Source organism: Arachis ipaensis, chromosome B10, assembly GCF_059453495.1.
Source record: "Arachis ipaensis isolate K30076 ecotype BB chromosome B10, ASM5945349v1, whole genome shotgun sequence".
NCBI classification, from domain to species: Eukaryota; Viridiplantae; Streptophyta; class Magnoliopsida; order Fabales; family Fabaceae; genus Arachis; species Arachis ipaensis.
Window position 1 is genome coordinate 28,748,220 of NC_142435.1, and position 72,089 is coordinate 28,820,308.

The 72,089-nt window shown below is 37.5% G+C and overlaps 1 protein-coding gene, 1 long non-coding RNA gene, 2 other non-coding genes and 2 pseudogenes across 5 annotated transcripts; 4 read left to right on the forward strand and 2 right to left on the reverse strand.

Moving 5' to 3' along the window:
• Positions 1–10,309: 10,309 nt before the first annotated feature.
• On the forward strand, positions 10,310–12,952 carry LOC110267576 (uncharacterized). Its single transcript, XR_015880795.1, has 4 exons — positions 10,310–10,867; positions 10,941–11,049; positions 11,125–11,271; positions 12,673–12,952. It is a non-coding gene; the product is annotated as an uncharacterized LOC110267576 (long non-coding RNA).
• A 4,259-nt stretch (positions 12,953–17,211) lies between these two features.
• On the forward strand, positions 17,212–18,934 carry LOC148579527 (uncharacterized; annotated as a pseudogene).
• Positions 18,935–20,141: 1,207 nt separating this feature from the next.
• LOC110267562 (uncharacterized) lies at positions 20,142–25,742 on the reverse strand. The gene is made up of 5 exons (XM_088490504.1): positions 25,640–25,742; positions 21,235–21,350; positions 20,574–20,640; positions 20,416–20,455; positions 20,142–20,286 (listed from the first exon to the last, which is right to left on the reverse strand). Exons 1-5 carry the CDS (start codon positions 25,740–25,742, stop codon positions 20,142–20,144), a joined length of 471 nt encoding a protein of 156 aa, XP_088346630.1.
• A 163-nt stretch (positions 25,743–25,905) lies between these two features.
• Positions 25,906–37,652, forward strand: LOC107620334 (cycloartenol synthase-like; annotated as a pseudogene). The gene is made up of 19 exons (XR_015907045.1): positions 25,906–26,032; positions 29,665–29,872; positions 31,087–31,272; positions 31,612–31,701; positions 31,788–31,976; positions 32,109–32,193; positions 32,903–33,069; positions 33,762–33,950; positions 34,360–34,473; positions 34,711–34,833; positions 34,914–35,029; positions 35,111–35,209; positions 35,544–35,600; positions 35,923–35,969; positions 36,074–36,217; positions 36,374–36,551; positions 36,835–36,915; positions 37,184–37,267; positions 37,371–37,652. The product of XR_015907045.1 is annotated as a cycloartenol synthase-like (transcript).
• A 4,170-nt stretch (positions 37,653–41,822) lies between these two features.
• LOC148579528 (small nucleolar RNA R71) lies at positions 41,823–41,930 on the reverse strand. The gene has a single exon (XR_015899607.1). It is a non-coding gene; the product is annotated as a small nucleolar RNA R71 (small nucleolar RNA).
• Positions 41,931–67,423: 25,493 nt separating this feature from the next.
• Positions 67,424–67,531, forward strand: LOC148579529 (small nucleolar RNA R71). The gene has a single exon (XR_015895773.1). It is a non-coding gene; the product is annotated as a small nucleolar RNA R71 (small nucleolar RNA).
• The last annotated feature ends 4,558 nt before the right edge of the window (positions 67,532–72,089 follow it).

Genomic DNA, 72,089 nt, shown 5'->3' on the forward strand with positions numbered 1-72,089 from the left:
GCAAAAGGAGAGGGGGAAACCGGAAGGAATATTGTGAATACCATCGAGTTCGAGGGCACTCCACCAACGAGTGCTTCGACTTAAAGAATATCATAGAAAAATTGGTGAGAGAAGGAAGATTAGATCGATTTCTGGCTACCCGAGATGATGACCAAAGAAAAAGACGAAGGGACGAGGATGACGGACGAACTGAACAATCACCTCGGACACCAGAAAGACACGTCCACATAATACACGGCGGATTTGCAGGAGGAGGGATCTCCAAATCATCTCGAAAAAGATATCTCAAAGAAGTATATCAGGTCGAGGGAAAGGAGGAAGCACCCGACATCCCTGCGATAACATTCACTAAAGAGGACGCATCCGGCATCATCTCGGGACACGATGATCCCATGGTCATTACTGTCATAATGGTAAACGCCAATCTGAATTGCACATTAGTGGACCAAGGGAGTTCTTCCGACATCTTATTCAAAATAGCCTTCGACAAACTCGGCTTAGATGAAAAGGAGCTTAGAGCATACCCGAACAGTCTGTTCGGATTAGGAGATACCCCAGTACAACCACTGGGATACATATCGCTACACACAACCTTTGGAAAAGGGAGCCAATCTCGGACCCTCAAGATAGACTACATCGTGGTCGACGTAAGTTCAGCCTACAATGCTCTAATAGATCGGACAACACTTAATCAACTCGGCGCAATAGTCTCAACTCCACATCTATGCATGAAATTCCCAACCACATAGGGGATAGCCACGATAAAAGCAGATCAAAAGATGGCACGCCGCTGTTATAACGAAAGTCTAAACCTTAGAGGCAGGGGAGAAGAGTTTCATACAATCGAACTGGGCGGAGTCCAGCGACGAGAAGAACTCCGTCCGCAACCAGAAGGCGAGATAGAGAAGATTCAAATCGGAGACACCTCGGACAAAACGACCAATATTGGCACGATCCTCAGAGGAGACTCAAAAGAGTTACTGATACAATTCTTACGAGATAATGTCGATCTCTTCGCATGGAAAGCCGCGGACATGCCAGGCATAGACCCTAAGCTAATGTGCCACAAGTTGGCGGTCTACCCAGGATCTCGGCCGGTGCAGCAGAGACGAAGGAAACTCGGGCCAGAACGATCCAAAGCTGTGGAAGAACAAGTACAAGCACTACTGGAGGCAGGATTTATAAGAGAAGTCAAGTACCCACTATGGCTAGCCAACGTCGTCTTGGTGAAAAAATCAAACGGGAAGTGGCGAATGTGCACCGATTACACCGATCTCAACAAAGCCTGCCCAAAAGATCCATACCCACTCCCAAACATCGACGCTCTGGTAGATGCTTCCTCCGGATACAGATACCTCTCGTTTATGGACGCATACTCAGGATACAACCAAATCCCCATGTATCCACCAGATCAGGAAAAGACCTCGTTCTTAACACCAAAGGCAAACTACTGCTACATCGTGATGCCTTTCGGTCTCAAGAACGCAGGAGCTACTTATCAAAGGCTAATGAATAAAGTCTTCTCAGATCACATCGGAAAAATCATGGAAGTTTATGTGGACGACATGTTGATAAAGACACAAAGCGAAGACACATTATTATCCGACCTGGCTCGAGTATTCGACACTATAAGGAAGCACGACATGCGACTCAATCCCGCAAAATGCACCTTCGCAATAGAAGCAGGCAAATTCTTAGGTTTCATGCTCACACAAAGGGGAATTGAAGCAAATCCAGACAAATGTCAAGCCATACTCAACATGAAGAGCCCAACCTGTGTCAAAGAAGTACAACAACTCAACGGGAGATTGGCCGCCCTATCCCGATTCTTAGCAGGAGCTGCGATAAAATCCCTCCCCTTCTATGCTACGTTAAGAAAGGGAAAACAGTTCGAATGGACGACAGAATGTGAGTAAGCCTTCCAAGACTTCAAGGAGTTCTTAGGACGGCCACATATCCTATCCCGACCACGAGAAGGAGAATCGCTCATATTGTATCTCGCAGTAGGGAACCGGGCAATAGCCTCGGCACTAGTCAGAGAAAACGAAAATAGACAACAACCTGTTTACTTCATTAGCAAGGCACTACAGGGATCCGAGCTGAACTACCAGAAAATAGAAAAATTTGCATATACTCTTATCCTAACATCTCGACGACTCCGCCCGTACTTCCAGGCTCACACCATTAAGGTTCGAACTAACCAGCCCATAAAAGGAATATTGCAGAAAACAGATCTAGCAGGAAGAATTCTACAATGGGCAGTCGAGTTGTCAGAGTTTGATCTCCAATATGAAGCTCGGACGGCAATCAAATCACAATATCTGGCCAACTTTATCGCAGAATTCACAGATGCCCTAGAAACCCCCACAGAATGGAACCTTTACATGGATGGTTCTTCAAATAAAACTGGAAGCGGCGCAGGCGTGATAATAGAAAGCAACCAAGGAACCCAAGCTGAGCTCTCCTTCAAGTTCGGGTTCCCGGCCTCAAACAACCAGGCGGAATATGAAGCATTATTAGCTGGTTTGAAGCTGGCTAAAGAGGTCGGAGCTCAAAAACTCCATATTTACAGCGATTCACAAGTGGTTACATCAGAAATAACAGGGAGCTACCAAGCCAAAGATCCCACCATGAAAAATTATTTGGATAAAACCAAAGAACAGCTCGGACAAATCGAGGAGTATAAGATCTGCCACATACCCCGCGAACAAAATGCCCGAGCTGATGCACTCTCAAAACTAGCCAGCACCAAACCAGGAGGTAACAATAGAAGCCTCATCCAGGAAATGTTGCAGAATCCGTCAATCTCGGAAGAGGAAAAAGTCCTGACTATAACAAGTCAGGACCAAGGATGGATGACCCCTATAACCAACTACCTTAAGACAGGAACGCTCCCCACAGAAGAAAAGGAGGTAAAGAGGTTAAAAAGGGAGGCACAATACTACACCATCATAAACAACATCCTGTACAAAAGAGGAATCTCAACACCTTTACTAAAATGTGTGCCGACCTCCAACACAAGGGAAGTGCTAGAAGAAATACATGGCGGTATTTGTGGCAATCATCTCGGAGCACGAGCTCTCGCCAAAAAAGTACTCCGGGCGGGATTTTATTGGCCAACTCTACAGAAAGAAGCCACAGAATTTGTAAAGACATGTCCACCATGTCAGAAACATGCCAACTTTCACATCGCCCCACCAGAAGAGTTCATCAACGTGACCTCGCCTTGGCCATTTGCAAAATGGGGACTCGATCTTCTTGGCCCCTTCCCACAGGGATCAGGACAAGTTAAATTCCTCATTGTAGGGGTAGATTACTTTACAAAGTGGATCGAGGCAGAGCCCCTAGCCAATGCCACCGCTCAAAGAAGCCGGAAATTCTTATATAAAAACATTGTCACGAGGTTCGGGGTTCCATATTCAATAACCACAGACAACGGCACTCATTCACAGATGCAGGCTTCAGAAAACTAGTAGCCAACTTGAATATAAAGCACCAGTACACCTCCGTTGAACATCCACAAGCCAACGGACAGGCCGAAGCTGCTAACAAAGTCATACTGGCCGGATTAAAATGGAGATTACAAGATGCAAAGGGAGCCTGGGCAGAAGAGCTTCCACAGGTCCTATGGGCATATCGAACAACGCCACATTCCACCACGAAGGAATCCCCCTTCCGATTAGCATACGGAATAGAGGCGATGATTCCAGTTGAAATTGAAGAAGGGTCGCCCAGAGTAGTTCACTACAATGAGGGAGCAAACTCCCAACTTCAGAGAGAAGAGCTTGACTTGCTACCCGAACTCCAGGAAAGAGCTCGAATCAGGGAAGAAGCTCTAAAGCGCCGAATGGCTTCCAGATATAATCAAAAGGTAGTGCCGAGAAGTTTTACAGAGAATGATCTCATCCTAATCCGAAATGATATCGGAACAACTCGACCAGGAGAAGGAAAGCTGGTAGCAAACTGGAAAGGACCCTACCGAGTTGTAGAAGTACTTGAAAAGGGCTACTACAGACTGTCTGAACTCGATGGACGAGAGCTTCCCAGGTCGTGACACGCTTGTAACCTAAGAAGGTACTACAGTTAAGAAGAGATAAAAGATCTCATCATTGGATGCACTCTTTTTCCTGAAAAGGTTTTTTAATGAGGCACCAAGTTGAGACTCAGACAATCCCATATGTATCTATTTGCACTTTTCCTTTAAATAAAATATATTTTAGATATTCTACAAAGATTTCAAGACGCATTAATCTGAAGCATTCATCGTCCGATTATAAAGCAACAGATCGGCAGTAAGTGAAAAAAAAAATTTCACTGCACGATCACGATAAAGACAACCGTCCGATAAAGGTGAAAACGCGATTCACCCAAAGGACGATCTAGAGATGACAACAACTTTCCACAAATCGGCAAAGATAAACACAGAATAATGTAAGAAGTTATCGAAAGTGATCTAAAAAAGAACCTGACGAGGTCTTACGGATCGCTAAAATAATAACTTAAAGACTGGTCGAACATTAAGAAGTCGAACCAAGTCAAACCAAGTTATAAGTAAACCCTGGAAAGAGGTTTGGCCAACCCTATTAAAGAGGATTACTTTAACTTAGAAGGGCCCGACACAACAAAGTCAGCCCAAAACGAAAAGTTATTAAAGTAGTCCCTGAAAGAGATCTGACAAAGATCCAAGAAAGAGGACTACAAAAAATAACTTAAGGGAGACCGACATAACCAAGTTGGACTTTTACTACCAAAAAGTTATCAAAGTAGTCCCTGAAAGAGATCTGACAAAGATCCAAGAAAGAGGACTACAAAAAATAACTTAAGGGAGACCGACATAACCAAGTCGGACTCCTACTACCAAAAAGTTATCAAAGTAGTCCCTGAAAGAGATCTGACAAAGATCCAAGAAAGAGGACTACAAAAAAAACTTAAGGGAGACCGACATAACCAAGTCAGACTCCTACTACCAAAAAGTTATCAAAGTAGTCCCTGAAAGAGATCTGACAAAGATCCAAGAAAGAGGACTACAAAAAATAACTTAAGGGAGACCGACATAACCAAGTTGGACTCCTACTACTGAAAAGTTATCAAAGTAATCCCTGAAAGAGACCTGACAAAGGTCCAAGAAAGAGGATTACAAAAATAACTTAAAAAGAGATCGACCTGACGAAGTCAATCTCCTACAAACAAGTTATAAAAGTAATATCTGAAAGAGAGGATTACAATAATAACTTAGAAAGGGACCAATACAAAGGAACCGGTCACAAATACGGAAAATCGAGAAACAAGTTGGACCCCACAAATCGTAACCTCAAAGGATTCAAGCTACAAACAACAAAATAACCCAAGGAGGTCGAGCCGCAAGATATCACACATCAGCAGAAAACAGAAAAATGTCAAATCAAAAGGCATTATATAAAATCTACAAAAGTTGCAAAAGCCTCGAAGGCCAGCAAAATCTAAGGATGGCGAGCTACCTTTTTTGTTTGTCAAAATAAAAGTTGCTAGAAAAGCAACTAGGAAAGCGTCAGTAAATAAATAAAAAAGTTTTAAAAATCCCACAAGCTGGGCCAACTACACAAATTCCCAGGAAAGAGATCAGCAAGCATCAGGAGCCTTCTTGGCAGCATCAGGACAAGGAGAAGGAGGACGAGTCTGAATCGGTACAGCGTCTACAGTTCCATCCTCCCGGTTCAGAATCTGGCAATCCAAATCAGGTGCAACCGGAGGAGCAAAAGAGGTTGGCACTTTGGTAGAGGACACAGGGGGAGGAACAACCTCATCATCATCACCCTTATCATCAGGGACAATCTTGCCATCCCTAACAATATTATCCAGGCTAAAAAGGGTGAGATCGGCCTCGGGAGCAATGACTCGAACTTGCTCCTTCAAGTTCTCGTAAGCAGCAGTCATGCTGCCAACGAGATGACCTTAAAGCTCAGAATAATCTTCCTGGGCATGGTCGAGCTCCCCCCTCAGGCACATCACCTCTCGATAAGATGTAACGTAACTATCCTTGTGCATCAAGACTGCGTCCTCAACCAACCTCAAAGAAGCCGCCAATGACTGAGAACTCGCCTCCTCATTCTTCAAATCCTTCTCCAGCTTGGCCACCTTCGTCTCAAGCTCCTTCTTTAACTCCTTCATCCGATCAAACTCTTGTTTCGCCTCCTCCATAAACGCTTTAGTAGCGTGGAGAGGGAGATTTTGAGCAGTCCGATATATGGCAGCCGACATATACGCCATCTTCACATGATTTCGGGCCATAAATTCCAAGTGATGGAGGATGGACACATCGTCCATGGAGAGAGCGCCGTAGGGACCGATTTGTTGATCCACGAATTCAATAGCATTAAAATTAGGAGCATCGAGGTCAAAGGGCTCAGCAGTCTTTTGTTTTTTATTGGGAGGAGCAATAGAAGGAGCAGCAGAGGCGACGTGAGGATCTACCAAACGAACTCGGGGTGTAGGGATCACCTTCTTCACCCCGGCGGAACTCTGCACTGATGGCTTCTCGCGCACTTGGGAGGATCCCTCCCCAGCCGCCTTGGCAGCAACATTTCTGGCAGCAGTCGCCCTCTGCGCCCTCTTAAAAGCTTTCATGGATTCACTATTCTTCATTGCCTTTGCAAATAAAACAGAAAATCAGTTACAAGTCGGACAAGTCGGAAAGACAGCTACAAGCAACATACACGGATAATAAAGAAAACACAAAGATACCCAGTTCAGTTTGAAGAAGAGAAGGATTGGTTAGAAATTTCTTTGTGTCGAGATGGGGAGGTTGACCCCAGCGTTCTTCCAAGATAGTCACAAAGGCTCGCTCAGCATCATCCAACATCTCCCACGAATACCTGGAGACCCTCACGTCTTTTTACCATTCCAAGGGAAAAGCAGGTTCGTCATTTTCATCCAGAAAAAAGGGCCGAGCTCCTTCAACAGCTCGGACCTTGAAAAAGTAGTTTTTAAAATCACGAAACGACTCGTCAAACATGGAAAAAACCTTCTTTCACTGGGTAGAACAAAAGAAGACCCAAGCTGACTTCTTTTTTACCACACCGGGCTTAGTCAAGACAAACAGATAGAAAAAGAGAGATTGGGAAGCAGGAATACCAAAACCATTGCACAGCAATTGGAAAATTTTAATAAAACCCCAAGAATTGGGGTGAAGTTGAGAAGGGGCAACATTACAAGACCATAACAGATCGGTTTCAAATTTGGTAAAGGGAAGGGTGATATCCAGCTGACCAAAGAAAAAATCATAAGCATAAAAGAAAGGGCGACCATCAACAACCCGAGTTGAAAAGCAGACTCTCTCGTCAGAAGAGGGAGGGACAAGTTCATAGTTCTTCTAATCACTAGAATTACTACAGACACTATGAAACTGCCTAAGCTTAGCACAAAATTCAGAATCAACCAGCGAGACACACATGAGAACCATGGAGTCCACCCAATCGGCCATACCCGCGGGAACCTGGGAAGGAATCTCTACAACGTTATTTTGGGAAGACATGAGGTCAACTAAATCCTACAAAAAGAAAAGAAGAATGGATTACTTAAAAACATCTCGGACAGAGGGCAAAACATCTCGACGGGCGGATAAACAAAAAGGAAAAACCCCAAGACTCAAGACAAAGGTCTTGGGGCATCCCTTGGAGGCAGTAAACAAAGCAAGGTCTTTAAGTTATTTCTACAACCTACATCCCAGCACTCATCAAAATAAAATCCAGAAAGAAAACAAAGGAAGCAAAAAATGCAAAAGGTCCACCCTCCTACAGTTTATCAGCGGAAAGCACTATTTCCACAGTTTATCAGAAATTCCAAAAAGGGTCAAGCGGAAAAACAGCAAAGGCGCAAACTTTTTCTAAATCAAGCAAAAAATCATCAGCAAAGAGAAAGCACTAACATCGAACACGCCAAGTAGAAATCATCAAAGGTGCAAACTTTGTCAGAATCAAAAAGAAATCTCCAAACAAAGCGAGGAACAGATGCAGATTCTCTATCGATATCAGATAGGAAACAACCAGAAGCAACAACAAAACCCTAGAAAGCCTCGACGGAAATGCCAAGAGAATGCGTAAAAGAAAGTTAGGAAAAACACATTACAGTGACAAGCAAATACAGGACCATGAAAAAGATTCAAACTTTCAAACATGCAAAATCAAAGCTTCACTAAAAAACTGAAGACGAAGCTATGAAAGAAGCAGGAAAGCTAGTACCAACCTGGAAAAAGTAGCAAAGCTTCAGGGAAATTAAGGATGGAAGACGAAATCTGGAATTGCCCTCTCACGAGCAAAAAAGCATGAACAAAAGCAGTATCACAGAGAGAAACGCGAAACTACAAAACTCCAGGCGAAAACAGAAGCTTCAGAAAATCACCAAGCGACGTCGCAAGAAAAGTTGAAATGTGGGTGAAAGGCAGAAAATGAATAAGTGCGAAGAAGTTACGAAAAGGGCGAAGGAGAGAAACCGTTTCTTGAATGCAAAATTCAAAAATAGAGAAGTTAGGGGAAACGGGACAATTAAATGCCAATTAAATGCGGATATTAAAACCGCTTGCATTCCCAAAAAAGCGCTAATACAAAAGCGTGCGCTTATAGAGGAAAAACGTTCTACATTCAAAAGCTGCTACAAAAAGGAGTCGACAAAATGCTTGAGTTCGGCTTCAGTACAAGAAGGACCGAAGTTAAGGACTCGACATCGACAAAGAAGACCGAGCTCAAGCAGGGGCACTGTTCATACCCTGGGTCGAGCTATCCGACCTGGGATGATTAACGACAAAGCGACCGACCTCTTCAGGTCAAGCGGACCGACTTCTTCTTAAAGAACTCGACCAAATCGACAGGAAAGCCCATAAAGGGCCCAAGTAGAGGAACACGACCCAAATCCAAAGACCGTCCAAGCCTATAGAGATAAGGGTGGTTCCCTTGAAGATAAGCTGACCTCAACTCAAAGATAAAGATAAGATAAGATAACTAACTTACCTTATCTAGAAAGGTCACTCTACAACTACTATAAATACACTGGAGCACCCAGGTATAACTCATACTCTAATTCTACATAAAACCTGCTTAATACCCATGCTAACTTAAGCATCGGAGTCTCTTGCAGGTACCCCCCACCCTCCGTTGACGAAGGATCAGCAGTGCAGTCAATCCAACAAGTCGGACGCACCCGCTCCGACCGTCATCCACCGACCGGACACGTCGGCTCCGATCAGTGCAGAAGATCTCATCCGAGATCGACCTCCAGTTTCAGGTAACCCTCGGAACAATGAGTATTTTATATGTTTTAATTTTAATATATAGATTTTTAACCTTATTTTATAAATAAAGGAGAATTAATTTACTTATCTCTAATTTTTATTAAATTGATATTTAACTGAAAATTATTTAAAGATTATTAATTAAAAGGTATTTTTAAAGATGGATACTTTATATTTAATTTGATATTTACTATTATCTTACTTTTTATTTATTTCATAAAATTACACTACTATCCCTATTTTTAATAAAAATTACCTAAACTACCCTAATCCTAGGGGTGTCAAAATTCCCCGAAGTACGGGGATCCCTGTGGGGACTGCCCCAAATGGGGACCCGAAGGCGAGGAATTTTTTCCGTGGGGATGGGGATGGGGACTAAAATCCCCCCGAGACAGGCACGAGGACCCGAGCGGGGATCCCCGCCCCGTCCCCGATAATTTCCCGAATTCTTGAGTTTATTTAAATACCCTTAATTTATTTCTAATATAGGGAGTTTTTCATAATTTCGCCTATTGAAAACCCTAATCTTACCTTACTGAATGTCTTCTGTTCTCTCCTACTACTCCACTTAGCGCTGTTTTCAAGCCCCAACTTTCTAGAAAAGTTCAAAACTCCCAATCCCCCATAGTTGTGTCCACAGTCACAGCCATAGCAGCATACCCCTCGTCAGTCGCTACCGGCTACTCTTCCTGCTCAGTGCTTACCCCCTTATGGACTATAATTTGTTATGTTGTATTTCTGAACTTATAATCTTGGATAAGATATGTTTGTAATAATGTTTTATAATTTTTTTTAATTTTTCACTATAATTTTCATATAAATGTTCAACATAGGGAGATGGAGAACGGGGCCCCGTGGGAAACACGGGGAACGCGGAGAATGGGAATGGGAACGATTATCCCCATGGCGGGGATCGGGGCGGGGATTGGATCAATTCTGGGGGCGCAGACGGGAAGCAAGGAGGCATCCCCCGTCCCTGCCCCGTCCCATTGGCATCCCTACCTAATCCTACCCTTCTACCCCCACCGTCTTTCCCTTCCCCAAACCCTAATAACACCTACCAGCTTCAGACAAAAAGAAACAAAGAAAGATAGAAAGGGAAGAGGGGGGAAACAGAATCGAGGAAGGGGGAAAAGAGAGGGAGCGTCGAGGGAGTGAGGGAGAAGAAAGAGAGCTGCCGCCCCCCACCAATCCGCCGAATCCACCACGCCTCGCCGCCAGTTGCGCCTCACCGCCGCCCAGCTTGCCATCGCGCCAGCCACCCATGCCGGAGGAGAGAGAGATTGACAGAGAGAGAGAGACGCGAAGGGGGAGAAGGATTCGCGCCGCTGCGGCCATCCATGCCGTCGTCGCCGAGAGAAGCCAGCGCCACCACCGCGTCACCGTCGCCGAGCCGCATCGTCGTTGCCACCGCTGACAAGCCCAGCCACCGCCGTCTCATGCTCTATCGCTGCCACTGGAGGTTTGCCACCCATCTGATCTGAGAGAGAGGAAACACGAATAGAAGAGGATACTAGGAGCCACCGCCGCTGTGGCTGCACCCCCGGAGCTTCACGCTGCCTCTGTCATTCGAAACCTCGCTGCCGTCACCGGAAAACTCTGTTGGTAAGAGTTTTATGGTTTTGATCTCTATTCTTTTGGATTCTGGGAAGGTTTTTGACACTGCACGTTGTTACAGCCGCCGTCACTGGGGTTTTTGCTTGCTGCTGTCGCTTGAAGTTATGGTCGGAGCTACTGCCGGGTCGATTTGGAGTTACGGCTGCTTCGTTTTGTGATTTCAGTAAGTAGTTATGTTTTGAAAAACCATCACGTTAGTATTCAGTTATGTATTATTAAAGTTTTCACGACGTTAATGTTTTTAGGATTAAGTATCGGGGCCACATGTTGTGAGTAAGGGTTGTTCCTGTTCCTGCGGAAGTGAGTGAAGCTGTGGTTGGAGCTGCAGGTGATTTTAAGATTGAGAGAAAATGTTCTGTTGGCGCATTTGGGTTATAGTGTCGACATTCGAGGTAGGGGCGTTTTCTTAAATTCATTTTACTTTTAAGAGTTGTTATAAGTCGATAATAGTATGAAAAATATATTTTTATAATTACATGAGTTTTATAAATTGAATTGAACTATTTGGATGGTTGTGATTATTTATTTGACTGGTTTACTGAATTATTGAGGAAGCTAGTTATTTTAATTTGCTATTTTGGTTTGTTAAGTTGGTCATTATCGAATTGATTTTCCTTGAATTACTGGAAGATGTATAATGTTGGAATTTGGTTGATTTGGAAAGGATTTGATATTGAAAACTAGTTGAGAATGGGTTGAAAAGTGTGGTTTTGATGGGACCCGCATGCCCAAATTTTTATAAAAATTGGAGACTTTGTTTCAAAAATATTTATTTAGAAAGATTTAGATTTTCAAGGATTTTATAATTTGATTTTTGGAAATTATGAAGAAAAAGTTTACATTTGGTGCTTGATTTATTTAGAAAAGAATCAATTATATTTTGAATCTGAGTTATTGAAGAAAGTAACAAGTGGTATGATGAGAATGAGTATGAGAGTGAAGATTGATCTGTGAGTATGATTTTTGAATAATTGAATGACAATGAGGATGAATGTGAAAATGAGATATGAATTAGTATCAGAAATGATAATGATAATTATGAAAAATTATTGAATATATTGAGCTTGGGGCGTTGCCCTATGTCAGCCGGGATTTTTCCCGTGGTTACTATTGAGCTTGGGGTATTGTTTCCCCCATGTCAACTTGGGATTCGTCCCATGGATATATTTGAGCTTGGGGGCGTTTTCTTCTCCATGTCAGCTTGGGGATTCTCCCCATGGTGTAGTTTTGAGCTTGAGAATATGTCGGGATGGCTACGTAACCGACAGTTGATATCAACAGCCATAGGATAAGCATTCATCATATGTATTTGTATGCTTTGCTTGAGTTTGAATTTGTTTGGCTCTGCCTAATTGCTTAACTGTTATTAACTGCTATATGAGCTATTTGCTGTAACTGTAATCTATACCTGTGTTTTCCTTGTATGTTTTTGCTCGTGTTTGTTTCTGTTGTGGTATCTTTGAGTTTGGATATTAATGATGAGATGATGATTTGGTTGTGGAGTTGTTTGAGTCCCTTAGTTGAAGGATGTGATTGGTTTTTGATTGACTTATTAGTAAAGTATGAAAAATCAAGCTGGTTCAGCATAGACTTAATGAACCTATATTTGGAACAGATTGATCATTCATACTGTTAGGAAACTTTTAATTTTCTTTTGTAGGAAAAACTGTGCTTTTGATTTCTGGATACTTAATCACTGAGTTTGAAAAATAGTTTACCTACTAAATATCTTCTTATAATAAACTCTGAAAATCTGTGGTGAGACCATGTGGTTAGGTTCTCACACGCTACAGACTTTTCTTTTTCAGGAAATGGACGAAGAAGCTTATGAAGAGTAGTTGAGTTTAGCTTATGCGATAGAAGATGTTTTAGTTTTGTTACCATTATTCTTCCCTCGCTATTAATATTATAACCTTTGCAAGAGGGATAGGAGTTTTGATATGTGAAGTTTATATATTGATATGATGTATATATATATATATATATATATATATATATATATATATATATATATATATATTATTTGTAAGTATTGTAAATTGTATTGAAAAGTATAGATGTATGTTTTGAAAATTTGGTTTAAGATTTAAACAGGCTCACATTTTAGTATTAAATATTTTAAGAGTCGTAATACCTGAGCTATCAGAGTAGCGCAGCCGGAAGCGTGACATTTTGATAGTTAGGGTGTTACAAAACCCCTGACAGTTCACAACATCAAAGAGATTGTTAAATCTCAAAGGGATGAAGATGATTTGGGCCTGAACGTGGGGCCTAGACGCCTTCAGGTGCAATGTATGACGTCTTCTCATGGAGGGATAAAGTCGTCCGAGTTTCTCGTGAGGATGTGTGTGGGATGGTACCTGCAAGGGACTCGGATGTTTAAGTAAGCAACAATTTTTGGCAGTTTTTATATAGATTAGAGTTGAGAAATTCCTAAGATGGAAATGAAAGTTAAATAATTGGATAAGTAACCTAGTGACCACTCTTATAACCTCCTTTTCTATTTTGGTGGGTAGTTTATTTTCTCCTTTTTTTTTTAAGAGGTGTTGAGATCTCATTTGAATATATATATATATATATATGAGCATATTTGTATGTGCAGTTAAGATTCTGCACACTAGGTAAGCTATTATGAGATCAAACACATTGGCAAAGTGGATTTGGTCTTTATATCTAGACTTTGTCTATTTTTTGAACCTTGCTTTGTAACAAATTTAAAAATTTATATTCAAAATACTTTTTATTTTCGTACATAATTGTAATAGATAAGAAAAATGTCTTCAATCTTATATTAAATATCTTTAATTATCTATAATTTTATTGTTTTTTAAAAAGTATTATATTTTATATTATGTCATGTTATCATATCATACGCTGTGACTGACGAATATAAAAACTTTTAACGTAAGAGCAAAGCATATATAATACATGAAATAAAATAAGAAAAGTAAAATAGTAGTTTCAGTTTAATCATATAACGGAGATAATTATTATTTAATATTTTTTATGTTTTTTTTAAGATGATTATTCTTTTTTTATTTTTTAAAATATTTAAATAATATTTTATATTTTATTTATTTATTTATTTTTCTATATTTAAAATATATATATTTCATATTATTTATTCAATACAAAATAAGCATTTTAAAAAAATAAAAGATCTGATGACAATTATTTTTATGCTGAATAAATTATTTTTACTGAAGTAAAATGTATAAAGAAAATTGATTGGTAGACTGACTCTATGTATATTTTATTTTTATCAAATAATAATAATAATAATAATAATAATAATAATAATAATAATAATAAAAAACAGATAATAATAATGTTAAAAAATAAATAGTAATAAGACAATAAAGTTATATTTTTGAAAGAGTATAAATGAAAGACTAATAAAACTATTTAAAAAAAATAGCACACTTAAATTTTTATGTCGTCTCATTAATTTCACATAACTATTAGAATTATGTCTATGAGTATCTTAATGTAGTAGATTTAAAAGCATAGACATAAATAAAAATAATAAACAAATATATAATAACTAAATTTTTGCCACATATTTTATTTTATATGAATGTAGAATAAATATGAATAACAAAATCTAATTTTAATATGATGATTAGTGTAATAAAAAGTTATAAAAATTTATAATACTACAACCAGCTAAAGTATTAAATGCTAACTTTATAATCTTAGAAAATAGTTACGAAAACTATTCTCTTAGAAGCTTACGAAAAAAAGATCATTGCAATTTGTAAGTTATATATAAATTTTGGATATTAATTTTTCTATCCTTGTGTTTCAATCTTTAAAATTTTTTGCAACTTAAATTAAATGTTATATAAATTTTTCTATTTTAAAATAAATTTAAAATAAATTTTTTAAATTATTTCGATTTCTTGAAATCAAAATAAATTATTCCAAACCAGATAAATATTAAAAGAATTAAAAGGCATTAAAAATATTGACACGAAAGCAGTGTAAATTTTCATTTGAGGCTCCATTGCTAATGTTGATTGCTGAACATGGGCTGCTTCTCATTTTTATTTTCTTATTAACAAAATCCAAACATTTGAGATCCAATTCATTATTTGGGATACCCAATTCAATGCTGTCATAGCCCAATTCAAAAGTTCACCAACTAATACTAGCAACGAACAGCCTTGGCTCAGCCACAGCTACCATCAGGCGCAGACAAGCCCTGACACCCAGAACTTTAACATGGCTATTGGCTATATTAATAATTTAATATGCTAAAATATTTTTTGTGGATTAGTTTTGTCTTTGGAATATGTAACGGGGATATTTAGATGAGTTAATTGTATTAGATTTTGGTTTTATTTAATTTTTATTGCAGTAAAAAAAATTCTACTAAATAAATGGGTACAACAATTGTTTTCAGATATATTTATATATTATAATATCATAAATTCACTTACAATATACACTTACACACACAACCACTTTGATATTGTCGAAAATAAATGTTCTTGTATTATGAAACACTATTAAAATTAGTTGAAAAAGCCTGTTAAGTCTATTTTTTCATTTTATTTTTGTATATAGAGAATTTCTTTTACTACAGTAAAAATTAAACAAAACCAAAATCATATGTTATAACAATAACAAATCTAATCCACCAAAAGAATGAAAAGATTTTAGACATACTAGAACAACTTTAATAATAATAATGAAAAAAATAAAAACATTACCCCTTTTAATTTCTTTAGGGATTCTATAAAATATTCTTGAAGGATTTTGCTATTTGAATTGTGAGATGAGGACAAATCACTGCCCGTTAATACAAGAAAAAGAAAAAGGGTTCATCTCTAATCTCAAGTGCTTTATGTGTCGGCTCACTTGACCACCTAATACCTATCTAGCAATAATAATTATATATGTAATTGAACCCTTCTTTTCATGTTTCTTGGTTCACTAATATACATGAATGGAAGAGTAGGTAAAGTGAAAAAGCATAGTTGAACTTATTGAATGTTTTTTCTTAGAGCAATATTATACAATTAATATAATTTATTATTTTTTATCAATAGTTAATCAACAATATTTAAAAATATTAAACTAAAAATATAATACTGAATTAAAAATATTAGACTATTGGTTAAAAATATTATCCAACATAAATTAAAATTGCCGACCTTAAATTTTTCTCGTTATTATTTCAAAATATAAACACTATACCAAACATTTGCATCAGCCCCTGGTTTAGTCCACAAATTTCATCAACCTTGTTTCTATCTAGCTACTCGTCGGTAATTTAATTGTTTATGAAGATGTTTGCACTGTTAGTGGCCAAAACAAGCTTTTTCTTTATAGGTTTTATCCAACTCATATCTAGCTTGATGATATCTTAGCGTGTTGTTATGTAACCATGATAACAATTTTTATAAACGTGGGACTTTCTAATAAATTCTCTTTACTTACATGTTCAAATATCATTCCTCCTATTGTGAAAAAAAAAAGATATGTACTATTTTTGTATATATTTTTCTTGTACATCTTTATTTTTATTAAAAATAATTAATAAAAGATACAAAATAGAAATTTAAAAAACTAATGTTATATCATAAAAATATATACAAACGAAATATAAAAAGGAAATAAAATAAACATTATTTTTTCTTGCTAAATGATGATACTTTTTGGGTAAAATATATTTTTTGTCTCTAAAGTTTACTAAAAATTTTAAAATTACTCCTAAGTTTTAATTTGTTTTAATTTTTCCAAAAGTTTTCGATTGCATCAATTCTACCCTTTAATTTGACGCCATTTAAATTAGTCACAAACGTTAGTGATGTGGCAAGAAAAGTAAAATTTTCAAAATATCCTTCTGTGAGTAATCCAAGTAACCCATTGTCTTCCTTTTTCAAATGTAACCCATTTGTTTTCCTTTTGGCACGAAGAAACATAGCCAAAGAAACAGAGTCACACGAAAAAACTTAGAGGGTGGTTAGACGTCGCGCTGTTGTCTTCAGTCCGCCGCAGCGACGTGTAGGACGGTGCAGGTGGCGACATCGTCGAGGCCGAGCAAGGAGTCTAGGATAGGGTTCAGTCATCGACAAGGGAGTTTGGGATAGGGCCATTCTGATCAAGGTTTCTAATGAGGTAGGCCACCATTTAATTTTGAAACTGCGTTGTTTGAATGGTTAGGGTTTAGGATTTTTTTATCACTCTTGATTGCTGTTAGGGTTCTATTGCATTCAGGGATTGAGGGGTTTATGTTCTGTTTTTGTGAAAAATATCATATTTATGTGGTCTATATTTTTGAAAGATTAGTTACTCTGTTCTCTGTTTTAGAAATTTTTTTTATAATGGCAAGATGGATGGTTTCAGTGTTAGGGGGTAGGTTTTGTAGTGATAAGGGTAAAATTGAGTATATTGATGGTGAGGTAATAATAGTTAACTGGTGGGACAGAGATAGATGGAGTGTTATAGAGGCTTATCATTTGGTTGAAAAACTTGGGTACATTGCTGAGAACATTGGGGTACCGTGGTATAAAGATGCTGAGTTAGGATTAGAAGGGTTGAAGTTGTTGACGGGTGATAAAGAAGCAATGAAAATGACAAATACAGCAGTTAAAAAAAGGTAGTTGACTTGTATGTAATGCATAAGACTTCAGTTCCTGATGATTTCTGTTAAGACATTGGTTATTTAGATGTTGGGGTGGGAGCAAGGTTGTTGAGGAAGAGTGTGTGGATGCTAATAGTGGGCCAAGTAATATTAGAGAGGCCCAAAATATTGAAGTGGAGGCCCAAGGTGAAGGGGTGGATGCAGAGGCCCAAATTCAGGGATTAGTTGATGTCCATTTAAATGTTGAATAAGTGCTTCAAAATGTTGTTGATGGGGATAATAGTGAAGAAGAGGATGACATTGATGACCCGAATAATGAGGCTGATTCTGATATTCATTTTAGTGATAGTGAAGATGGTTACTGTGGTGATGATGAGCTATTTGATGCTGATATAACTCTTGGAGAGATGCACCAAGACATAAGGAAGTCTAAGAAAAGTAAGACTGCTGTCGAGAAATTAAAGAAAACTCAAAAGGTGGATGTTAAAAAGAGAAAGAGCTCTCGTTTAAGCAATGATGAAGGATTGAACAGTGATGAGTTAGAGGAGCTTTCGAGTGAGGATGATGAAAGCAGTAAGAAGAAAATTTTCATCCACAAGGAGTTGAAGGATATGAGTAACTATAAGTGGGAGTTTGGAACTCTTTATGCAACAAAAGAGGAGTTCAAAGAAGTTGTGACATCATATGCTATTCACACTGGGAGAAACATAAAATTTCCAATGGTGGACAATGTTCGAGTGAGGGCTAAGTATGGAGATGGGTGTAAATAGTTTGCATATGTGGTGAAGATGGCCAATGAAGATAGTTGGTAGCTAAGAACTGTTAATGATCATCATTCTTGTAACACTGTATTTGACATAAAAGTGATGAAGTCAAAGTGGCTGGCGAAGGTTTTCAGGAGGAAAGTGGAAGAGAATCCGAAATTGAAGCTGGGCAAAATACAAAGTAGGACTTTTAGTAAGTAGAATGTGCAAATTTCAAGAGCAAAGACATTTTGGGCCAAACAGATTGCACTGGTTGACATTAATGGAACTTTCAGGGAGCAGTATAGAAGACTTTACAACTATTGCCATGAGTTGCTATGCACCAATCCTGGTTCATCTGTGAAGCTGCAAGTCCAATTACCTCTTGCAGCACAAACTGAGCACCCTGATACATAAATGGACTTAATTCCACGATTTCATAGGATTTATATTTGTTTAAAGGTTTGCAAGGAGAGTTTCATAAAGTGTAAGCCCATGTTAGGACTTGATAGCTGTTTTTTGAAGGCACCATATGGAGGATGGCTATTGGTTGCCATAGGGTGGGATCCAAATGACCAAATGCTACCAATTGCATATGCAGTCGTGGAGGCCAAGACAAAAGATTCATGGAATTGGTTCCTCTCAAACTTAATTGATGACATAGGTGAGGATAAATTATTACAAAGCACATTTATGTTTGACCAAGCAAAGGTAATCTAATAACTTGTATTTTAGTGTATTTACGAAATTGGGCCACAATAAGCAAGGCTGCCCTCTTAGAAGGCCAAGTGTGAGTACTTGTCCATTAATTATGGTTCCAGATTTAGCACTGTTTCTTATGTTATTTACCTCATCATAATTATAATTGTTGTTATTTTTTATTGATATCAATGATAGAAAACAACTGCAGCCACAACCTCAGCATTGCCAGCCCAAAAGAACAATACTGGAACTGCTGCAACATCCTCAGCATCGCCAATCCAGCACAACAATACTAGAACTGCTGCAACCGTTACAACATTGCCAGCCCAGAACAACACTACTGAAAATGCTGGATCTACTCGATCAGTGCATAAGAGGACCAGGTTGACCAAGGTTGGCCAATATTGCAGTAAGGCCTAACACCCAACCTAAAGAATACAAAAAATTTCAGCCACCAAGGCCAACTAGAATGCTTAGGAGCAACTCAACTTCAAGTGCACAAAGACAACCCTCATCACAAAGGAGTCTGACTCAAAGTGCTCTCACTGGATCTTAGTTGTGTCACATCTTGTGTCGGGTGTTTCTTTTGAAAGAATGAAAAATGTTGGCATTTTGTATTAAACTTTATGGGACCAACTCTTTCTTTGTTACTGAATTATTTTGCTAATGACTTATGTTATTTGGTTTTCACTTTGGTTATGGCTTATGTTAATTAGAGATTATCTTGATTAATGACTTATGTTATTTTGATAATGACTAATGTGATGGATATTTTCATGCAATTTTTTATTTGTGCACTGCTGAAACTGTCTCTCATTATTTGAGTTTGTTTGTATCAAGGTTCTGAAAATCAAACCGGTCATCGAACCGCTCTAGCTACTGGTTTACTGGTTCATAGGTTCAACCGATTCGATCGTGGTTGAACCGAAAAAACCATTTTGTAATAAAATAATAAATAAAATATAAATAAACACATGAAAATATAATTATAGTCTAATGTAAACTTTAAAATATTATTCAAATTAAAAGTACTACATAAATCAGAATGTTATAATTTCATTCAAATACAAATTCAAAAGTCAAAAAACAAAACAACCAATCAAACATAACATAGCAACATCAAAATGATCCAAGTTTGTCATCAATAATCAAAATCCTCCATAACTTGCTGCAGATTTGTGAAGATTCACATATTCGTTTTTCTTGTTAAATTCCAGTAACATAATTAATGACTCACCTCAAGATATCGCTTCCGTGCTTCATCCACTCCATACAGTTGAGCTTCACAGAGAAAGCACCATATGGACTCTTCGGTATCATTCAGATTTTGTGCAACATCTAGCCGAAACTGCTTAGCTCCTTTTTCAAATCTACGACAAAATGGGAATCCAATTCAGTCCCCCTTTTTACAGATTCATAAGCAATACATTATAAATATGCAATTCCTTGTGAATAGTAATTAAACTCAATTAAATAACAGAAGAGTGTAGAGTGAGTACCTATCAAGGTAGTAAAGGGAGAGGCCCCTTTGCCAAAGATCTGGTAACAAACACAATGAGCACAACCAAATTTCATGTAACTTGAACTCAATTTACAATCATTCCAATCCAAAGTGCTGATATAACGCTTTTTTTTTTCAAAATGCTTATAAACATACACGCCTTTTGACGAGGGTCCAACTCAATTGCCCTGTCAAACTCCACCAGAGACCCTGAAACATCACCCTTCGCAATTTCACAGGCATCAAGTCATATATTCCTCAACAAAGTGTTCAACTTCACTTACCAATATGCCAAAAGTGTTTATAAATGCTAGCATGAAAACAGAGTTATCCTAATTATCAATCCAAAACCATAACTTGAGGTTGATAGTAAACAAAGAAAAATCAAAGAGCTACTCAATCAAAGAGTTCACAGTCACAGTTTAGCAGTTCATCATGTCACAAATATGAAATATCAGAGTTACTCAACGAACAGAGTTCAGTTCACAGTATCAGAGTTCCAGAGCTACTCAACGAACAGAGTTCAGTTCACAGTATCAGACTATCAGAGTTTACAGTATCAGAGTTCATCATGCAACAGTTATTCAATGATTCAATCAAACAATCATAAGTTCATAAATAAAAAAATTACCTGGAACTCTTGGAAGCTCGAAGGCACCTTCAAGGCTTCAAGTACAGAACATGCAATAGGGAGAGTGGGACTTGGGAGACAGCGACGTCGGGTGATGGAGGTGACTGGCTGGGCGACGACTTCAAGCAGTGGTGGAGCACCTTCAAGAGACGTCGGCTGCTGTGTGATGGAGGTGGCTGTTCCGACGAACGACGGCTGCTGCGCGATGCAGGTGACTGCGCGACGGAGGTGACTGGGCGACACCGAACCTGTGACGCCGAACCTTGCTCGATGAGAATTGTGAAGGGCTGAACTGCTGAGTGCTGAAGCCAATTAGGGATTCACATCATTGATTTAGGGCTTCAGTGGCGTAAACGGCAGCGTTTTGTTGCGCAACCCAAAAACCGGCCGGGTCACGGTTCCGGTCGGTTCATCGGTTCAACTCCGTTTTTCATTTTTTGCGGTTTTGCTGATTGCCCGAACCGTCTTTGCGTCTGTTTCACGGTTCGACCAGTTCAACAGGCCGGTTCGAACCGGTTTTCAGAACATTGGTTTGTATCATGTAAGATAATTTGTGACGACAGGGTCTTAATGCCAATTTTCAATCTAAACTATTTCAATCTTTTTAAGGGTTTTTTTGAAACATAAATTAAACTTCAGGACAACTACATTAACAAGTTTTCGAGTTGAGTACACTTTTGGAACTGATTACAAACAGCCACCCTACTCTTACTTCTGCTAATTTCAGTAGTTCCAATCACATCAATATCCTAATCTCAAATGAGTTCCATTCTTTACCCACAACTGAAACATTAAAATCACCATAAAACAACCTACAACACCAAAAATGATAGCCACCAACAGTTTGCATTTTGCATAAACTAATTTAGCCTTCAAGGTGGAAATTCTCATCTTTAATTTTACAATCTCAGCCTTTTCTGTTTTTGCAACTCCATCTGCTCAAGCAAAGAAAGTGCACTCCTTCCCAATCTGCAACATAAAAAAAAACTTGAAGAAACCCATGAAGACATCAAAATAAAAGCATTGAAACTTACATTAAAATATACACAGTCCCAAAATCTCCGGCCAAAATTCTCTAGTGTCTTCGACCATCTCGGCACAAGAGGTTCATCACAGTTGCATGTAAGCATTCATCGTCGCTGACTGCTTTTTTGTGATGATATAAAGCCTTGGAAATCCATTAGTTAGGATTTATTGTTTTTACAGAGAGTGAAGAAGACGAAGGTGAAGATGAAGAAGTAAATTTTAGGATTTCAGGTTGAGATTTGTACGCATTTAATTTTTATAATATAAATTTTTAAACAAAAATAAAAAATATTTAAAAAATGACTGAGATACTAATGGCCATATTAAAACCCTTTTTTTTTGCCACGTCACTAATGTCTGTTAGTGATTTGAACGCTGTTAACGCTTAGGGGTAGAATTGATGCAAATCGAAAATTTCTGGAATAAAATTGAAACAAATTGAAACTTAGGGATAATTTTAAAACTTTTAATAAACTTCAGAACAAAAAGTATACTTTACCCTATTTTTTAGGGGTGAGCACGAGTAGTAGGTGCCCGATTATCGGGTCGGACCCGAACCAAACTAATGGCTCTCTCTAGTAATTGGTCCAGGTAATGGTTCTAGGGGTGCGGAACCCGAACCAACCCATGGACCTGATCATGTATTAATTTAATAAAAAAAATTAAAATATATTGAGTGAATACCCAACCCGCCCCTGACAATTACCTCAAAGGGACAACGAGGCCCTTAACAAAAAAAAAAAAAACCCTTTCTGGCACTTGATCTTTACTTTTATGGGACTGATCTTGACTTTTTTTTTTTGCACAGGGGTTAATCAGTCCCATAAAAATAAAGATCAGGAGTCGGGAAGGGTATTTTTTTTGTTAAGGGCCTCGTTGTCTTTCGAAGTAATTGTCAGGGGCCGTTTAGGATTTTTCTCAAATATTATATATGCCTTTTAATGATTTTGAGTTTCTCTCTATTGTACTTTTGTATTTAGCTTTTAATGTGTTTGGTATTTAACATGTTTGGATTTTAATGTATATAATGTTTAATATGTTTGAATTTTAATGTGTTTAGTTTTTAATATATTTGGTGTTTAACATGTTTGTATTATTTCTATTTATTTTACATGTTTATTGTACTTACAAAATTTTGATAAAAATTTTGTTTTTCTTTTATGAATTTTTGTTTCATGGGGTACCTAATTACCCGAACCAAACCAACCTATCCTTAATCAGTTTGGTTTGATTCGGGTACATAAAAAAAAACATAAATTCAAACTAAACCGAACCAATTACAATTCAATTGGTTCGATTCTAATTTCACTCTAAATCTGAACCAACCCAACCCGTGCTCACCCTTATTTTTTGTTTCACACGAAGTTTGTAGAGTATAGATCAATGTTCTGGAAATCAGTTTGGACTGTTCGAACCAGTTGAACCGTGAACCGCTGCAAAAAATGAATCAGACAAATGCTAAACCACCAATTTTAAAAACCGCAATTAAATGGTCGAACCGGCCAGAAACCGGTCGGTTGAACCGAACCGTGATCCGATCGGTTTTTGAATAAGGAACCAAACGTCGTTGTTTCAAGCTGCTGCACACTAACTGACTCACTCAGCCCCAATCCCCTAACCAAACTCCATCGTCCTGTCTAGAATCCAGATCCAGATCGCCTCTCTCACGCTCAGTCCAGGGCTCCTCTCATCGAGCTCCTGGTCGTCCCTCACCTCCGTCTAGCCACCGCCTGCTCCCTCACTTCCCCTCCATCGCGTAGTAGCCATCGCAACCTTGCTTCCCTTCCATCGCGCAACCACCGGTTTTTATGAAATGGCATCGCTTTTGCGTTTTGTTTAAAAAAGAAGAGCCAGGTTCTCCTCCTGAGTGACTTGAAGCCCTTGCCCCCCTCTTGAGCCTCAATTCTGGCCTCAGTCTCATACATACTCTCATTATTTCTCCCCAAAACACAACCCTAGCCTCCATCGCGCCACCGTTGGTCGCACCGTCGCCGCCTGGTTCGTTGTGGTCGTTCTTCAATCCTCCTATTTCGTCGTGCTCGAAGGCCCTTCCATTCCCCCGACGCCAATCCTCCTACTGATTGATGATAAATTGATACCGATAAATTATTACTGGTTTGCACATGCTTTTATTTTTTTTCTGTTGTTAAATTTTGTTAAAGTTTCTTGATGGTAAATTTTGTGCTCATTGGCTAAAGGAATACTTGTAGTTTAAGTTGGTGCTTAATACGTATTATATCACATAGCTCACTACTAGTGCCTGATGTTCGTGTTTGTTTTTTAGTTCATAAATTATCAAATTATATTGATTATTGAATGGCTCTGCTCACTACTGCTATGCTGTGTTGTACTCTAATTTGTGTCTTCTTCGCTGCTATGCTGTGTTTTTTGGCTCTCTGTTGTTCACTGCTGAGCATTTTTGTGTTTAATTAAGTTAATTAAAACTATGCTTTGGGCTTACTAGTGCTAAGATTGTTAAGTTAGTTAATTCAGCATATGTTCTGCTGTGATGTTGTTGTGCTGATGTTTTGTGTTTTGTGATTTATTTGCGTAGTGATGTGCTGCTGGAAACTGAATTGCTGCTATTTTGTGTGTGTTTGTGTTTGTTTTACTATTTTGTGATTTCATTATGCTTAGATGGTGACTGTCTTCATGATTATTTATTTCAGTTATGTAGGATTTTGTGATTTCTTTGCATAGTGATGTGCTGCTGGAGATTGAATTGCTACTGTTTTGTGTTTGTGTTTTACTGTTTTGAGACTTAATTATACCTAGATGGTGACTGTCTTCATGATTTATTGATTTCAGTTATGTAGGATTTGTGTTTTTTTGCAGTGATGTGCTGCTGGAGACTGGATTGCTGCTGTTTTGTGTTTGTGTTTGTGTTTTACTATTTTTGTGACTTAGTTATGCTTACATGGTGACTGTCTTCATGATTTATTGATTTTAGTTATATAGTGTTTTGTGATTCCTTGCTTAGTGATGTGCTGCTGGAGATTGAATTGCTGCTGTTTTGTTTGCGTGTTTCAATTTTGAGTTTGTATTTAAATAAGTACATAAGACTTTGGTTGATGACATTTTTGTAGTGTTTTAAATTTAGAAGACATCTTAAGATTTATATTAGACTAAAATTATGTTTTAGGATATTTATTTATAATTTATTTATTATTTTATTATAACGGTTTTTTCGGTTGGACTACGATTGAACCGGTTGGACCAATAAACTAGTGAACCAGTAACTAGAGTGGTTTGCTGACCGGTTCAGCTTTCAGAACTTTGGTATAGATTTTATATTAGATACATATTGAAATTTGAAATTAGTGAAAAATCAACAAAGCTTAATGAGGTAAGAGTAACTAGTTGTACTTTAATTTAGAAGCATTCTTTTGTTCTTCTCCGTACAAGGGCATGAACTTGAACATGGTGTTGAATTTTTCAACTACAGCACCCTCACAACCTCACTCACTCACTCCTCCTTCCAGCAATCCAGCTCCCTTTCTGAATCAGAAAGCAACCCAGCCAACCCTAGCTTTCAAACTCCAAAGGCTCAAACGGCAACCCTAGCCTCCACCACCGTCGTCGTCTTTGTCGAGCAGCTTCATCGTGGTAGCCGTCGTCTTCGTCTGCCCTCTGGTCGCTGTTATACTCGTCTGCCCTCTGGTCGCCATCGTCTTCGTCTGGTCACTGAATGTCAGTGCTCAGTACTCCCATTGTCTCTTTTTTACGTCGCAACAGCTCCGCCGTGCTTGTTCGCGAGGTCGCGGTGAAGCACACCCGCAGAACCACTAGCGCCAGTCTCATTCATCGCGCCACCACCGGTCATTGCACCTCCGTCCTCGTTGGCATTTAGCACCTTGTCGCTGCCTTCAATCGCAGTATCTTCTCCTTCCTCGTTCACCAACGACCTCGGTGCCATTGCTTTGCTCCGCCGTGCGACAACAGATCCACAGTGAATGAGGTCGCATTTTGCTTAATTGAACTTCCTAGATCTAAACTCTCAATGTGCAATTCTGTTACTTCTTCTACTGCATCTCTGATTTTTGAATTTTGGTATGAAGTTTTTTAGTTGTTGCAGTTGGTTCTGTTGATGCTGAATTTGTGTTGCTGCTTCATTGTAATTACTAATTTGCTATCATATAATTTCTGTTTTTATTGAGTTTAGATATGAAATTATGGTTGATGATTGTTGAATTGTTGCTTGATTTTGGCAAGATTGAACTCATATCTGGTTTTTAGCTATGATTGAACCATCTTAGAGCTTTCCCTCCCATAACTTGAATCATTGAATGATTAGCTATGCTCCAGTATTGTTCTGTACTCTATATTCTGTATTCTTGGTGTTGATTGAATCATTGAATGAATAATCCACTGTTTGGGTGTTTTTTTGGTTAATTTTTGGAAAAAGATTGTTAATCTTTGTTAAAATTGTGCTAAAATTTTGCTAAAATTGCGATCAGCTGAAAATCTTGTTAATCTTTATTAAAATTATGCTGTAAATTTTGTTAAAAGTTTTTCAGGGTTTCTATTTGTTCATTATGATCCGTCTTTTGTTATAGCGCAATTTTTGTGAGAACACAAGACTACTGATTTTCTCATTTGATTGTTATTCAATTTTCCTATGAACATACTCTTGTTATTAAACTTAGTACCTACATTGTTTTCAAGACTTTCACACTATATACTATAGTAGTAGTAGTAGTACTTTCACACTCTATATTATAGTAGTAGTAGATGGGGTTTGAATGTTTGATGGTAAACTTTTTAGTACTGCCATATGAAAATATATTATATAGGATGTGTCATTATGTAAATTCTTAGTTTGTTGAAAAGTAGGTGTGTTTATTGTTCAAACTTAAGAATAATTGTATGTAATGGTAATGGGAACCTTAAATGCTGCTCATTTTGGTGCATTTAATTCTTGTCTTCAGGATGATTCTATTTGAATCACACTACTGCCATGATCCACTCAAGAAATGAGATATTAAACATAGGTGTGACATATTGTCAATAATTTTTTTGTTATTTGACTTTTGAGTTTATATTTGAATGAGATTATATCATTGTGGTTTATGTAGTACTTTTAATTTAGATGATATTTTAAAGTTTATATTAGACTATAATTATGTTTTAGTGTGTTTATTTATATTTTATTTATTATTTTATTATAAAACGATTTTTTCGGTTGAACCATGATCGAACCGGTTGAACCAGCAAACTAGTGAACCAGTAGTCAGAGCCTTACTGAAGCCACAAGAACCAACCCTTTCTCCAATTCTCTCATTCTCCCATTTCCTTCCTCCTCTCCAAAGAAACGGAAACCCTACCCTCACCGCCGCAAGCCACAAGAAGTGAGCAACCGCCGCTGTCCGTTGCAGTCAGGGGTACATGTGAAGCACAGAAGCCTCTCCTCCCAACCCTGGAGCCCCTTCTCCAGTTTCTTTTATCCCCTTCCTTCTCCCCAAGGCCCAAACAAAAACGGAAACCCTAGCCTCACTACCTAAGGAGTGAGCCACCCATGCCGTCCGTCGCAGTCAGGGGCTCCTCTCTTCGTTCTGTCGGCATCCTCCAAAGAAGAACCCCTGTTGGCTCTCAGTCTTCGTTCTCTACCGTCGACGTCGTCTGCTCGCAGTCGTCCTTCAAAGGTCAGTGCTCACTGCTAGTGCTTGTTCTTCGTTTGGTTCGCCACGCTTCTGCGCCGTCCATCGTCCTGCTCGTTGCCTGGTCTCCGTCTCCGTGGTGCTTCTGCCCCTTTGCTCAGACCGCTCAGAACGAAGGCAATAGCTTCATTTTTTTTTAATTTTCGTTCTCTATTCTTCATTCTTTACTCAGAACATTATTTTTTTTTGGGCTTTTGCTAATGCTACTCAGATTGAAATTTGAATTTAGCTGTATTATACTCTGTTTTCTTGTTTTGGATTGAATCATTGAATGATTAGTTGATTTATTTTGCTTGTTAATCTTTGTTAAAATTGTGCTGATTCAATTGATTTAGTTCACTGGTTAATCTTGTTAATCTTCATTAAAATTGTGCTGCTGTTTTTTGTTGTCTTGTGACTCGATTGTGCTTAGATTGTGACTGTCTTAATGACTTAATTGTGCTTAGATTGAATGATTAATTGATTAGCCATGTCTGTTTTGCTGTGTTGCTGTTTTATGTTTTGTATTTTATATATAGTGATGTGTTGTTGTTTTGTGTTGTGACTTAATTGTGCTTAAATTGAATGATTAATTGATTATTGATTAGGATGATTGTTCTGCTATGCTGCTATTTTGTGTTGTGATTTTTATATAGGATGGTTGTTCTGCCATGCTGCTATATTTTAGGATGTTTATACTAGTACTAGAAAATATGAATTATGTTCTATAAGCACCCTTTTATTTGGATCTTAAGACTGACCTTTATGTGTAGCTTCACAAATTATGTTGCATTATGAAAGTCTTAATTCTCAGATTAATTTATTTGTCTTAGTTTAAGGTGGATATATGAGTTTTTAAATAGTGATATGGTGAAAAATTTTGTTTTTGATTTACTATCTTATTTTTACATATAAATTATGAATATCATGTCATTATGAAATAATAATTTAATCTTAGTCATCAAATGATATACATAATGCCATTAAAGTTTGAATAATATTTTGATGTTTGTATTTTTTAGGGTGTATTTATAATTTTAAAATTATTTTATTATAAAACGGTTTTTCCAATTAAACTATAGTTAAACCGGTTAGACCAGTAAACCAGTGACTAGAGTGGTTCAATGATTGGTTCGTTTTTCAGAATCTTGATTAAAACTTAAATTTTTTTTCAAAGCATTCGTTAAACCAAATATTTAATACGAGCATTGATGGCATCATAGACTTATAGTGAGTCACATTCAGTGTATGATATTCATATAATTATTGCATAAGAGCAAACAACCACCATCAGAACCAGGTCAGCTTCTAGGGATATACATAAAAAAACTAAAATATGGTTAACCGGTTAAAAAATTATAACCACATTTTGGTTAACCAATTTAACAAAATTTTAAAAACTATATCCATATTTTTTAAAATAGGTTAACCAAAACCAAATTAAAAAAAAATTGGTTTTTAACTGGTTAACCAAATCTGAAAAATTCTAATTTCAATTTTTTAGATTAAAAATTCAATTTAAAAAAGGGTTTTTTTTAATAAAAACCGAATTTTTGGTTTTTTAGTACAAAACTAGTTTTTTTTCAAAAACTAGTTATTTTTTTAAAATCGGTTTTTATTTTTATAACCAGTTAAAAAATCGATTTTTAAATTTTTTAACCGGTTAATAATCAATTTTATCATATAAAACCAATTTAGTTAATTAATCAAGATTAAATTTTTGGTTAACCAAAATACAGGCTTAGTTTTTGGATTAACCAAACCATGTACACCTGTATCAGCTTCTACAACCTCGTGTGGCTTCTTCTTAAACCCAATGGCATCTACTTACTCTTATTCCTACATACCTTCCTTCACATCCATTTTCATTTCTATTTTCAGTTTCGCATTTGCATTTGCATTTGCATTTCAGCTCTGTCACTTTCAAACTTCATTCCGTTCTTGTTTCGTTTAGACCGAAGAGAATGTGGAAGCTCAAGGTTTCCGACGGCGGAAGCCCATGGCTTCGGACACTTAACGATCACATTGGCCGGCAGATTTGGGATTTCGATCCTAATCTCGGATCGCCGGAAGAGCTCGCTCAGATTGAAGCCTCTCGCAAGAGTTTCCGCGAGAATCGCTTTGAACACAAGCATAGCGCTGATCTCCTCATGCGCATTCAGGTACTCTTTCTCTTTGAGGTTAATTTCCATTCAAGTTTTGATAGTTTTTCTTTTTCTTTTTAGTTTAGTTTCTTTCTATTTTTATTTTTAATGTCTATCATTGCGTGTTTGAGTTTGTGTTTTTCTCATTTTCTGATGTCATTGTCGAAGACAGTAAAGACGAAAGGATTAGTGATTATAATAATGATGATGATGCTTGGTAAACTTATAATAGTGATTATAGTCATAATTATAATGGTACTGTGCATTTTTGTAACATTTTTCTGCTTGGCGTTGTTTAGGCGGCATTTTATCGGTATCTTAATTTAATTTGTAAGTTGAGTTGTTTTGGTATGAAACTGTGCATCTTTGTTCTTCTTCGAGGTTCCATGACAAATTTAACACTGCTGGTCATTGGCCATTTATTAAATTTTATTTTTATTTTAAATGTGGTGATGTGTTAAGTGATGTATTTTTATGATTTTTTGATGAATACACTGCTAGTGACTTTGCATTGTTTGTCTCTTTCTTGTTTTATGTATCACTCAATTCTTTTGGAATGATCATATTGAAGTAAATTTGTTTTATTTATTTATAATTTATACTTTATAAATTTCTTTTTATTTTTTATTCTTTTTTATTTTTAAATAAAGTATCAAAAGTTGCAAGAGCATTTGATTTGATTAGTGGTCCCTATTTGAAAAATTTTAAGGATTAGAGTTATCAATGATTCATACTTTATGTAGAGGAGAAGTAACAGCATATGTTAAGTTTGAACAGGTGGGTCTAGGGTGGTAAGATTATGAGTTGTTTTCTGCTACATTTGGGTGTGGAACTAATCCTTGTGCAGGTGTTTTCTTAGCCTTGTCTACAAAGTTGGTTGCTACTGGCATAATAATCCCCTCTTATAGAAATTCTGCTTTTAGTTGTGGTTTTATTTGCTGTTAATCAGTCAGACACTGAACTAGTTCATTAATTTCTTAGAAAATTACAGCAATTATTACTATACTGTGTACTGTTTGATACTTGTTCCTTCTTCAAACGTGGAAATCAATTCAGAAGTGTTTTTTAAATCTTTAAAATGAGGACATTTTAGATAATCATTTTATCATATTGTTATACTGGGAGGTTGTATATTATATTTTGTGCTTTGTTATGGTTTCAAAGCTATAAGTTTCTGATATCAGAAATTCAATCCTTTTAAATTCAATGATGTTTCTTACAAAACATTGCAGTTTGCAAAAGAGAACCCAATTAGTGAAGTCTTACCCAAAGTCAGAGCAAATGATATTGAAGATGTTACTGAAGAGACTGTGACAAGAACATTAAAAAGGGCCATTACTTTCCATTCAACCCTCCAGAGTGACGATGGACACTGGCCTGGAGATTATGGAGGTCCCATGTTTCTTATGCCTGGCTTGGTAAGTTTTATTTTGAGCACTTGATCTTTTCTCTTTTGTGAATTTTTTTTCTCTGTTAATTGCTATATTCCACATATTCTGACCTTGAAACGCATGCTTTTTGACAATACTGAAACTTCAGCCTTCAAAATTCCGTTTGAAATTGTCTTCCCTCCTAAATGATAACTGTGGAACTCAAATAATGTTTGGGTTAATTGCTATATCATGCATATTCTGGCCTTGAAATACATTGTTTTTGACAATACTGCAACTTTGCCTTCAAAATTATGTGACATTGTCTTCCCTCTGACCTGATAAACTGTGGATATCTAATTCTGTTTAGGATATCCAATCAAACAGATAATTACACTTTCTGTCACTAGGGCACTGAATGCAGTCTTAACAGAAGAACATAAAAAGGAAATATGCCGATATCTCTATAATCAACAGGTAAGAGCTTTGTCCCATCCTTCCCCCTAATCTTTGGGCTTGTCCCAGAAATTATTCTCATTAGTGAACTGTTACTACAAAACAAGGATGGTGGATGGGGTTTGCATATTGAAGGTCCAAGCACCATGTTTGGCTCTGTCTTGAATTATGTTGTTCTGAGATTGCTTGGTGAGGGACCTAATGATGGAGGAGGGGACATGGAGAAGGCACGTAACTGGATTTAATCACATGGTTGTGCTACTTACATAACATCATGGGGGAAAATGTGGCTTTCAGTTAAAATCTTAGCCTATCTTTGAGTCTCTTTATTTTTATTTTAAATTTTCATCATATGAATATTAAGACATTTTTAATGATTTTACTAATGTATATGGTATATTTGTTTATTTTCTACTTTCTGATTATAGGTGCTCGGGGCACATGAATGGTTAGGAAATAATCCCATGCCCCCTGAGATATGGCTACTTCCATACTTGCTCCCATTTCATCCAGGTTATTGTGCTTTATTCTAGTTGTTTATCCATCAATCTTCTCAGAGAGAATACATGAACTAATGGATGTGTAAAAATATTTTTTGTTTAGGAACAACTATCCACTTAAGTGGTTATCGATGTTAACGAGCTGTTACTTAAATGATAGATTATCTCCAAGAGTTCATTTTTCTTTCATGCTTTATAGTGTTTCATGTTAGGATGTTTACAAATGGATCAAGTTTCTGATATGATCAGCTTTTGTATATTAGTTGGCCTTTTTCCCCCAGGAATAAAGCAAATTGCACTACGATAGTGAGAACTCCTTTCAACCTAAACACGAAACCTGATCTTGTTGCTAGAGAGTTACATATATTATTTTGGGTTGAACAACATGACTTAACATAAAGTTTTACAAAAGACTTTTGATGTAAAGTTTGTGCTGGAATTTATTTGTTGTTCAATCTGGGAACCTTTGTGTCATGATTAAGTACTGTATATCATGGTTACTGAATAAAAGGCTGGCATTGTTGTATGTGTTTATGAGTTCATGCTGTGTATGCAGTCCTTATTCCTTAAGAATGACTTCTATTTTTGATTACTTATACAGAGAATCATTTTAAAATTAGTTGTCTATGTTTATTGTAATTTGTTTTTGGGTGAATTATCTTAAACACTGTTTAATGTTATATGTATTTTTCACTTTGAGTTAATTTTTTTGTGCGGTACAGGAAGGATGTGGTGTCATTGCCGGATGGTCTATTTGCCCATGTCCTACTTATATGGCAAGAGGTTTGTCGGTCCAATCACTCCAACAGTGTTATCTTTGAGAAAAGAGCTCTATAACACACCATATCATGATATAGACTGGGATAAAGCTCGCAATTTGTGTGCTAAGGTTAGTGATGCTTGTAAGTTGTGAAAACATTTTAAGCCTCCACACTTGGAATTTTATCTTGTAGTTAACAATTGGATGGAAATAGAATCTGCACTTTGTTCCTCGTATTGGCTTCTTTTTCTCGTCAAAATCGTTTGTTAATTATCCTGTTGAATTGATACCAGAACTTATATCCATGCAAAACCGGTTACTATTGTTTATGCCCACATAATACCCATCTACAAACTACAATGGCAACCATCATGTCACTATTATTACTGGTTACTTTGTTTGCCACCCCGTTATCAACCAAGTAATTACTAGGATACTTCTTATATGCTTATTATTGTCCTTAGAGTAATGCCATTGTAAACCATCATTATAGCATGTTATCTCCATTTTAAAGCATTGATTCTCCCAAAAGCTTCAACTGATAGGTGATAATGCAATAATGGTTTTTATATATTTAATGTCCTCTATTGTTTGAATTTTGAAATTCCCCTTGGCTTGAAGCTTGAACAATGCAGAGGCTAATTCCTTTTGTGATGAAATTAAACTTTGCGTGGAAGAATATAGGTGGGAAGTGTTAGACTGTTGGGAACTTCGTCAATGGGGGATAGCGAATCAGCATTTGATTTCTCTAAAATTGTTAACTACCAATTTAATTGTGCTAAAGATAACGTTACAAGAGGATTGTCTTTGTTTTCATGCAGGAAGACTTATACTATCCTCATCCAGTCATTCAGGATGTTCTTTGGGCCACTCTACACAAGGTCGTTGAGCCTATTATGATGCATTGGCCTGGAAACAAGCTGAGAGAATGGGCTCTAACGACTGTAATGAAGCATATACACTATGAAGATGAGAATACTCGGTATATTTGCATAGGCCCTGTAAACAAGGTAATTGTTGAGAGGGGACAGGAGTCACAAGGTTTCCCTTAAACTATTCATTGTTTCTTAACTTCCCACCCTTTGCATTGGAGTATTAGAAATCTCCTTCTGTTCATCTTTGGATAACTTGCTTCTCTGATGACCAAAATAATTGTTAGGCTTTGGTTACATATTGATTTACTTTTACTGTGTTATTTTCATTTAGTGTTAAACTCTTGATTGTATTTTTTGTGGATGCCTGAGCACCTCTTTATTGTTCCCATTATATATATATATATATATATATATATATATATATATATATATATATATATATAGCTAACTGGGGACTTGATTAGCAAAAATACTGACAATTTTTATTCATTTATTTTTGGGGATAAAAATGAAATACTAATTATTTTGCATGGTTCTCAATCAGGTGTTGAATATGCTCTGCTGTTGGATAGAAGATCCAAATTCAGAGGCCTTCAAGTTGCATCTTCCAAGGCTTAATGATTATTTGTGGATTGCTGAAGATGGCATGAAAATGCAGGTCCACATATTAGTCAACCTATTCTCTCTTATCAGAGTGATCAGAAGATGTTTTTGATGTAGTTGGGCATATTTACAGATGATTAGTAATGATATGGGCTTAAAATTGATATTTATATGGTGCAAAATAATACGTGAAACTATTGTTGCAGCATTATTGAGTTTTTCTTAAGGTCATATAATAGTGTCTGTTCAAGCTTATATCACAAAATTTACTTGTAACCAATTTTTGTTGCAGGGATACAATGGAAGTCAACTATGGGATGCTGCATTTGCTGTCCAAGCAATTATTTCATCTAACCTCATTGAAGAATATGGCCAAACTATTAAAAAAGCTCATTCATTTATTAAGAAATCACAGGTAACTTTTACACTTTTATTACTATTGTTGCATCGGTTCACCCTTGTTGATCAACATTTCTCTTCTTTTTCTTGCAAAAGGTTTTAGAAGATTGTCCAGGTGATCTTAATTATTGGTACCGTCACATTTCCAAAGGTGCTTGGCCTTTTTCAACTAGAGATCATGGATGGCCGATATCACATCTGAAGGACTAAAAGTAATTATTGATTGAAAAAAGTAGAAGAAATTGTACTTGTTTAATTTATTCTGCCACTTTGATAAATATGCTACTTTTCAGGCTGCTCTATTACTTTCCAAAATTTCACCAAAGATTGCTGGGGAGCCAATCGAAGCAGAGAGGCTATATGATGCTGTTAATGTCGTGCTCTCATTGCAGGTAATAGATTCGTCATGGCTGAAGCTAGATTATCTGAGTAGTTTGAGCAAATAAATCATTGATAGATTGGTGGAAGAAGATCTTCATTTTATCTTTTTCTTTCTTGTAAAGATACCATGTCCTCTCTCTATTTAAGTTTTTCTTTCTCATTAATTTGTTCATTTTTTCTATCAATTTTTATTTATTTATTTATTTTAAATATCTTGTGTGTCTGACTGTGATCCATGGTGTATGAGCAAATAGCTTCTTTAAAATTTGTTGAATCTCTTTGAAGAATCAATGCTATTATCGAGAGATGTATTTATTCATTTATTGAATTTTCCCAACTCTTCAGAATAACGATGGTGGCTTTGCATCATATGAACTCACACGATCATATAGATGGCTGGAGGTAACTTTCTTTTATGAATAATTAGAAATTAGCCTACTTGAATTACACCATGTGAATAATAAAGTATGAAAATCTGTTACAATGTAGTCGATTCTCCCTCTGCTATCTTACCCCAAAACTCATTTCTCAATTCGTCAAGCACATGTATTTGAAGTTATGTCACAAAAGCTACAACTTTGAAATTATTGTTTGTGAACAAAACTTTTTGGCCTTTCCTCTAGATTTTGGAATTACAGCTGACGAGTTGATCCTGAAAATTTAGGAAGTTGATTTTGGATTAAGATTAGATACACACTTAGATGAATGCTTTCTCTTTTGTCAGATAATAAATCTAGCGGAAACTTTTGGCGATATAGTTATTGATTATTGGTAAGCTGTCAAATGCTTCTTCAGTATAAGTTTTTGCATTCCTCTTCCTATCCCGTAACCCATCATTTAAATCTTTTAATATTTCTATTTGCTATGTGCTATAGTTATGTGGAATGTACATCAGCCTCTCTGCAAGCATTGGCATCATTTCGGAAATTATATCCCATGCATCGCCCAGAAAAAATAAGCCGCTGTATTAAAAGAGCCACTGCATATATTGAAAGCGTTCAAGCTTCAGATGGTTCATGGTTTGCTACTCCCTTTTTGGAAACCACTATTTTCAAATTTTTTCTATAGATTTGATAGTTGATTTATGCATGTTGTAGTTTCTCTCTCTTGCTTTTAGCATGAATGGAACTTTGTTGGTTTAGTAGACCTCTAAACCACTCAAATCTGCTTAACAGGTATGGTTCATGGGGAGTTTGCTTCACCTATGCCGCATGGTTTGGGATAAATGGGTTGATTGCTGCTGGAAAGAGTTACAGTGATTCCCCAGCCATCCATAACGCTTGTGAATTTCTGCTGTCTAAGCAGCTTTCAAATGGTGGCTGGGGAGAGAGTTATTTGTCTTGTCAAAACAAGGTTAATTTTACTGTTTCTAAATGCCAATATCATTTATTTTTCTTCTTAGAAATCCCTAAAACTACTAAGCATTTTCTTGTGGGAGAGTCTTTTCCGAGTAGTGCATGCATAAACACGATAAAGAAGTTGTCGAGATTATAACATTTTGGGAAGTGTGTATTGCATTTTGATATAATTTATTGCATTTTGTTTTTAAGTAACATTCAGTTAGAATACTCCATTACTTTCAGGAATCTAAAGGCTGAGAGTTATAGTTATGTTTCTCCCAATTTCTGTTTTTCAGGTGTATTCAAATCTTGAAAACAACAGGGCTCATCTCGTAAACACATCGTGGGCCTTGCTGGCTCTCATTGCTGCTGGACAAGTATATACAGCAAAATATTTGCTACTTTTGTGCTGCTGCCATGGTTTTGAACTGACTAGTTTATTATTGCACCAAATCCATTCTTCATTGAGGTAGGATAATTTATCACTTCGAAAGTTTTTAAAAAACTTAAATAGCTTATACATATCCCACCTGTGTTGATGCATGTATTATAAAACCCATGGCAATGCTTTGTAAGTTCATGTTGTCTTGCATTTGTCTTATCATATAATTTTATATTTTACGTGGAATGCAAATGTGTGAACAGGCCAAAAGAGATCCAAAACCATTGCATCGTGCAGCCGCATATCTGATAAATTCCCAGATGGACAATGGTGACTATCCACAAGAGGTATTGTCTTCAAAACCCCATATCTTGCATTCTGTATATCATTTAAATTGTTAAAATACCAAAAGAAATCAACTAAATCAATGTTTCTTTTCTCACCTGTTAGGAAATCATGGGAGTGTTCAACAGGAATTGCATGATCACTTATGCTGCGTACAGAAACATATTCCCTATCTGGGCATTGGGCGAATACCAATGTAATGTATTACAGGCTCGTTAATCTTTCTCCATCTGGATGCTGTCTGAATTGTTTCAGTCTTAGATCTTACTTGTTTCCAAGATACCTTATTGAACACTTCATAACTAAATTAGTTTGGTAGTGAGCTAAACAAAGAGCTGACTTGTGGAGTATTGCAATGTTAAATAGAGTTAACTAAATATAGGATAAGAACGTTTTGTCAGAGTTCAGATGTTAGAACAATAATGATACAACGGAAAATTTGACTAAAACTTTGGTTGAATGTGGGTTCTTCCACCGGTTAGCTTGAAAGATGCAATTTTGACATTTTATCTACTATGGTAGAATAAAACTATGTAGAGCTACTGATGAGCGGATAATTTATACGCTTTTTGGCATTATTTTTAGTATGTTTTTAGTAGAATCTAGTTACTTTTAGGGATGTTTTCATTAGTTTTTATGTTAAATTCACATTTCTGGACTTTACTATGAGTTTGTGTGTTTTTATGTGATTTCAGGTATTTTCTGGCTGAAATTGAGGGACTTGAGCAAAAATCAGATTTAGAGGTTGAAGAAGGACTGCTGATGCTGTTGGATTCTGACCTCCCTGCACTCAAAGTGGATTTTCTGGAGCTACAGAACTCAAAATGGCGCGCTTCCAATTGCGTTGGAAATTAGACATCCAGGGCTTTCCAGAAATATATAATAGTCTATACTTTGACCGCGTTTAGATGATGTAAAAGGGCGTTGAACGCCAGTTCTACGCTGCTGTCTGGAGTTAAGCACCAGAAACACGTCACAAGCTAGAGTTGAACGCCAGAAATACGTTACAAACTGGTGTTCAACTCCAAGAATGACCTCTGCACGTGTAACATTCAAGCTCAGCCCAAGCACACACCAAGTGGGCCTCGGAAGTGGATTTATGCATCAATTACTTACTTCTGTAAACCCTAGTAACTAGTTTATTATAAATAGGACTTCTTACTATTGTATTAGACATCCTGGATTGTATTTTTGATCCTGTGATCACGTTTTGGGGGCTGGCCATTCGGCCATGCCTGAACCTTTCACTTATGTATTTTCAACGGTAGAGTTTCTACACTCCATAGATTAAGGTGTGGAGCTCTGCTGTTCCTCAAAGATTAATGCAAAGTACTACTATTTTTCTATTCAATTTAACTTATTCCACTTCTAAGATATTCATTTGCACTTCAACCTGAATGTGATGAACGTGACAATCATCATCATTCCCTATGAACGCGTGCCTGACAACCACTTCCGTTCTACCTTAGATTGAATGAGTATCTCTTGGATCTCTTAATCAGAATCTTCGTGGTATAAGCTAGATTGATGGCGGCATTCATGAGAGTCCGGAAAGTCTAAATCTTGTCTGTGGTATTCCGAGTAGGACTCTGGGATTGAATGACTGTGACGAGCTTCAAACTCGCGAGTGCTGGGCGTAGTGACAGACGCAAAAGGAGGGTGAATCCTATTCCAGTATGATCGAGAACCTCAGATGATTAGCCGTGCTGTGACAGAGCATTTGGACCATTTTCACAAGAGGATAGGATGCAGCCATTGGAAAGGGTGATGCCTCCAGACGATTAGCCATGCAGTGACAGCGCATCGGACCATTTTCCAGAGAGGATTAAAAGTAGCCATTGACAACGGTGATGTCCTTACATAAAGCCAGCCATGGAAAGGAGTAAGATTGATTGGATGAAGACAGCAGGAAAGCAGAGGTTCAGAGGAATGAATGCATCTCTATATGTTTATCTGAAATTCTCACCAATGATATACATAAGTATTTCTATCCTTATTTTATGTTTACTTATTATATATTTTTGAAAACTCCATAATCAATTATTATCCGCCTGACTGAGATTTACAAGATGACCATAGCTTGCTTCATACCAACAATCTCCGTGGGATCGACCCTTACTCACGTAAGGTTTATTACTTGGACGACCCAGTGCACTTGCTGGTTAGTTGTATCGAAGTTGTGAATGAAAAACGAATTATTAAAACGCGCGTACAGAGTTTCTGGCGTCGTTGCCTGAGATCACAATTTCGTGCACCAAGTTTTTGGCGCTGTTGCCGGGGATTGTTCGAGTTTGGACAACTGACGGTTCATCGTGTTGCTCAGATTAGGTAATTTTCTTTTTGTTTTGTTTTCAAAAATTTTTCAAAAATCTTTCAAAAAGTTTCTCCTTTGTTTTCGAAAAAAAAAATATATAAATCTTTTCTAAAATATATTTTTCTTCAGAATTTTTAAGAATGAATTCTAGTGTTTCATGAAGCATGTTGAAGCATTGCTGGCTATAAAGCCATGTCTAAATTCTTTTGGACTGAGGTTTTGGCCTAAAATTGAATGAATTACTCGCATATTCATGCTAAAGCTTGACTGGCTATTAAGCCATGTCTAACCCTCAGATTGGAGCTTTAGACTAAGATTGTAAGATTCCTGGAATTCATATTAAAAATTTTGGAATCCTTATTTTTTATTTTTCAAATAATTTTCGAAAAATCCAAAAAAATCATAAAAATAAAAAATATTTTGTGTTTCTTGTTTGAGTCTTGAGTCAATTTTCAAGTTTGGTGTCAATTGCATACTCATCTTGCATTTTTCAAAAAATTCATGCATTCATAGTGTTCTTCATGATCTTCAAGTTGTTCTTGGTAAGTCTTCTTGTTTGATCTTGATGTTTTCTTGTTTTGTGTTGTATGGTGTTTTTCATATGCATTCCTGCATCCATAGAGTCTAAGCATCAAAGATTTCTAAGTTTGGTGTCTTGCATGTTTTCTTTGCATATAAAATTTTTAAAAATATGTTCTTGATGTTCATCATGATCTTCATAGTGTTCTTGGTGTTCATCTTGACATTCATAGCATTCTTGCATGCATTCATTGTTTTGATCCAAAATTTTCATGCATTGAGTCTTTTTCATGTTTATCCCTCTCATCATTAAAAATTCAAAAATAAAAAAAATATCTTTCCCTTTTTCACTCATAAATTTCGAAAATTAGATTTGACTTTTTCAAAAATTTTTAAAATCTAGTTGTTTTTATAAGTCAAATCAAATTTTCAATTTAAAAATCTTATCTTTTTCAAAAATCAAATCTTTTTCATTTTTCTTATCTATTTTCGAAAATTTCAAAAAAATATTTTTCAAAAATCTTTTTCTTAATTTTACATCTAATTTTCGAAAATAACATCATCAATTAATGTTTTGATTCAAAAATTTCAAGTTTGTTACTTTCTTGTTAAGAAAGATTCAAACTTTAAGTTCTAGAATCATATCTTGTGATTTCTTGTGAATCAAGTCATTAATTGTGATTTTAAAACTCAAATCTTTTTCAAAACTAATTTCAATCATATCTTTTCAAAAATATCTTTCTATCTTATCTTTTTCAAAATCATATCTTTTTCAAAAATTTGATTTTAAAATATCCTTTCTAACTTCTTATCCTCTTATCTCTTCAAAATTGATTTTCAAATTGGTTTCAACTAACTAACTAACTCTTTGTTTGTTTCTTATCTTTTTCAAAACTACCTAACTAACTCTCTCTCTAATTTTCGAAAATATCTTCTCTCTTTTTCAAAATTTCTTTTTAATTAACTAATTATTTTAATTTTTTATTTTAATTTTTGAAAAATTACTAACCTTTTTAAAAAAAAAAAATATTTTCAAAAATCACTAACTCTTTTTCAAAAATTATTTTCGAAAATTCTCCCTCTCTCTCATCTCCTTCTATTTATTTATTCATCTACTCACACAGGGACCTCTATACTGTGGTAAAAAGGATCCCTATTATTATTATTATTTTTCTGTCCCTCTTTTTCATATGAGCAGGAGCAAGGACAAGAACATTCTTGTTGAAGCAGATCCAGAACCTGAAAGGACTCTGAAGAAGAAACTAAGAGAAGCTAAATTACAACAATCCAGCAAGCACCTTTCAGAAATTTTCGAACAGGAAGAGGAGATGGCAGCCGAAAATAATAATAATGCAAGGAGGATGCTTGGTGACTTTACTGCACCTAATTCCAATTTACATGGAAGAAGCATCTCCATTCCTGCCATTGGAGCAAACAATTTTGAGCTTAAACCTCAATTAGTTTCTCTGATGCAGCAGAATTGCAAGTTTCATGGACTTCCATCTGAAGATCCTTTTCAGTTCTTAACTGAATTCTTGCAGATATGTGATACTGTTAAGACTAATGGAGTAGATCCTGAAGTCTACAGGCTCATGCTTTTCCCTTTTGCTGTAAGAGACAGAGCTAGAGTATGGTTGGACTCTCAACCTAAGGATAGCCTGAACTCTTGGGATAAGCTGGTCAAGGCTTTCTTAGCCAAGTTCTTTCCTCCTCAAAAGCTGAGTAAGCTTAGAGTGGATGTTCAGACCTTCAGACAGAAAGAAGGTGAATCCCTCTATGAAGCTTGGGAGAGATACAAAGGACTGACCAAAAAGTGTCCTTCTGACATGCTTTCAGAATGGACCATTCTGGATATATTCTATGATGGTCTGTCTGAATTGGCTAAAATGTCATTGGATACTTATGCAGGTGGATCCATTCACCTAAAGAAAACGCCTGCAGAAGCTCAAGAACTCATTGACATGGTTGCTAATAACCAGTTCATGTACACTTCTGAGAGGAATCCTGTGAGTAATGGGACGCCTATGAAGATGGGAGTTCTTGAAAGTGATACTCTGAATGCCATATTGGCTCAGAATAAAATATTGATTCAGCAAGTCAATATGATTTCTCAGAGTCTGAATGGAATGCAAGCTGCATCCAACAGTACTCAAGAGGCATCTTCTGAAGAAGAAGCTTATGATCCTGAGAACCCTGCAATAGCAGAGGTAAATTACCTAGGTGAACCTTATGGAAACACCTATAATCCATCATGGAGAAATCATCCAAATCTCTCATGGAAGGATCAAAGGCCTCAACAAGGCTTTAATAATGGTGGAAGAAATAGGTTTAACAATAGTAAACCTTTTCCATCATCCACTCAGCAACAGACAGAGAACTCTGAACAAAATACCTCTAATTTAGCAAACTTAGTCTCTGATCTATCTAAGGCCACTGTGAGTTTCATGAATGAAACAAGGTCATCCATTAGAAATTTAGAGGCACAAGTGGGCCAGCTAAGTAAAAGGATCACTGAAATCCCTCCTAGTACTCTCCCAAGCAATATAGAAGAAAATCCAAAAGGAGAGTGCAAGGCCATTGAATCGATCACCATGGCCGAACCTGTAAAGGAAGGAGAGAACGTGAATCCCAAGGAGGAAGACCTCCTGGGACGTCCAGTGATTAATAAGGAGTTTCCCTCTGAGGAACCAAAGGAATCTGAGACTCATCTAGAAACCATAGAGATTCCATTGAACCTCCTTATGCCATTCATGAGCTCTGATGAATATTCCTCTTCTGAAGAAAACGAGGATGTTACTGAAGAGCAAACTGCCAAGTTTCTTGGTGCAATCATGAAGCGGAATGCCAAATTATTTGGTATTGAGACTTGGGAAGATGAACCTCCCTTGTTCACTAATGAACTGAGTGATCTGGATTAACTGACATTGTCTCAGAAGAAACAGGATCCTGGAAAGTTCTTAATACCTTGTACCATAGGCACCATGACCTTTGAGAAGGCTCTATGTGACCTTGGGTCAGGGATAAACCTCATGCCCCTCTCTGTGATAGAGAAACTGGGAATCTATGGGGTACAAGCTGCTAAAATCTCATTAGAGATGGCAGACAATTCGAGAAAACAGGCTTATGGACAAGTAGAGGACGTGTTAGTAAAGGTTGAAGGCCTTTACATCCCTGCTGATTTCATAGTCTTGGATACTAGGAAGAATGAGGATGAATTCATCATCCTTGGAAGACCCTTCCTAGCCACAGCAAGAGCTGTGATTGATGTTGACAGAGGTGAATTAGTCCTTCAATTGAATGGGGACTCCCTTGTGTTTACAACTCAAGGTTATCCTTCTGTAAACTTGGAGAGGAAGTATAAAAAGCTTCTCTCAAAACAGAGTCAACCAAAGCCCCCACAGTCAAACTCTAAGTTTGGTGTTGAACTCCCATATCCAAACTCTAAGTTTGGTGTTGGGGAGTCTCAACAATACTCTAAACATCTGTGAGGCTCCATGAGAGCCCACTGTCAAGCTATTGACATTAAAGAAGCGCTTGTTGGGAGGCAACCCAATTTTTATTTATCTAATTCTATTTTTCTTGTTCTTTCATGTTTTATTAGGTTCATGATCATGTGGAGTCACAAAATAAATATAAAAATTGAAAACGGAATCAAAAACAGCAGAAGAAAAATCACACCCTGGAGGAAGACCTTACTGGCGTTTAAACGCCAATAAGAAGCATCTGGCTGGCGTTAAACGCCAAAACAGAGCATGGTTCTGGCGCTGAACGCCCAAAATGGGCAGCATCTGGGCGTTTGAACGCCAGAATTGCACCCTGGAGAAGAGCTGGCGCTGAACACCCAGAACAAGCATGGTTCTGGCGTTCAACGCCAGAAATGGGCAACAAATGGGCGTTCAACGCCCAGAACAAGCACCAATCTGGCGCTGAACGCCCAGAGTTGTGTGCAAGGGCATTTTGCATGCCTAATTTGGTGCAAGGTTGTAAATCCTTGAACACCTCAAGATCTGTGGACCCCACAGGATCACCTCAGGATCTGTGGACCCGCAGGATCCCCACCTACCTCCACTCACTTCTTCTCACCCCTCTTTCACACAATCCCATAAACACTCTTCCCCAAAACTCTTCACCAATCACCTCAATCTCTCTTCCCTATCACCACTTCACCAGTCACATCCATCCACTCTTCCCCATAAACCTACCTCATAAACTCCACCTACCTTCAAAATTCAAAATCAATTTCCCACCCAAACCCACCCTATATGGCCGAATCTTAACCCCCTCCCTTCCCTATATATAGCCCTCCATTCTTCCTCATTTTCACACAACACAACCCTCTCTTCCCCTTCTTGACCGAAACACATCTCTCTCTCCCTCACCTCCATTTCTTCTTCTTCTTCATTTCTTCTTTCTTCTCTTGCTCGAGGGCGAGCAATATTCTAAGTTTGGTGTGGTAAAAGCATAAGCTTTTTTGTTTTTCCATTACCATTTGATGGCACCCAAGACCGGAGAATCCTCTAGAAAAGGGAAAGGAAAGACAAAAGCTTCCACCTCCGAGTCATGGGAGATGGAAAGATTCATCTCCAAAGCTCATCAAGACCACTTCTATGATGTTGTGGCCAAGAAGAAGGTGATCCCCGAGGTCCCTTTCAAGCTCAAGAAGAATGAGTATCCGGAGATCCGACATGAAATCCAAAGAAGAGGTTGGGAAGTTCTAACAAACCCCATCCAACAAGTCGGCATCCTAATGGTTCAAGAGTTCTATGCCAATGCATGGATCACTAGGAACCATGATCAAAGTAAGAACCCAAACCTAAAGAATTATATTACAATGGTTCGGGGGAAATACTTAGATTTTAGTCCAGAAAATGTGAGGTTGGCGTTTAACTTGCCTATGATGCAAGGAGATGCACGCCCCTACACTAAAAGGGTCAACTTTAATTAAAGGTTGGACCAAGTCCTCATGGACATATGTGTGGAAGGAGCTCAATGGAAGATTGACTCTAAAGGCAAGCCGGTTCAATTAAGAAGACTGGACCTCAAGCCTGTAGCTAGAGGATGGTTAGAGTTCATCCAACGCTTCATCATCCCCACTAGCAACCGATCTGAAGTTACTGTGGATCGGGCCATCATGATTCATAGCATCATGATTGGAGAGGAAGTAGAAGTTCAGGAAGTCATCTCCCTTGAACTCTACAAAATAGCCAAAAAGCCCTCTCCTGGGGCAAGGCTAGCTTTTCCTCATCTTATTTGCCATCTATGTTACTCAGCTGGAGCTTTCATAGAAGGAGACATTCCCATTGAGGAAGAGAAGCCCATCACTAAGAAAAGGATGGAGCAAGCAAGAGAGCCCATTCATGGAGCTCAAGAGGCGCATGAAGCTCATCACCATGAGATCCTGGAAATGCCTCAAATGCATTTTTCTCCACAAAATTATTGGGAGCAGATCAACACCTCCCTAGGAGAATTAAGTTCCAACATGGGACAATTAAGGGTGGAACATCAAGAGCACTCCATCATCCTTCATGAAATAAGAGAAGATCAAAAAGCAATGAGGGAGGAGCAACAAAGACAAGGAAGAGACATAGAAGAGCTCAAGGACATCATTGGTTCCTCAAGAAGGAAACGCCACCAGCACTAAGGTGGACTCATTCCTTGTTCTTACATTCTCTGTTTTTCATTTTCTCTATGTTAAGTGCTTATCCATGTTTGTGTCTTCATTACATGATCATTAGTAGTTAGTAACTATGTCTTAAAGTTATGAATGTCCTATGAATCCATCACCTCTCTTAAATGAAAAATGTTTTAATTCAAAAGAACAAGAAGTACATGAGTTTCGAATTTATCCTTGAACTTAGTTTAATTATATTGATGTGGTGACAATGCTTCTTGTTTTCTGAATGAATGCTTGAACAGTGCATATGTCTTTTGAAGTTGTTGTTTAAGAATGTTAAATATGTTGGCTCTTGAAAGAATGATGATAAGGAGACATATTATTTGATAATCTGAAAAATCATAAAAATGATTCTTGAAGCAAGAAAAAGCAGCAAAGAACAAAGCTTGCAGAAAAAAAAATGGTGAAAAAAATATATAGAAAAAGAAAAAGCAAGCAGAAAAAACCAAAAGTTCTTAAAACCAAGAGGCAAGTGCAAAAAAAAAAAGCCAATAACCCTTAAAACCAAAAGGAAAGGGTAAATAAAAAGGATCCCAAGGCTTTGAGCATCAGTGGATAGGAGGGCCTAAAGGAATAAAATCCTGGCCTAAGTGGCTAAACCAAGCTGTCCCTAACCTTGTGCTTGTGGCGTGAAGGTGTCAAGTGAAAACTTGAGACTGAGCGGTTAAAGTCAAGGTCCAAAGCAAAAAAAAGAGTGTGCTTAAGAACCATGGACACCTCTAATTGGGGACTTTAGCAAAGCTGAGTCACAATCTGAAAAGGTTCACCCAATTATGTGTCTGTGGCATTTATGTATCCGGTGGTAATGCTGGAAAACAAAGTGCTTAGGGCCACGGCCAAGATTCATAAAATAGCTGTGTTCAAGAATCATCATATTGAACTAGGAGAATCAATAACACTATCTGAACTCTGAGTTCCTATAGATGCCAATCATTCTGAACCTCAATGGATAAAGTGAGATGCCAAAACTATTCAAGAGGCAAAAAGCTACAAGTCCCGCTCATCTGATTGGAGCTATGTTTCATTGATAGTTTGGAATTTATAGTATATTCTCTTCTTTTTATCCTATTTGATTTTCAGTTGCTTGGGGACAAGCAACAATTTAAGTTTGGTGTTGTGATGAGCGGATAATTTATACGCTTTTTGGCATTATTTTTAGTATGTTTTTAGTAGAATCTAGTTACTTTTAGGGATGTTTTCATTAGTTTTTATGTTAAATTCACATTTCTGGACTTTACTATGAGTTTGTGTGTTTTTCTGTGATTTCAGGTATTTTCTGGCTGAAATTGAGGGACTTGAGCAAAAATCAGATTCAGAGGTTGAAAAAGGACTGCTGATGCTGTTGGATTCTGACCTCCCTGCACTCAAAGTGGATTTTCTGGAGCTACAGAACTCAAAATGGAGCGCTTCTAATTGCGTTGGAAATTAGACATCCAGGGCTTTCCAGCAATATATAATAGTCCATACTTTGACCGAGTTTAGATGACGTAAAAGGGCGTTGAACGCCAGTTCTACGCTGCTGTCTAGAGTTAAACGCCAGAAACACGTCACAAGTCAGAGTTGAACGCCAGAAATACGTTACAAACTGTCGTTCAACTCCAAGAATGACCTCTTCACGTGTAACATTCAAGCTCAGCCCAAGCACACACCAAGTGGACCCCGGAAGTGGATTTATGCATCAATTACTTACTTCTGGAAACCCTAGTAACTAATTTATTGTAAATAGGACTTCTTACTATTGTATTAGACATCCTGGATTGTATTTTTGATCCTGTGATCACGTTTTGGGGCTGGCCATTCGGCCATGCCTGAACCTTTCACTTATGTATTTTCAACGGTAGAGTTTCTACACTCCATAGATTAAGGTGTGGAGCTCTGCTGTTCCTCAAAGATTAATGCAAAGTACTACTGTTTTTCTATTCAATTTAACTTATTCCGCTTCTAAGATATTCATTCGCACTTCAACCTGAATGTGATGAACGTGACAATCATCATCATTCCCTATGAACGCGTGCCTGACAACCACTTCCGTTCTACCTTAGATTGAATGAGTATCTCTTGGATCTCTTAATTAGAATCTTCGTGGTATAAGCTAGATTGATGGTGGCATTCATGAGAGTCCGGAAAGTCTAAATCTTGTCTGTGGTATTCCGAGTAGGACTCTGGGATTGAATGACTGTGACGAGCTTCAAACTCGCGAGTGCTGGGCGTATGACAGACGCAAAAGGAGGGTGAATCCTATTCCAGTATGATCGAGAACCTCAGATGATTAGCCGTGCTGTAACATAGCATTTGGACCATTTTCACAAGAGGATAGGATGCAGCCATTGGCAAGGGTGATGCCTCCAGACGATTAGCCATGCAGTGACAGCGCATCGGACCATTTTCCAGAAAGGATTAAACGTAGCCATTGACAACGGTGATGTCCTTACATAAAGCCAGCCATGGAAAGAAGTAAGATTGATTGGATGAAGACAGCAGGAAAGCAGAGGTTCAGAAGAACGAATGCATCTCTATACGTTTATCTGAAATTCTCACCAATGATATACATAAGTATTTCTATCCTTATTTTATGTTTACTTATTATATATTTTCGAAAACTCCATAATCAATTATTATCCGCCTGACTGAGATTTACAAGATGACCATAGCTTGCTTCATACCAACAATCTCCGTGGGATCGACCCTTACTCACGTAAGGTTTATTACTTGGACGACCCAGTGCACTTGCTGGTTAGTTGTATCGAAGTTGTGAATGAAAAACGAATTATTAAAACACGCGTACAGAGTTTCTGGCGCCGTTGCCTGAGATCACAATTTCGTGCACCAGCTGCATTTTGACATTTTATCTACTTTTTGGATGAATCAACGACCCATTGGCTAGTGGTAAAATTTGCAAACAAAAAAAATTTACAAAAATATATCGAAAATGTTATGTTACCGGTAACACATGATTAATATTTAATTATTTTATAACTGTTTTCCTTTAAAAATTTTACGCCAATGTGTGCATTTCAGTTCGAGTCCACTTGAAACATGTTTCCAATATTGTAATGGTTCGGTATTGAAATTTAACTTTTTCAGTAAAAAGTAAATTTTTTTTTTGGATCGGACATTAGAAAGTTGTTCCCCATATATTTTGAAATTTCATTCTTGGGTTAATAGACTCAACACCTACTTTTTTAATGATCGCATGTTTTCGTCCTAGTATCTAGAAAGAAAGAACATATTTCTGTTTTTGGTCTTGACAACAGATTGATCTTCATCACCTTGTTGCACTCCCAAGCCCAAGAAAGCCTAAATACAAACTGGGCCGACACACGCTCCCCCAAATTCAAATTCTATAGCTTACGGTGCGAAAATTTAAAGCAAACGGAGTCAGACAGTTTCCTAGATAGCAAACAAAAAACAAACCCATGAACCTGGACTTTTTTATATAAATAAATATATAAAATACTTCCCCGTATATTTGTGCGTGAAGATGGGAGAGGGATAATGCTTCCCCATATTTCCAGGCGCTAGTGTGCTTTCTTTGTTTTCTTTTTTTTTTCTTTCTTTGGGCCTATGGCCCCTCATATCATCAAAAAAAAATATAAAAAACTTTAATTACCCTAATGTGCATCGGGAAAATGTTGGAGAGAAATACGCAGGCTAATTCTAGGGCATCGCATGCGAAATGGAAATTGACACCAACTCAGGAATGGCGCCAGCGAAATGGATGTTGCGGGGACAGACCCTGACCTGACGCCTGCGAAGTGGAGCTGTCGGCCAACTCACTGACGGCGGCTACGAAATGGGGCAATTCTCCTGCGCCGGATGCGAAATGTTGCAACTCTCCTGCGCTGCACGCGAAACGGATAAACTCAGCTGCTCCGCATGCGAAATGGCCAACTTCTGGGGTGCCGACCGCGAATTGGCCAATGCAAGGTCGGCGGCACGAAATGGGTGCTTCAATTCTGGCACTACCTGCTGTTAAAGCTTCTGGTTTCAGTAGTTGCAGTTCCCGTGAAGTCCATGCATTGGTTGGATTTTATGGTTGTGCACAATGTAAAAGGGAGAGAGAGAGAAAGGAGGGGGGGGAGGGAGGGACCAAATCAAGCACTTGCCATTTTCATTGGAAGAAGTAGGAGAGGTGGGGTGTGGAAGAAAAACTTAACATTCGGGTAGGAAAAATTTGGATTAAAAATTTAAAATCAATGATAGTGTGATCAACGTTAAAGAAAATCTCAATGGGATGGATGAGTTTCATATTTTCACACATTAATTTGAGAAGGTTAGTGATATTACTATTATTATTGTTATTATTATTATTGCCATGATTATTATTAGTAATATCATTATTGTCATTTTATTATTATTATTGTTAATTTTGTAACCCGTTGTTATTATTATTATTATTATTATTATTATTATTATTATTATTATTATTATTATTATTATTATCTTCTGTAATGTTGTTCTTGTAGTTAATATAATTTTTTACTCTTATTATTATTGTTATTATTGTCATTGTTATTATTATTAATGTTATTGTTGTCGTTATTATTATTAGTATTTCTATTATTATTACGCGATATTATCTTTAATGTTGTTCTTGTTATTAGTAGAATTATTATTATTATTATTATTATTATTATTATTATTATTATTATTTAATCTTGTAAAAATCATTTTGACAATTTATTTAAATAAATTTATTTTTCAGCCAACACGTTTTCTTAGTCCGCATGGCACCCATTGACGTTTTGCCATTAGATCCGCTGGATTATAGCATGAAAATTAGGCGCCAGAGACTTGAATTTTATTTAAGACGAGCAGGATTCTATTACGCTTTCTTAATAAAGTGTTTCGAATATGATAATCTGTTGATTAGTGATGAATCTATATTTAATAGTTTTTAGCTTAAAATGAGTGAATTTTATAACATAAATTTACATTTATTTATATAGCATATTTTGGTGAATTATCTCTCAATTATACCTAATTGTTAAAAATATATTTTTTTGTGTGCTTTAAATTATCAAATTAATTTCACTTTTATATCATTTGATATCTTAATATGTTTGTTGAGGAACTTTAGAATCAATAGGTAAGGATGACTTTAAAGAAGTGAAGGAAAATTATGCAAAGTGAAAAAATTCATAAAGAAAACAAAAGAAGAAGGATATTCGGGTGCGTGTGTACGCACACAATGGTGCGTACGCACGAGTACAAGCATACGCCTCATTTAAAAAGTCACGTGCTATGTGTTTTTGGGACCTTTTTGGCCCAACTTTGAATGCTCTGAAGCCAAAAGGGAAGCTCATTGAAGGGGAACAAAACAACACAATCATATCATTTTTTTACAAGTTTTTAGTTAGTTTTTTTTTTTTTTATAGTTTTTCCTTGAGAGAGAAACTCTCACTTTTCTCTAGAGTTTATGCAATTTACATTTTAATTTTGGAATTTAGTTTGTCTTAATTGTAAGTTACTCTTAATTTTTTCATCTTTTGCACTATACTTGGATTTTCTTATAATCAAGCTTACTTTATTAGTATATACACTTGTGAATTTTTGAGTTTTTTGTTAATGAATTTGATGTTTTGAGATTTATATATGCTTGATTGAATTTTTAGTATTGATTGGCTATAGTTTCCATTAAATTTTGTAATTTACTATACTTTATTATTATGCCTACCAAGCTTTTGTTGAAAGGCTCGTTTTGAATATAGAGTAGATTTTCATCTCTTAACTTGGGAATTGAGTCAATAGGATCCTAGAGTCATTAATGTCTAATAGTGAATGGTAGTTTTGGGTTATTAGTTGATCTTGTTTCCTCTAACACTAGCTTTTTACTAAGTTTAATTAGTAAGTTAGCTAGAATTTGTAGATTAAGACCAATTATGCCTACTTGACTTTTTCTATTATTTAGGGATTAACTAAGTGACATTAACTCATTGTAATTGCCATGGTTGTGGTTATGACAATAATAGGATTCCTTAATTCTCAATCCCTAGTAAAGGTTCTTTTATACATTTGAATTACACTCCTCATTAGCTTATTGCTTCAATCTTCTATAGTTTGATTTAATTGCCTTTTAATATAGTGGTAGCTTAGTCATTGCTTCCCATTCATACTTGCTTAGTTAATTGTTTTGCTTGTTTATTAATTCTAGCTCTTTGTCATTTAATTATTTTTGGCTCATTTAATTTCTAATCCTTTAATTTTCATTTTTGTGCGTGAAAACTATGAGTTTGCAACCAATGATGCGCACTTAATTGCTAGTCCAAGGGAGAACGACCTGGGATTAATACTCCCGGTTAATTGTTTTGTAACTCTGTGACACTCTTTGTTTAAACTTTGATCCGTGTCGTTTGTTAGTTTGGAGCTATACTTATAACGAATCCATCCTTACAATTACTGAAATTCCTAACCGACATTCAGCACGCATCAAGTTTTTGGCGCCTTGCTGGAAAACTATGCAATTGTGTGTTATATTTTTTTGTTGTTGTGAATATGTGAATATTGTGAATAGTTTCTTTTTGCTTGTTTACTTAATAGTTATTAATAGTTAGTATTTTTGGTTTTTGGTAGCTACTATTAGTTGCTAGTTGTTAATTCATTTCTTTAATTACTCTTGTTTTAGCTTTTAATAATTGCATGATTTTTATGATTCCTCAGTTGAATGATACGGTCCCTTCCAAACCCAAACTTAGGCAAGCTCGGCGCTGGTTAGCATTTGCACATAGTGAATTGGAGTCTCTTGATGAGCAACCCGATTCACCATCGTTCTCTAACCGTGATTCTTGTTCGTTATTTGACGAGAGAACTTTATATTCTTCTGTTGGAATTTCTGAAGTTTCTGTGAGTGACTTAGGTGACGAAAACATGGCGGCACTGTGGATGATCACTTTAAAGGAAGTGGGAGCTCCTGACATTACTTTGCAACCTCTACAAATTTGTTATCTGGATTTGGATGCAAATTTTGAACTTAAGACCGAGTTAATTAACTTGCTTCCTAAGTATCACGGATTGCCGGGTGAAGATCCACTCAAACGCTTGAAGGACTTTCAAGTAGTGTGTTCAACTGCAAGAAGACATGGATCGGATGAAATAGCTGTTATGATTTTTGCTTTCTCTTTCTCTTTAGAGGAAAAGGCAAAGGAGTGGTTTTATACTCAACCGGATGAAGTGATTACCAACTGGGACTTATTAAGAAAGAAATTTCTAGAGAAGTTTTTTTCACCTGAAAAGACTGACCGCTTGCGGATGGAAATTTCTTGTATCATGCAAAGAGATGGAGAAATACTCTACGAATATTGGAAATATTTTAAGAAGTTGCTTGAGTCTTGCCTTTACCATCGTATTGATGACTTGGTGCTTATAAGTTACTTTTGTCAAGGTTTAGTTCCACAAGATAAGCTCCTTATTAATGCCTCAAGTAGTGGATCGCTTACTAAGCATAAAACTGCGGAAGAAGCATGGAAAGTCATTTCAAATTTGACGGATTCGATGCAACATTTGAGGACAAGGAATCCCCAACCAAGGTCTATTGGAGAGGTTTCTCCTTCCGGTGATGCTATTCTGACTAAGACACTTGGTGAAATGACCATTTTATTAAGACAAATCCATCAGTCAACAAGTACCTCCAATGCTCCTAGCTCAACCACAATCGCCTCAGATTGAAGGATCCTCTTGACCATGTGGTATTTGTGCTTGTAGTAATCATTATTACACCAATGAATACCCACAACTTTAAGAGGATAATACTTTGGCGGTGGCTAATTCCTATCCACAAAGATCAACCTTCCATCAAAGCAACCAAGGATCCTACCAATATGGAGGAAATCAAGGTTAAGGGTGGAGAGACAACTCAAATCAAATATGGCAAAAAACCTTCTCAAAACCAACCCTTTCAATCCCAACAAGCCTACTATCATCAACCATCTCAAAATCAACAACCCAAATCTAACCACAACACTCACACTCATAACCATACCAACAACAAAATCCACCTTACCAACAATATCACCAACCACCGTACCAATCTCAAACCTCAATCAAGATACCAACCACCGAATGCTAGACAATCTACTCAAAGCAACCAATCCTCTTCCTCCAACCAAACCAATGTGGATGACACCCTTTGTTCTTTTATCCAAGAGCAACAGAAATTCCACAAAAAACAAGACACATACATGGCTACTATAATCGAGGCCTTATCTCATTTGACATTACCACCATCCAAAAATAACCAAAACACTTCACAACCATCCACCTCTAGTACCTTACCCCCTCAACCACTCTCAAACCCCAAGGGTAGTATTATTGTTATCACTCTAAAGAGTGGTAAAAATACTTGAGGATGAACTTGAAGAAGAGGTTGTTGAGGTGGTAGCCATGGATGAGGATGAAAAGAGGGATGTTGGGGGAAAGAGGAGGAGCAAGTGAAAAACAAGGATCCCAAGAGGAAAAATGCCATGGAGGAGCCTATTCCATTCCTTTTTCAACTATGTCAAAGAAGGCTAAGAAGCATGCAGATTTGGATGCCAACATGGTGGGAATCTTCAAAAAGGTCGAGGTAACAATCCCTCTCTTTGATACTTGATAAACCACTATTTCATGGTTTATCTTGTGCTCAATTGAGTGGTTTTTATCTACTCTTTACCCACTTATTCATAATATTTGCATGGTTTTATATTTCCTTCCTAATTTTGTGCTATGATTGAAAATATGCTTCTTTGATCTTATATTTGCTTATTATTAATCATCTCTTATTACCATTAGATGCCTTGATATGTGTGTTAAGTGTTTTCAGATATTATAATGCAGGAATGGCTTGGAGGATGGGAAGAAAGCATGCAAAAGTGGAAGGAATGCAAGAAGTTGGAGAAATTGCTAAGTTGTCCAGCCTGACCTCTCTGCACTCAAACGGCTATAACTTTAGCTACAGAGGTCCAAACGACGCGGTTTCAGTTGCGTTGGAAAGCTAACGTCCGGGGCTTCAATTTGATATATAATATGTTATAGTTTTCCTGATACTAGGTGACGCGACCGCGTGATCCATGCGGCGAGGCCGCAGTGACAGAAATCCAGCGTGGCAAAATTCGAAACCAGCGAATTCTGGACTGTTTTTGACCCAGTTTGCGGCCCAGAAAACACAGATTAGAGGCTATAAAGTGGGGGACTGTATCCATTCATAGGGAGGCTCTCATAATTCATAATTTTAGGAGTAGATGTAGTTTTTAGAGAGAGAGGTTCTCTCCTCTCTCTTAGGATTAGGATTTAGGATTTCTCTTAGTTTTAGGAGTGACTCTCAATCCCAGGTTCTTTATTTTTATTTATTTTTCCAATTTAATTTATAAATTCCCATGTTATGATTTGAACATTTTATTTAATATAATTCGAAGTAATTCAGACTCATGATTGCTCTCTTTAATTTGTTAATGCTCTGTGTTTATCCAAGTTATTTTCATTCAAGTAGATTCTCTTCCCTTTTGGCTTTGGTTAGGTAATTGGTAACACTTGAGTTGTCAAACTCAGGAGTGGTTGAAATTGGCTGATTTTGCTTTAGCTAGGATTGCTCTAACACTAGTCTCTCCACAGGAGTTGACTAGGACTTGAGAATCAAGCTAATTAGTCCACTTGACTTAACTAAGTGGGATTAAAATCCAATTCTCATCACATCTGATAAGGATAACAAGGACAGGATTTCCAGTTCTCATACCTTGCCAAGAGATTTTATTATTATTATTTTATGTTACTTGCCATTCAACATACTGCTCCCTTAATTTCTAAAAACCCTACCATTACTTTCTCAAACCCCCAAATTTACAATCTCCATAACCAATAATAAGAACATACCTCCCTGCAATTCCTTGAGAAGACGACCCGAGGTTTAAATACTCAGTTATCAATTTTAAGGGGTTTGTTACTTGTGACAACCAAAACGTTTGTACGAAGGGATTTTTATCGGTTTAGAGACTATATCTACAACGCGACTATTTTTATGACATTCTTTACTGGCAAAAATCCTAACGTCAATGCTATCTGACAAGATCCAAAATATGCAAAAATTTTGAAGAATTTATGCATTAACAAAGATAGGATTAATGACCTTGAGACTATTCCGTTGGGTAGTTCTATTTCCTCTTTGATGGAAGCTATTCCTGAAAAATGTGGTGATCTTGGACTTTGCTTAGTGCCTTGTATGATTGGTGGTATGCAATTTGTAGACTGTATATGTCATTTGGGGGCATGCATGAGCATCATGCCACTCTCAGTCTATGATAGATTAAACTTTTCTCTATTGAAGCGGTCAGTAGCTCGGTTTGTGTTAGCCGACAAGAGCATACTTTATATTGTGGGTATTGCTGAGTATGTTTTGGTAAGCATTAAGGGTTTGACCTTTTCGGTGGACTTTTATATTCTTGAAATGCCGCAAAATGATTTAGGAAGGCAATCTTCCATCTTATTAGGAAGACCGTTCTTAAAGACCTCAAAATTTAAGTTGGATGCATTTTCTGGTACCTACTTCGAAATTGATGGAAGGATAGTGAATTTTAATTTGGAAGAAGCCATAACACACCCTCCGGAAGAGCATTCCATCCTCCAATGTGACATTGTTGATGAAGTTGTGGCCGAGGTCTGGCATGACACTTTTAAATAGATGACCTTAGGCAAAATCTTAAGTGTGGGGGAAGTAATGATTATAATGAAGATGCCCCACCACCTCCATTGTTTCAAGAGGACAAATTACCACGTTAAGATTTAAGTGAGAAGTTAAAACCTCTTCCTCCTTACTTGAAATATGGATTTCTTGAGGAAGACGACAAACTCCTAGTGATTATTGCAAGGGAGCTTTCTTCCCAAGAGGAGGAAAAGTTACTTGAGGTATTACGGAAGTACAAGAAAGCGATAAGGTGGAGCTTGAATGACATTGTGGGAATAAGCCTGATGCGTAAGCATCTTTACCCTATTTTCTATTTATTTTAAGTTAGAATTTATTGAGTTTAATTATATTTTAGTGTTAAAATCCTCTTTGGATGCTACTTTGAGTTGTTTTAGTGTTTTAATTATTTCAGATAAAATTCGGACAAGCTTGGCAGAGTTTTGTGCAAGAAAGAGAAGAATTGAAGCTGTCCATCAAGGGCGCTAACCGCCCAGTTGGCGTTTAGCGCCAGCAACTTAGAATCTATAAGAAGCGTTATGCCCTTAAGGGCGCTAAACGCCAAACCTGGCGTTTAGCGCCAAGCAATCTGGATCTCACTTCACTCATAGAGCATCTTTAGTTGGACTTAGCTTTTAATTGTTATTTTTTATCTTATTTTTGTAATTTTTATTTACAAACAAAGTCTTTTAGGTTTAGAATTTATTATTTTATTTTAGTTTAAAATCAAATTAGGTTAGATATAAAAGGGAAAAGATTCACCATTTAGGGGAGATCTTCTCACTTCCGCACTTTCACATTTTCTGAACCTTAGTTTTCTCTTTGAAGCATGAGCCACTAAACCTCCTCGGTTAAGATTAGGAGCTCTATTTATTTCTATGGATTAAAACTATTGTTTTTCTATTTTAATTAATGTATTGATTCAGTTTCAAAGATTACTTCCGTTCTTCATCTTATGAATCTGGATAAATCGGAAGAATAACCCTTATTCTATATGTGTTCTTGTGATTCTTGGAAGAGTTATCTCACATGAACAACAGTTTGAAAGTAAATTCCTCCTAAATTGCTAATTACTTGGACTTAACAGGATACATGATATATAATCCTTTTATATCGGGGTAATTAGAGTTTTATGGCTATAAACTAGAATTGAACCTAACCCTCTAATCGAAATTAAGTGACCAAGACATTGACGGTTAATTAGAGTTTTAAGGTTTAGTCATTGACAGTTTTCCATGAAATGAATCTTGCATGATTAAATTAGTTGGTAAAAAAAACTTAATCCGGAAGAATAAACATCTCTGAAACCTTAACGGTTTTCTCACATATATTTCACACCAATTCTATTGCTTGCTTTCTTACTCTTTGCACTTCTTTTTAATGCTTTTGAACCCCAAAACACCACTTTCTGCTTGCTTGACTAAGGAGTCATTCGACCATTGTTGCTCAGTCCATCAATCCTCGTGGGATCGATCCTCACTCACCTGAGGTATTACTTGGTACGACCCGGTGCACTTGCCAGTTAGTTTGTGGATCTAGAAATTCCACACCAATTTTTTGGTGCCGTTGCCGGAGATTGACTGTGATTGGCAACTACCAATTGTTTGATCGCTTAGATTAGGCATTTTTTAGTTTTTTATTGTTATTTATTTTGTTCTTTAATTTTTGAAAATTTAGTTTAATTTTATTTTAAAATTTTTCTTTTACTTTTGAAATTAAGTTTGGTGTCCCCATAGTCATTTTTCTTTTTTAAATTTTTCGAAAATATTAATATTTTTCTTTGTTTGATTTTCGAATTTGTTAGGTTTGCTTTTTCTTATTTATTTTTTAAATTTTTGGATTATTTTCTTGGTTTATTTTATTTTATTTTTTTTACACAAGATACTTCGTTGGAAATTCTCTGCTCTCTGACGTAGATATTTCCATTTTTTCTTTGTCTTCTGTCGATTTATGAGCAGGAACAAGGATAGGGAACTCCTCTTTGACTTTGACTCTGAGATTGAGAGGACTGCAAGAAGACGTTTACAATAGGCTATAGCTTACAGAGCTGCTGAAAGTCTCAGGGATAACTCTCAGAAAGAAGTTGAAAAGTTCATCATGGAGGGCAACCCTAACAACAATATGATCAATGCTAATGTTGTCAATTAGAATGTAAACGAGCAACCTAAGAGGACTTTTGACTCTTATAGTGCTCCTAGCCCAGATTTCGATGGGAACAATATTGTTGTACCTATTGTTGCTACAAACAACTTTGAGTTGAAATCTCAGTTGATCACTCTAGTGTAGCAAAATTGCCAGTTTCACGAACTCCCCAAGAAGATTCCTACCTGTTTATCTCTAATTTCATATAGATTTATGATACTGTAAAGACTAATAGAGTGAATCCTGATGTCTACAAGCTACTTCTCTTCCCATTTGCTGCGAAGGACAAAGCAAAGTAGTTTCTAACCAAGTTCTTTAAGCTGAGGATGGATGTTCAGACTTTCAGGCAAAGAGAGGGAGAGTCTCTCTATGAAGCCTGAAAAAGGTACAAGCAGATGGTCAGGAAGTGTCATCCTGATATATTCTCAGACTGGATCCAAGTTCAGATATTCTATGATGGAGTCTCAGAGACCGGAAGAATGTCTCTAGATAATTTTGTAGGAGGGTCTCTCCACATGAAGAAGACTCTTGATGAGGCCATGGAGCTGATTGAAATGGTTGCTAATAACCAATACTTATATTCTTCTGAGAGAGCCTCTGTGAAGAAAGGTGTGATGGAGTTGGATACATTGGATGCTCCTATAATAAGGCTATGTCTCAGCAAATCAATACCATTACACAACACTTGAGTAGAATACAGGTCTCAGCCGTCAGTACTTAAGACGCTCCTTATGACATGAGCAGTTTCTTCCCTTAAGGTGAGACTTATGACTATGACCAGTTTACTATTGAACAGGTTAACTTCATGGGCAACTACTCCAAAAATCTCAATAATGATCCCTACTCTAAGACATTTAATCAGGGATGGAGGAATCATCCTAACTTTGGATGGAGAGACCAATCTCAGAGGCAACCAAACTTCAATAATTCTCAAGGAGGTTTTAATCAGAATAATTTCAACAACCATCCATTTCAAGCCTCTTAGCCATAGCAGGCATCCACTCAATCTCAGAGTATTCCTAACCTAGCTTCTATAGTTGTTGAACTCTCCAAGAACACTAACAGTCTTATGTAGGAGACCATAGCGTCATTTCAGAAGTTGCAGATACAAGTGGGTCAGTTGAGTAAGCGAATGCCTGAGAGACCTCCTAACACTCTTCCTAGTGACACAATGCCTAATCCAAGAGAAGAGTGCAAGGCCGTCACAGTGACAAGTAAGCCAGTGCCAGAGGAGGAAGTACAAGTTGCTAAGGGGTCAGAGAAAATAGAAGCTCCAGAAAAGTCTGAGGATCCTATAGTGCATGCTTTACCCAGTGCACCTGAGCTCAAGCCGAAGATATCATCTCCTCAGCAACTCCAAAGGAGACCAAGGACGAGAAATTCTCACAGTTCTTGGAAGTTTTTTAGAAAGTTACAAATTAATATTCCTTTTGCTAAGGTTCTGGAGAAAATGCCTCCCTATGTCAAGTTCATGAAAAGCTTACTTTCTAAGAAGAAGATACTAAAGGGAGATGAGACAGTGGTCCTGACCAAGGAGTGCAGTGCAATAATTTTCAGCAAGTTGCCAAGGAAGATGTCAGATCCAGGGAGCTTTCAGATTCTATGCACTATTGGGAGCTTAAACTTTGACAAAGCCCTATGTGATCTTGGTGCAAGAATCAGCTTAATACCCTTATTTGTGATGAAAAAGCTACAAATTCAAGAGACTCAGCCAACAAAAATAGCATTGCAGATGACAGACAAATCTCCGTAGCAGGCACATGGAGTGGTGGAGAATGTCTTGGTCAAGGTTGGAGAATTCTTCCTCCCTGCATATTTTGTGATTCTTGACATGGGAGAGGATGATAATGATTCTATAATCCTAGAAAGACCATTCCTAGCCACTGGGAGAGCTCTGATTGATGTGAAAAAAGGGGAACTAGTTTTGAGGATGCATGAGGACTACTTGGTATTCAAGATTTTTAAACCTTTACATCACTCTGATGAGGGAGGCACTTGCATGAAGAGTGAACTTACCAATCCAAGTCCACAAGGATCTTTGACTAAGGTACAGCAGAGCCTAAAGCTCAAGCTTCCTTTGGTGGGAGTCAATACAATTCCCCCTGACATCAAACCTAGGTTTGGTGTTGGGTGCGCATCATCCACCAAGAAGGAAGGTCCCACGAAGAAGGTGCCTAGGGGTTGGAGGAACAAGAAGATTCCCACTGATGATTTCTCACCAGGAATGAAGGTAGTGTTTACTAAAAGTCCAATCCTGCCTCATACAGTGAACATGATTCTATCTCTTGAGTGGTGTACGAAATTGTGATGTCCAGGCTCAAACTATTCCTGGCAACGTGAGCAACTTGGTACTCTAATCTTAATTCATGATTTGTCACAACTTCGATACAACTAACCAGCAAGTGCACTGGGTCGTCCAAGTAATACCTTACGTGAGTAAGGGTCGAATCCCACGGAGATTGTTGGTATGAAGCAAGCTATGGTCACCTTGTAAATCTCAGTCAGGCAGATATAAAGTGATAATGGTGTTTTCGAAATTAAATAATAGAAAAGGGATAGGGATACTTATGTAATTCATTGGTGAGAATTTCAGATAAGCGAATGGAGATGCTTTCGTTCCTCTGAACCTCTGCTTTCCTGCTATCTTCATCCAATCAGTCTTACTCCTTTCCATGGCTAGCTTTATGCAAGGGCATCACCGTTGTCAGTGGCTACATCCCCTCCTCTCAGTGAAAGATATGCTCACATGCTCTGTCACAGCACGGCCAATCATCTGTCGGTTCCCGATCATGCTGGAATAGGATTCACCCTCCTTTTGCGTCTGTCACTAACGCCCAGCAATCGCGAGTTTGAAGCTCGTCACAGTCATTCAATCATTGAATCCTACTCAGAATACCACAGACAAGGTTTAGACCTTCCGGATTCTCTTGAATGCCGCCATCAATCTAGCTTACGCCACGAAGATTCTGGTTAGGAGATCTAAGAGATATTCATTCTAGCTTAATTCATGTAGAACAGAAGTGTTTGTCAGGCACGCGTTCATAAGGGAGAAGGATGATGAGCGTCACACATAATCATCACCTTCATCACGTTCTTGGGTGCGAATGGATATCTTAGAAGAGAAATAAGAAGAATTGAATAGAAAACAGTAGTACTTTGCATTAATCTTTGAGGAACAGCAGAGCTCCACACCTTAATCTATGGAGTGTAGAAACTCTACCGTGAAAATACATAAGTGAAGGTCCAGGCATGGCCGAGATGGCCAGCCCCCTATTGTGATCTAAGATAGCATACAACTGATCAAAGATGGTCAAAAAAGACTAGTAAGAGGTCCTATTTATAATAAACTAGTCACTAGGGTTTACATGAGTAAGTAATTGATGCATAAATCCACTTCCGGGGCCCACTTGGTGTGTGTTTGGGCTGAGCTTAAGTGTAGCACGTGCAGAGGCCATTTGTGGAGTTGAACGCCAGTTTCTGTGCCAATTTGGGCGTTCAACTCTGGTTTTGGATCCTTTTCTGGCGCTGGACGCCGGATTTGGGCAGAAAACTGGCGTTGAACGCCAGTTTACGTTGTCTATTCTTGGCCAAAGTATGGACTATTATATATTGCTGGAAAGCTCTGGATGTCTACTTTCCAACGCAATTGAAATCGCGCCATTTCAAGTTCTGTAGCTCCAGAAAATCCACTTTGAGTGCAGGGAGGTCAGAATCCAACAACATCAGCAGTCCTTTTTCAACCTCTGAATCTGATTTCTGCTCAAGTCCCTCAATTTCAGCCAGAAAATACCTGAAATCACAGAAACACACACAAACTCATAGTAGAGTCCAGAAATGTGAATTTAACATAAAAACTAATGAAAACATCCCTAAAAGTAACTAGATCCTACTAAAAACATACTAAAAACAATGTCAAAAAGCGTATAAATTATCCGCTCATCACAACACCAAACTTAAATTGTTGCTTGTCCCCAAGCAACTGAGAATCAAATAGGATAAAAAGAAGAGAATATACTATAAATTCCAAACTATCAATGAAACATAGCTTCAATCATATGAGCGGGACTTATAGCTTTTTGCCTCTTGAATAGTTTTGGCATCTCACTCTATCCATTGAGGTTCAGAATGATTGGCATCTATAGGAACTTCAGATTTCGAATAGTGTTATTGACTCTCCTAGTTCAGTATGATGATTCTTGAACACAGCTTCTTTATGAGTCTTGGCCGTGGCCCTAAGCACTTTGTTTTCCAGTATTACCACCGGATACATAAATGCCATAAACACATAATTGGGTGAACCTTTTCAGATTGTGACTCAGCTTTGCTAAAGTCCCCAATTAGAGGTGTCCAGGGTTCTTAAGCACACTCTTTGTTTTTGCTTTGGACCTTGACTTTAACCGCTCAGTCTCAAGTTTTCACTTGACACCTACACGCCACAAGCACATGGTTAGGGACAGCTTGGTTTAGCCGCTTAGACCAGGATTTTATTCCTTTAGGCCCTCCTATCCACTGATGCTCAAAGCCTTGAGATCCTTTTTATTTGCCCTTGCCTTTTGGTTTTAAGGGTTATTGGCTTTTTCTGCTTGCTTTTTCTTTTTCTTTCTATTTTTTTTCGCCTATTTTTTTTTCTTCTTTTTTTTTTCTGCAAGCTTTGTTCTTTGCTGCTTTTTCTTGCTTCAAGAATCATTTTTATGATTTTTCAGATTATCGAATAACATGTCTCCTAGTCATCATTCTTTCAAGAGCCAACATATTTAACATTCTTAAACAACAACTTCAAAAGACATATGCACTGTTCAAGCATTCATTCAGAAAACAAGAAGCATTGTCACCACATCAATATAATTAAGCTAAGTTCAAGGATAAATTCGAAACTCATGTACTTCTTGTTCTTTTGAATTAAGACATTTTTTTATTTAAGAGAGGTGATGGATTCATAGGACATTCATATCTTTAAGACATATTTACTAACTACTAATGATCATGTAATGAAGACACAAACACAGATAAGTACATAGCATAGAAAACGAAAAACAGAAGAAATAAGAACAAGGAATGAATCCACCTTAGTGATGGTGGCGTTTCCTTCTTGAGGAACCAATGATGTCCTTGAGCTCTTCTATGTCTCTTCCTTGTCTTTGTTGCTCCTCCCTTATTGCTTTTTGATCTTCTCTTATTTCATGAAGCATGATGGAGTGCTCTTGATGTTCCACCCTTAGTTGTCCCATATGGGAACTCAATTCTTCTAGGGAGGTGTTGATTTGCTCCCAATAGTTTTGTGGAGGAAAGTGCATTTGAGGCATCTCCGGGAACTCATGGTGATGAGCCTCCTGCGCCTCTTGAGCTCCATGACTGGGCTCTCTTGCTTGCTCCATCTTTTTCTTAGTGATGGGCTTGTCCTCTTTAATGAGGATATCTCCTTCTATGAAAGCTCCAGCTGAGTAACATAGATGGCAAATGAGGTGAGGGAAGGCTAACCTTGCCGTAGTAAAGGACTTGTCAGCCACCTTGTAGAGTTCTTGAGGTATAATCTCATGAACTTCCACCTCTTCTCCAATCATGATGCTATGGATCATGATGGCCCGGTCTATAGTAACTTCAGACCGGTTGCTAGTGGGAATGATTGAGCATTGAATAAACTCCAACCATCCTCTAGCTATAGGCTTGAGGTCCAATCTTCTTAGTTGAACCGGCTTGCCTTTGGAGTCAATCTTCCATTGAGCTCCTTCTACACATATGTCCATAAGGACTTGGTCTAACCTTTGATCAAAGTTGACTCTCCTTGTGTAGGGGCGTGCGTTCTCTTCCATGTATGGCAAGTTGAACGCCAACCTCACATTTTCCGGACTAAAATCTAAGTATTTCCCCCGAACCATTGTAACATAGTTCTTTGGATCCGGGTTCTTACTTTGATCATGGTTCTTGGTGATCCATGCATTGGCATAGAATTCTTGAACCATTAGGATGCCGACTTGTTGGATGGGATTTGTAAGAACTTCCCAACCTCTTCTTTGAATTTCATGTCGGATCTCCGGATACTCATTTCTTTTGAGTTTAAAAGGGACCTCAGGGATCACCTTCTTCTTGGCCACAACATCATAGAAGTGGTCTTGATGGGCTTTGGAGATGAACCTTTCCATCTCCCATGACTCGGATGTGGAAGCTTTTGTCTTCCCTTTCCCTCTTCTAAAGGATTCTCCGGTCTTAGATGCCATCAATGGTAATGGAAAAACAAAAAAGCTATGCTTTTACCACACCAAACTTAGAATATTGCTCGCCCTCGAGCAATAAACAAAAGAATAGAAGAAGAAGAAGAAGAAATATGGAGAGGGAGAGGGAGATGTGGTTTCGGCCAAGAGGAGTGTAGAGGGGTGTGTTGTGTGAATTTGATGAAGAATGGAGGTCTTTATATAGGGAAGGGAGGGGGGGTATTGGTTCGGCCATATGGGTGGGTTTGGGTGGGAAATTGGTTTTGAATTTTGAAGGTAGGTGGAGTTTATGAGGTAGGTTTATGGGGAAGAGGAAATGGATGTGAGTGGTGAAGGTTTAGTGGGGAAGAGAGATTGAGGTGATTGGTGAAGGGTTTTTAGGGAAGAGTGTTTATGGGGTTGTGTGAAAGAGAGTAGTGAGAAGAAGTGAGTGGAGGTAGGTGGGGATCCTGTGGGGTCCACAGATCCTGAGTGGATCCTGTGGGGTCCACAGATCCTGAGTAGATCCTGTGGGGTCCACAGATCCTGAGGTGTTCAAGGATTTACATCCCTGCACCCATTAGGCATGTAAAAATGCCTTTGTACCCAACTCTGGGCGTTCAGCGCCAGGTTGGTGGCCATTTTGGGCGTTCAACGCCCATTTGTGTGCCATTTCTGGCGTTGAACGCCAGAACCATGCCTGTTCTGGCGTTCAGCGCCCAGAAGCTGCCCATTTTGGGCGTTCAGCGCCAGAACCATGCTCTGTTCTGGCGCTGAACGCCAGACAGATGCTCCTCCAGGGTGTGATTTTTCTTCTGCTGTTTTTGAATCCGTTTTCAATTTTTATATTTATTTTGTGACTCCACATGATCATGAACCTAAGAAAACATGAAAAATAATAAAAATAAGAATTAGATAAACATTGGGTTGCCTCCCAACAAGCGCTTCTTTAATGTCAATAGCTTGACAGTGGGCTCTCATGGAGCCTCATGGATGTGCAGAGCTTTGTTGAGACTCTCCAACACCAAACTTAGAGTTTGGATATGGGAGTTCAACACCAAACTTAGAGTTTGGTTGTGGCCTCCCAACACCAAACTTAGAGTTTGACTGTGGGGGCTCTGGTTGACTCTGCTTTGAGAGAAGCTTTTTCTGCTTCCTCTCCATGGTTGCAGAGGGAGATCCTTGAGTTTTAAACACAAGGGAGTTCTCATTCCATTGAAGGACTATTTCACCTCTGTCAACATCAATCACAGCTCTTGCTGTGGCCAGGAAAGGTCTTCCTAGGATGATGGATTCATCCTCTTCCTTTCCAGTATCCAGGACTATGAAATCAGTAGGTATGTAAAGGCCTTCAACCTTTACTAATACATCTTCTACCTGTCCATAAGCCTGTTTTCTTGAGCTGTCTGCCATCTCTAGTGAGATTTTAGCAGCTTGCACCCCATAGATTCCCAGTTTCTCTATTACAGAGAGGGGCATGAGGTTTATTCCTGAACCAAGGTCACACAGAGCCTTAAAGATCATGGTGCCTATGGTACAAGGTAATATGAACTTTCCAGGATCCTGTTTCTTCTGAGGCAATGTCAGTTGATCCAGATCACTTAGTTCATTGATGAACAAGGGAGGTTCAACTTCCCAAGTATCAATGCCAAATAATTTGGCATTCAGCTTCATGATTGCACTAAGAAACTTGGCAGTTTGCTCTTCAGTAACATCCTCATTCTCTTCAGAAGAGGAATACTCATCAGAGCTCATGAAGGGTATAAGGAGGTTCAATGGAATCTCTATGGTCTCTAGATGAGCCTCAGAGTCCTTTGGTTCCTCAGAGGGAAGCTCCTTATTGACCACTGGACGTCCCAGGAGGTCTTCCTCCTTGGGATTCACGTCCTCTCCTCTCCTCGCAGGTTCGGCCATGGCGCTTATGTCAATGGCCTTGCACTCTCCTTTTGGGTTCTCTTCTGTATTGCTTGGGAGAATACTAGGAGGGATTTCAGTGATCCTTTTACTCAGCTGGCCCACTTGTGCTTCCAGATTTCTAATGGAAGACCTTGTTTCATTCATGAAACTTACAGTGGCCTTAGATAGATCAGAGACTAGATTTGCTAAATTAGAAGCATTTTGTTCAGAGTTCTCTGTCTGTTGCTGAGTTGATGATGGAAAAGGCTTGCTATTGCTAAACCTGTTTCTTCCACCATTATTAAAGCCTTGTTGGGGCTTTTGATCCTTCCATGAGAAATTTGGATGATTTCTCCATGTTGAGTTATAGGTGTTTCCATAAGGTTCACCTAAGTAATTTACCTCTGCTATTGCAGGGTTCTCAGGATCATAGGCTTCTTCTTCAGAAGATGCTTCTTGAGTACTGTTGGATGCAGCTTGCATTCCATGCAGACTCTGAGAAATCATATTGACTTGCTGAGTCAATATTTTGTTCTGAGCCAATATGGCATTCAGAGTATCAACTTCAAGAACTCCCTTCTTCATAGGCGTCCCATTGCTTACAGGATTCCTTTCAGAAGTGTACATGAACTGGTTATTAGCAACCCTGTCAATGAGTTCTTGAGCTTCTGCAGGCGTTTTCTTTAGGTGAATGGATCCACCTGCAGAGGTATCCAATGACATCTTAGATAACTCAGACAGACCATCATAGAATATATCCAGGATGGTCCATTCTGAAAGCATGTCAGAAGGACACTTTTTGGTCAACTGTTTGTATCTTTCCCAAGCTTCATAGAGGGATTCACCTTCTTTCTGTCTGAAGGTTTGAACATCAGCTCTAAGCTTGCTCAGCTTTTGAGGAGGAAAGTACTTGGCTAAGAAAGCCGTGACCAGCTTATCCCAAGAGTTCAGGCTGTCTTTAGGTTGAGAATCCAACCATAATCTAGCTCTGTCTCTTACAGCAAAAGGGAAAAGCATGAGCCTGTAGACTTCAGGATCTACTCCATTAGTCTTAACAGTATCACATATCTGCAAGAATTCAGTTAAGAACTGAAAGGGATCTTCAGATGGAAGTCCATGAAACTTGCAGTTCTGCTGCATCAGAGAAACTAATTGAGGTTTCAGCTCAAAGTTGTTTGCTCCAATGAAAGGAATGGAGATGCTTCTTCCATGTAAATTGGAATTAGGTGCAGTGAAGTCACCAAGCATCTTCCTTATATTATTATTATTTTCGGCTGCCATCTCCTTTTCCTGTTCGAAAATTTCTGAAAGGTTATCTCTGGATTGTTGTATTTTAGCTTCTCTTAATTTTTTCTTCAGAGTCCTTTCAGGTTCTGGATCTGCTTCCACAAGAATGTTCTTATCCTTGCTCCTGCTCATATGACAAAGAAGAAGGCACAGAAAAATAATAATAATAATAGAGATCCTTTATACCACAGTATAGGGATCCCTGTGTGAGTGGAGGAAGAGGGGGAGACAAAGAATGTGATGTAAAGGAAGAAGCACAACTGTACGGATGGAAGAGATGTGAGATGAGATGTTAGGATATGAATGAATAAATAGAATAAGATGGGGGAGGTATAATTTTCGAAAATTATTTTGAAAAAGAGTTAGTGATTTTTGAAAAATGGTTTTTGAAAAATGTTAGAAATTTTCGAAAAATTTTTAAAATTTAAAAATAAAAATAATTAGTTAATAAAAAAAAAGAAATTTTTGAAAAAGAGGGGAGATATTTTCAAAAATTTGAGAGAGAGAGAGTTAGTTAGGTAGTTTTGAAAAAGTTAAGAAACAAACAAAAAGTTAGTTAGTTAGTTGAAACAATTTTTGAAAAGATAAGAAGTTAGGAAGTTAGAAAAGATATTTTGAAAAGATATTTTTGAAAAAGATAAGATAAGAAGATATTTTTGAAAAGATATGATTGAAATTAGTTTTGAAAAAGATTTGATTTTTTAAAATCACAATTAATGACTTGATTCATAAGAAATCACAAGATATGATTCTAGAACTTAAAGTTTGAATCTTTCTTAACAAGCAAGTAACAAACTTCAAATTTTTGAATCAAAACATTAATTGATTATGTTATTTTCGAAAAATTGGTATAAAAATAAGAAAAAGATTTTTGAAAATTATTTTTGGAATTTTCGAAAATAACTAAGAATTTTGAAAAAGATTTGATTTTTGAAAAAGATTTTTAGAAAGATAAGGTTTTCAAATTGAAAATTTGATTTGACTCATAAGAAATAATTTGATTTTAAAAATTTTTGAAAAAGTCAACTCAAATTTTCGAATTTGATGAGAGCAAAAGGGAAAGATATTTTTTTGATTTTTGAATTTTTAATGAAAAACATGAAAAATATGCAATGCATGAAATTTTTAGATCAAAACATGTGATGCATGCAAGAATGCTATGAATGTCAAGATGAACACCAAGAACACTTTGAATGTCATGATGAACATCAAGAACATATTTTTGAAAAATTTTTGATGCAAAGAAAACATGTAAGACACCAAACTTAGAATTCTTTAATGCTTAGGCACTAAGAATTCAAGAATGCATATGATAAACATGAAAAGACACAAAATAAAAAATCATCAAGATCAAACAAGAAGACTTACCAAGAACAACTTGAAGATCATGAAGAACACTATGAATGCATGAAATTTTCGAAAAATGCAAGATGCATATGCAAGTGACACCAAACTTATAATGTGACTCAAGACTCAAACAAGAAACACAAAAATATTTTTGATTTTTTATGATTTCTAATTTTTTTGGATTTTTATTTTATATTTTTCGAAAATTATTTAGAAAGAAAGAAAAATAAGGATTCCAAAATTTTTAATATGAATTCCAGGAATCTTGCCATGTTAGTCTAAAGCTTCAGTCCAGGAATTAGACATGGCTCACTAGCCAGCCAAGCTTTCAAAGAAAGCTCCAGTCCAAAACACTAGACATGGCCAATGGCCAGCCAAGCTTCAGCAGGTGATCATGGATTAGCAGCAGGTAGATGAGCAACAACTAAATTGCTCTTGATAACAAATTGCAAGCCTCAGTCCAAATAAATTTAGACATGGCTTTACAGCCAGCCAGGCTTTAGCATGCTTCATGAAACACTAGAATTCATTCTTAAAAATTTTGAATAAATTTTTAAAAAAAACAATTTTTTTTTTCGAAAACAGATGAGAAAATTTTGAAAATATTTTTGAAAAATTTTTGAAAAGAAAACGAAAAGAAAATTACCTAATCTGAGCAACAAGATGAGCCGTCAGTTGTCCAAACTGGAACAATCCCCGGCAACGGCGCCAAAAACTTGGTGTTGTTGCCGGATCAAAACTTGGAACTGGGCACTGTTGTTGCTGGACCAAAAGAGAATTTGGCACTGATGTTACCGGACCAAAAGCTTGCCGAAAACTCAAACAATCCCCAGCAACGGCGCCAAAAACTTGGTGCACGAAATTGTGATGTCCAGGCTCAAACTATTCCTGGCAACGTGAGCAACTTGGTACTCTAATCTTAATTCATGATTTGTCACAACTTCGATACAACTAACCAGCAAGTGCACTGGGTCGTCCAAATAATACCTTACGTGAGTAAGGGTCGAATCCCACGGAGATTGTTGGTATGAAGCAAGCTATGGTCACCTTGTAAATCTCAGTCAGGCAGATATAAAGTGATAATGGTGTTTTCGAAATTAAATAATAGAAAAGGGATAGGGATACTTATGTAATTCATTGGTGAGAATTTCAGATAAGCGAATGGAGATGCTTTCGTTCCTCTGAACCTCTGCTTTTCTGCTATCTTCATCCAATCAGTCTTACTCCTTTCCATGGCTGGCTTTATGCAAGGGCATCACCGTTGTCAGTGGCTACATCCCCTCCTCTCAGTGAAAGATATGCTCACATGCTCTGTCACAGCACGGCCAATCATCTGTCGGTTCCCGATCATGCTGGAATAGGATTCACCCTCCTTTTGCGTCTGTCACTAACGCCCAACAATCGCGAGTTTGAAGCTCGTCACAGTCATTCAATCATTGAATCCTACTCAGAATACCACAGACAAGGTTTAGACCTTCCGGATTCTCTTGAATGCCGCCATCAATCTAGCTTACGCCACGAAGATTCTGGTTAGGAGATCTAAGAGATATTCATTCTAGCTTAATTCATGTAGAACAGAAGTGTTTGTCAGGCACGCGTTCATAAGGGAGAAGGATGATGAGTGTCACACATAATCATCACCTTCATCACGTTCTTGGGTGCGAATGGATATCTTAGAAGAGAAATAAGAAGAATTGAATAGAAAACAGTAGTACTTTGCATTAATCTTTGAGGAACAGCAGAGCTCCACACCTTAATCTATGGAGTGTAGAAACTCTACCGTGAAAATACATAAGTGAAGGTCCAGGCATGGCCGAGATGGCCAGCCCCCTATTGTGATCTAAGATAGCATACAACTGATCAAAGATGGTCAAAAAAGACTAGTAAGAGGTCCTATTTATAATAAACTAGTCACTAGGGTTTACATGAGTAAGTAATTGATGCATAAATCCACTTCCGGGGCCCACTTGGTGTGTGTTTGGACTGAGCTTAAGTGTAGCACGTGCAGAGGCCATTTGTGGAGTTGAACGCCAGTTTCTGTGCCAGTTTGGGCGTTCAACTCTGGTTTTGGATCCTTTTCTGGCGCTGGACGCCGGATTTGGGCAGAAAACTGGCGTTGAACGCCAGTTTACGTCATCTATTCTTGGCCAAAGTATGGACTATTATATATTGCTGGAAAGCCCTGGATGTCTACTTTCCAACGCAATTAGAAGCGCGCCATTTCGAGTTCTGTAGCTCCAGATAATCCACTTTGAGTGCAGGGAGGTCAGAATCCAACAGCATCAGCAGTCCTTTTTCAACCTCTGAATCTGATTTCTGCTCAAGTCCCTCAATTTCAGCCAGAAAATACCTGAAATCATAGAAAAACACACAAACTCATAGTAGAGTCCAGAAATGTGAATTTAACATAAAAACTAATGAAAACATCCCTAAAAGTAACTAGATCCTACTAAAAACATACTAAAAACAATGTCAAAAAGCGTATAAATTATCCGCTCATCATTGAGCATGATGAGTTAATCCATGATAGCACAGGGAAGAAGTTCACAATGAGAGGCGAAGAACTAAGCCCCTATGATCACCCCCCTCCCTAGTGGAGCTGACCGTCAAGTTAGTGACGGTAAAGAAGCGCTTGTTGGAAGGCAACCCAACTTTTAGTATCCTTACTTTCATGCTTAGTTTGATTTTGATTTCTTTTTATTTGCTTGTTTAATTTTTACTATTACTCTTAGTTTTCCTTGGTTTACTAATGTTTATAGTCATGCAAAGTGTTTAGAACACGAATAGAAAGAATCCGGAGGAAGAAAAT

Excerpts from the sequence above, each read along its gene's own strand:
- LOC110267562 (XM_088490504.1), bottom strand. The coding sequence starts at position 25,742 with ATGGCGACCAGAGGGCAGACGAGTATAACAGCGACCAGAGGGCAGACG. Across the intron at positions 21,351-25,639 it reads AGACGACGACGGTGGTGGAG|CACTCAGCAGTTCAGCCCTT; the intron begins GCTAGGGTTGCC and ends AATTGGCTTCAG. Across the intron at positions 20,641-21,234 it reads TCGCGCAGCAGCCGTCGTTC|GGTGATGTTTCAGGGTCTCT; the intron begins GTCGGAACAGCC and ends GAAATTGCGAAG.